Genomic DNA, 72,089 nt, shown 5'->3' on the forward strand with positions numbered 1-72,089 from the left:
ACTCTTGAGACAGCTCCAATGAGGTCTTTGACAGCAAAACCAACCCCTCCTCTTCTTTCTCCACTGTAGCCTACTCAGTGTGATGACTACAAGGATAAAGATTTTTATGATGATCCACTTCCACTTAGCAAACAGTAAATACATTTCTCTTATGACTTTCTTGATAACATTTTCTTAAATTTTTTTTTGGCTGGGAGCAGTGACTCACACCTATAATCCTAGCACTTTGGAAAGCCAAGGCAGGAAGATCACTTGAGCTCAGGAATTCAAGACTAGCCTGAGTAACATAGTGAGACCCTGTCTCTACGAAAAAAATAAAATAAAATAAAAATTAGCTGGCTGTAGTGGCGTGCATCTGTAGTCCCAGCTACTTGGGAGGCTGAGGTGGGAGGATCACTTGAGTCCAGGAGGTTGAGGCTGTGGTGAGCCATGTGGTGAGATCGTGCCACTGTACTCCAGCCTGGGTGACAGAGCGAGACCTTGTTTCAAAAAAAAAAAATTTTTTTTTTTACCTTTTTTTTAAGAGACGGACTCTTACTATTTTGCCCAGGCTGTTCTCGAACTCCTGGCCTAAAGCAATCCTCCCGCCTTAGCCTCCCAAAGTGTTGGGGTAACAGGTGTGAGCCATCACACTCGGCCCATTTCCTTTTTTCTTGCTTTATTGTTAAAAAATACAGCATATAATACATATAACATACAAAATATGTGTTAATAGATGGTTTATCAGTAAAGTCAACAGTAGGCTATTAGTAGTTAAGTGTTCGGGAAGCCAAAAGTTATACGTGGATTTTTGACTGTGCAGTGAGGGATGTGTTGATGACCCCTAACCTCCACATTGTTCAAGGGTCAACTATATTTCATAATTCATTTAATTTAGAAAAATTAAAGTTAGAGAATGGGTGATGTTCATCTGTAACACTCCTGAAAGGTGACCAAGATTACTGGCAGCAACTTAACTGAGATAAACAGGCTTCAAGTTATGTGCAATACCCAGTGTTCCTTGCTTGCCAAAGTAATAAAAGCATATATGAATGCAAGGTACTGAGAATATTATTATAGGGATAATATTGCATCCACTCTCATTGATTGATTGATTGATTGAGACGAAGTCTTGCTTTGTCGCCCAGCCTGGAGTGGAGAGGCGCGATCTTGGCACACTGCAACCTCTGCCTCCCGGTTTCAAGCAATCCTCCTGTCTCAGCCTCCTGAGTAGCTGAGATTACAGACATACGCCACCACGCCCAGCTAATTGTTTTATATTTTTAGTACAGATTTTTAGTACAGGCTACTTTTTGTATTTTTAGTAGAGATGGGGGTTTCACCATGTTGGCCAGGCTAGTCTTGAACTCCTGACCTCGAGTGATGTGCCAGTCTTGGCCTCCCAAAATGCTGAGATTACAGGCATGAGCCACTGCACCTAGCCACATCCCATAAATTTCGGTATGTTGTGTTTCCATTTTCATTTGTCTTAAGATATTTCTGATTTCTTCTTTGACCCATTGGTTGTTCAGGAGTGTTAATTCCACATACTTGCAAACTTTCCAAGTTTTCTCCTGTTAATTATTTCCAGTTTCATACCAGTGTGTGAAACCTTTCCTTGATGTGGTAATAGATATAAATACACACATATGTATAGGTTTCCATCTACGATTCCTGGCTCATAACTCCCAGAGTCCTTGTTACAGTCTTTTGTTACAATGTTGGTATGTTAGGCCTCTCTGACTTTCTCCAGTGTTCCTTTCACCTGCCCCAAGGCAGGTCTGTAATCTGATTGTGGGTCATAAGACCACCATTCCAGAGAGGGTCCCATCCCATACCCTGGGGGAAGGAATGCTAACGTCATGAAGCTTCTATAAAAAGCCAGGATGACTGGATTTAGAGAGCTTCTGGATAGCTGAACACATGCAAGTTCCTGGAGGGCAGCTCGCCCAGGGAGGGCATGGGAGTTCTGTGCCCCTTCCCCCATACCTCACCCTGAGCATCTCTTCATCTGTATCCTTTGTAATAAAATAAATTGGTAAACATGTTTCCCTGAGTTCTGTGAGTCACTATAGCAAATTAATTGAACCCCAAGAGGGATTGTGGGAACCCCAACTTGAAGCCAGTTGTCAGAAGTTCCAGAGGCCCCAGACCTGTGACTGGTGTCTAGCAGTGTTGGGAGAGGGAAAGAGGACAATCTTTGGGGGGCTGAGCCCTTACCCTGTGGGATCAGACACTATTTCCAGGTAGATAGTGTTGGAATTGAATTGGAAGACATCCAGTCAGTGTTTGTTGCCAAACTGATTGCTTGCTTGTTGCTAGGGAGAAATCCCCACATAGTTTGGGGTCACAGAAGTCTTCTGTGCTGATTGATGGTTCTTGTGCTGGCATGAGAGCAGAGAAAAATCACAGTTTGAGGGTTTTTCCAAAACACTTGGCTATAAAAACACACTGTTCTGGTTGACAGTTACATTTTATTGTGACTGATTAGATAAAAGGTGGAGAAAAAGAGAACATTTGTGAACCAACAAGGAACTCAAAACAGAAAGCAAAAATACTACGGTAAAACAATGTCACCCAATGCTGTCTCAGAGACTAATCTTGGCCCTAGAGCACTGCACATCTCCATTATCACATTTCTACAGTGGAGCCTAGGGCCTCTAACTACTTCCCTCCCTTAGAAGAGAAAGTGCCTGTCAGAATATACAAATATACAAATATCCCTCCGTTTTGGGGGGAGAATGGTAAACCAAACAAAGAACTTTTATTTTTAGTTAATTCACTGTATCTTTTTAAATTCTTTTTTCTGTCTCAAGCATCATTTTTACTAGAACTTCATGTTTTTTTAGATAGTGTTCTTATTCTTTTCTGGACAGAACATTTTAAAAGTTTGTGTCTCCTTTTTGCATTTTTTCACCGTGATCACAAGTCAGATATAAAATCCAGCTGGATCTGGCTAACAACTGTTGAGAAACGGACTTAAATGAAGACATTTCAATGGTAAATTCAGTGATGTCTTTCTGGTTACAGCTCACCTTTCTACATTTATGTGTAGCCCAAAGGCAAACACATATATAACTGACAATCCACCAAAACAAAACCAGAGTAGGGGCAGGGGGCAGGGGCTCACGCCTGTACTCAAAGGGATACCAAGATTGGAGGAAGGCTTGAGCCCAGGAATTTGAGGCCAGCCTGGGCAACATAGCAAGACTCCGTCTTTACCTATATATACACATGTATTTCATATAAATATAAAAGCCGGATGGGGGTGGAACAGAGTCATCATTTCAAGGTCTGAAGTTATGATTTCTGAGAACTTGGAGAACTGAGAATTTAGGAAAAAGATAAGGTATGCAGGAAAATAGGAAAAGATATAATTTTGACAATCTGATAAGGGAGACAAAGATGATCATGATTGATGTTTACAGCATGTGCTTCTGATCTTTTGAAGAAGAGAGAATATAAGATAATATTAGAAGTCAAAGGGCAAATGTTCTTTCTTGCATTCAAGAGTCAATAGAGGCAACAGTAAAGAACTACTTTTTTTAAGAGATGGGGTCTGGCGATATTGCCCAGCCTGGTCTTGAACTCCAGGGCTCAAGCAATCCCCTCACTTCAACATCCCAAAGTGCTGGGATTACAGACGTGAGCCACCTCATCCGGCCTATAAATGATTATTTAAATAAAAAGCTACTCCTTTGCCATCATTACTATCTATAAACCAAATGTTGCTCATTGAAGTTAGCATTAGTTTTTGCTTCATCTCTATGTTCTTCCCAGCATAGTGTGTGATACATTATGGTCATTCAATAAACATTTGTTAAATTATTAGGGTGGTAGAAGTGACGTGGGTCTCTCTCCAACAAGAACATGGGTGAACTCATAATCAATAAACACTAAGTGCTTACCATCTTTTATACTTTTCTAAGTGTTTTACATGTATACACCACCACAGGAGATGGTTGATACTACTATTCTCTCTTTACAGACAAGGAAGCTGAGGCACAGAGAAATGAGTACATGACAGAGTTGGGATTTGAGACTAGGCAGTATGGGTTATAGAGCTTATATGCTATACTAGCACACATATGATCTCAAGTCAATCAGAAAAATGCCCCAGGATAACTCCACAATACATTAAACCAGAGCTAGATATCTGCCCGACCCAAGAACCAAAAACAGGAAGTGTCACACTAGGCTGGAGAGTCACTATACATGTATAAATTGGCAGTGGGCTAATAGTAAGCCAGGAATCAGGTAGGGCCTCTGCTAGCCTGTAGACTGGGGCAAACTCACTCACCAATACCCAAAGCTTGTTTAGTGGATATGGTACAGTAGATTTCAGAAGATCTTAAACCCTTCGCTGGGTGCCTTTATGCTATGCAAAAATTGCAGAGAGTGTAAGCAAGAGCGAGACCAAGAAGAGAAGGAGGAAGAGAAAGATTAAAAGCCAAGGACAAAAACAGGCATGGGAGATGGGGGTGAGGAACAGATGGATCCAGAAGGCCAAGTTCAGAAATTGATAAATCAATTGTGGTCACACCATGCTTCAATCAAGAGAATTTTAAAACTTCCCCCTAACTCCACCCATCAAATCCTGCTCCTAAAAAGCCTGTTCCTTTTGATCAAAGGAATAATATAAATACTGACAAGTAACAATAAATGTGGCCTATTATTTTTATTTTTCATTTATCATTATTTTTTTAGAGACAGCATCTTTCTCTGTTGCTCAGGTTGGAGTGCAATGGCATGTTCATAGTTCACTATACCTTCAAACTCTCAGGCTCAAGGGATCCTCCTTCTTCAGCCTTCTGAGTAGCCAGGGCCACAGGTACACGCCACCACACCCAAACTGAGAATATGCCTTAAAAAAAAAAAAAAAAAAGAAAAACACCTCTCTGTTACGGTCTGAAAGCTTGTGTCTCCCCTAAATTCATACGTTGAAATTCTAACCCCCAAGCTGACTGTATTAAGAAATGGGGGCCCTTAGTGGGAGGTAATTAAATCCTGAGGACAGAACCCTCATCAATGGGATTAATTATCTCATGAAAGAGGCCCGAGGTGCTTGTTTGCTCCTTCTGCCATGTGAGGGTACATCAAGAAGGCACAATTTATGTATCAGAACAAGGGCCCTCATCAGACACTGAATCTGTCGGTGTTTTTTTTTTTTTCTTTGAGATGGAGTCTCACTCTGTAGCCCAGGCTGGAGTGCAGTGGCATGATCTTGGCTCACTGCAACCTCTACCTCCCAGGTTCAAGCGATTCTCCTGCCTCAGTCTCCTGAGCAGCTGGCATTACAGGCGCCCACCACCATGCCCAGCTAATTTGTTTTGTATTTTTTGTAGAGATGGGGTTTCACCATGTTGGCCAGGCTGGTCTCAACTCTTGACCTCAAGTGATCCACCCACCTCAGCTTCCCAAAGTGCTGGGATATAGGTGTGAGCCACACGCCCAGCCTGTTGGTGTTTTTATTTTGGATTTTCCAGCCTCCAAAACTGTCAAAAATAAATTACTGCAGCTTAAAAGCTACCTGTTTTATGGTATTTTGTTATAGCAGCCTGCACAGACTAATGCACTTTCAAACCAATCCTTTATAACAGAGACTAGACTAGCAAGTGGAGTGATATATTGATATATGAAATTTAGCTTGACTTTAATTAAAAATTTTTAATTTGGCATAATAATCTCTCCAAGGGAGATTATTAGGAAGAAATGGTACTGATTAGACAAAAGTAGTACACAATTTTTTCCTCATTGACTAAAGATGCTTGCCATTTTCATTGGTCCCACTACTACAGATAGATGCACAGAAAGATAAACTGCTAATAGGCACAAGGAGAAGAGTAAGAACAACAGTTCATCCAAAAAAAAAAGGCCCATCATCCCATTCATGTGCAATTTCTCCCAGGACTTACATACCTGAGACCTCAGGGAAGAAAGGGGACAAGGGAAGAAAGGGGACAAAGGAAGAACACACTAGGTGAGTGGCAACATCGAGTAGGATGTGGAACAGACATCATGAGCCTGGGCATTAATCAGTTTGTGTCAGAACAGAAAGCTATACTTAAAAAAATAAATTTTATTAAATAAATCTGTATTTTTGAAATTTGAATTTTCTTTTTTGTAGTTTGTTTAACTTCCTTTTGGAATCCATTACGTTTTAATAAAACTCACTTTGAAAAAAATCTCAAATACACTAACAAGGGAAATACATTTTGTTATTTACAAATATGGGCCAGGGAGAAATGTGAGACAGTGTAACTTGGGGCCAGGCACAGAGTTATTCATTTATTCAATAAATATTTACTGAATGCCTACTATGTGCCAGGCATTATGCTAAGATGCTGGGGATATACCTAGTAATGAAGAAGGAAGAAATTGTCTCTGCCTACATGTAACTAAAAGTCCTTGGGAGAAGAAAGATAGTGAAAAATAAATCCAAATGCGATGTGTTATGAAAGAGGAAGTATAAAGTGCCATGAGTATGAGTGGAAAAAGCAGTTAAAGGTGAGCAGAGGAGCAGCTCTCAGTGGAAAGAAATCAAAAGCTAAGATAAAAACCAGTAACACTCTGGATGGGTGGGAATAGATTGAAATCCATAAAGCCAAAGAGATTTGAATTACTTGACTTCAAATAGGTTGAATATTTCAGTAAGGTAAGGACTCTATTCTTTTTCTTTCTCGGCCTTTGTCCAGAGAGTGGGAAAATTTTGAAAGATTTGGTCTGAATCCAGGTTTTAAAAATTATTTTTATGGATTGATTAATATTGTTATACACAACAGGACTACAGAATGTAGGAGATGGAGTAACTGTCCCCAAAAGAGGTCATAGCCTTGTTGGAGAGACAACATATAAACATAGAAAAAAATAAAAGAGGTCTCTTAGGAGACTATAAATGATTAAAGCCTTAATGAAGGCAGAGGAAGAAGTTTCTATGGGCACAAATAATAAGTAATGATGTCTTGCTAGAGATGTCATATTTTAGAACTTATTGGTGAATTATGACATTCTAAGATAGGCCTAAGTGTACAAGACTTAGGTCTAAAATTAGGCATTAGAAACTGCCTCCCTGTTTGGCCTGGCTGATGGCAGAGGGAGGTTCAGCAATACAGGGGAGATTCAGTAGCCAAAGATGGGTTCATCTATAGCTATGATGAGATAAACAGTTGACACCAAGATTATACATTCTGGTGTCTAGAAGGGGGATCTTCGTGTATTCATCCATTCTCACAGTGCTATAAAGATACTACCTGAGACTAAGTAATTTATAAAGAAAAGAGGTTAATTGACTCACAGTTCTACATGGCTGGCGAGTCTTCAGGAGACTTACAATCATGGTGGAAGGTGAAGAAAAAACAAGGACCTTCTCCACATGGCAATAAGAGAGAGAAGGGTGAGCAGGGGAAATGCCAGATGCTTATAGAACCATCAGATCTTGTGAGAACTCATTCACTATCACAAGAACAGCATCGGGGGAACCACCCCTATGATCCACTCACCTCCCACCAGGTCCCTCCCTTGACACATGGGGATTATGGGGATTACAATTCAAGATGAGATTTGGGTGGGAACACAAAGCCTCCATATCATTCCGCCCCTGGCCCCTCCCAAGTCTTTTTCTCTCATTTCAAAACATAATCATGCCTTCCCAACAGTACCTCAAAGTCTTAACTCATTCCAGCATTAAACCAAAAGTCCAAGTTCAAAGTCCCATCTGAGACAAGGCATGCCACTTCTGTCTAGTAGCCTATAAAATCAAAAGCAAGTTAATTACTTCCAAGATACTATGGGGGTATAGGCATTGGATAAATACTCCCATTCCAAATGGGAGAAATTGGCCAAAACAAAGGGGATACAGGCCCCACGCAAGTCTGAAATCCAGCAGGGCAGTCATTAAATCTTTAAGCTCCAAAAGGATCTCCTGTGACTCCATGTCTCATATCCAGGTCATGCTGATGAAAAAGGTGGGCTCCCATGGCCTTGGGCAGCCCTGCCCCTGTGGCTTTGCAGGGTATAGCCCCCGCCCTGGCTGCTTTCATGGCTGGCATTGAGTATCTGCGGCTTTTCCAGGCTAATGGTGCAACCTGTTTGGAGGATGGTGGCCCTCTTCTCATAGCTCCAATTAGGCAGTGCCCCAGTGGGGACTCTGCATGAGAAATCCAACTTCACATTTCCCTTCCACACTGCACTAGCAGAGGTTCTCTGTGAGAGCTCTGCCCCTGCAGAAGACTTCTGCCTGGACACCTGGGCATTTCCATGTATCCTCTGAAATCTAGGCAGAGGTTCCCAAACCTCACTTCTTGTTTTTCTGTGCACCCGCAGGCCCAACACCACATGGAAGCTGCCAAGACTTGGGGCTTGCACCCTCTGAAGCCATGATCCAAGCTGTACCTTGGCCCCTTTCAGCCACAGCTAGGATGAAGGGTGCCAAGTCCCAAGGCTACAAACACAGAGCAGCAGCGGGGCCTGGCCCACAAAACCATTTTTTCCTACTAGGCCTCCAGGTCTGTGATGGGAGGGGCTGCCATGAAGGTCTCTAACATGCCCTGGAGACATTTGCCCCATCGTCCTGGCTATTAACATTTGGCTTCTGGTTACTCATGCAAATTTCTGCAGCTGGCTTAAATTCCTCCCCATAAATGGTTTTTTCTTGTCTACTACATGGTCAGCTGCAAATTTTCCACATTTTTACACTCTGTTGCCCCCCCACTTTTTTTTTTGAGATGGAGTCTCACTCTGTCACCCAAGCTAGAGTGCAGTGGCGTGATCTCAGCTCACTGCAACCTCCGCCTCCCAGGTTCAAGTGATTCTTGCACCTCAGCCTCCAGAATAGTAGCTGGGATTACAGGCACCCACCACCATGCCTGGCTAATTTTTGTATTTTTCATAGAGACAAGGTTTTGCCATGTAGGCCAGGCTGGTCTCCAACCCCTGACCTCAAGTGACCCACCTGCATTGGCCTCCCAAAGGGCTGGGATTACAGGCATGAGCCACTGCGCCTGACCCCCTTTTAAAAATAAGTTCCAATTTCAAATTATCTCTTTGTGAATGTATAAGACTGAACACTTTCAAAATCAACCAGGTCACCTCTTGAATGCTTTGCTACTTAGAAATTTCTTCTGCCAGATGCCTTAAATCATCTCTCTCAAGTTCAAAGTTTCACAGATCTCTAGGGCAGTGGCAAAATGCCAGCAGTCTCTTTGCCAAAGCATAGCAAGAGTGACCCTTTGCTCCAGTTCCCAAGAAGTTCCTCATCTCCATTTGAGACCACCTCAGCCTGGACTACATTGTCCACATCATTATCAGCATTTTGGTCAAAACCATTCAACAAGTCTCTAGGAAGGTTCAAACTTTCCCACATCTTCCTGTCTTCTTCTGAGCCCTCCAAACTGTTCCAACATCTGCCTGTTACCCAGTCCCAAAGTCGCTTCCAAATTTTCAAGTATCTTTATAGCAGTGCCCCAAACTCTTGGTACCAATTTACTGTATTAGTCCGATCTCTCACACTGCTATTAAGAATATTACCCAGACGGGCACGGGGGCTCACGCCTGTAATCCCAGCACTTTGGGAGGCCGAGGCGGGAGGATCACAAGGTCAGGAGATCGAGACCATCCTGGCTAACACGGTGAAACCCTGTCTCTACTAAAACTACAAAAAATTAGCCAGGCATGGTGGCAGGCGTCTGTGTTCCCAGCTACTCGGGAGGCTGAGGCAGGAGAATGGCGTGAACCCAGGAGGCGGAGCTTGCAGTGAGCCAAGATCATGCCACTGCACTCCAGCCTGGGTGACAGAGCAAGACTCCGTCTCAAAAAAAAAAAAAATAGTATTTTGTTTGTGGCATTGCATTTGAGGGAGGCACTGGTAAATGCTGGGTATTCTAAATATGAATAAAATTTTATCTCTGTTTTAAAAGAACTCTCAATCTGATATAATCAATTCTACTAACCAATTCTATAGTACAATATTTGATCTGAACAAAATGTTTTGAGAGCTATGGACTGATGCTCAATCTATTTCTAATCTGCAAAAGCTGGAAAGCTAACAAGTGACATTTACCAGAATCCCTTTCAGTGAGCATTCCTGCCATGATTTGGTTCAGTACATCTTGTGAGAAATGAATTCAGAACCGAGTCATGTCAGGACAGAGGAAAGATGCATGGACTCTAATTTGCTATGTGGATTGGCAGAGGTGATTTGTATGATTCTGGAGCAAGTAGTTTCCTATAATAGCAGCAGCAGAAGAGGTAATAAGTTGTGTGGTGAGCAAAAATGGCAGCAGATTCCTACAGCAATGGTGGCATGAGCTATTCTTTTCTCTCTCTTTCTTTCAAGACAGGGTCTCACTCTGTGGCTCAGGCTGGAGTGCAGTAGCACAATCACAGTGCACTGTAACTTCAACCACCCAGGCTAAAGTGGTCCTTACCCCTCAGCCACTGGAGTAGCTGGGACAACAGGTGTGCCCCAACACTCCTGGCTTTTTTTTCTTTTTTTAGAGATGGGATCTCACTATGTTGCCCAGGCTGGTCTCAAACTCCTGGGCTCAAGCGGTCCTCCTGCCTCAGCCTCCCAAAGTTTTGGGATTACAGGTATAAGCCACCGTGCTAGTCCAGTGGGAGCTTTTCTAATCATGGTAGAAAGAGTTGTGAGTGGTGGAAGTTGTGAGTAGTTGTAAGTGGTGGAAGGTGTTCCAAGGAGTTGGACCTACAGCTTTGCTCCTCTAGTCCTTTCAGTAGTTTTGTACACATTCAATTCCTTGCTTTAAATCCCTTTATGCTTAAACTTGACCAGATTCTCTGTTATGCAACTGAACATGGATTGATGCAGAAATAAGAAAAGTTGTAAGCAATAAACTTTCCACTTGTATCTGAAGGCAGTGAGGAGCTTGTTACTATTAGAGAAAACTTGGCTGGGTATGGTGGCTCACACCTGTAATCCCAGCACTTTGGGAGGCCAAGGCAGGTGGATTGTATGAGGTCAGGAGTTTAAGACCAGCCTGGCCAACATGGCAAAACCCCATCTCTACTAAAAATACAAAAATTAGCTGGGCATGGTGGCATGCGCCTGTAATCCCAGCTGAGGCAGGAGAATCGCTTGAACCCGGGATATGGAGGTTGCAGTGAGCCGGGATTGCACCATTGCACTCCGGCCTGGGCGACAAGAGCGAAACTCCATCTCAAAATAAATAAATAAATAAATATATATATTTTTAAAGAAAGGATCATCTCTGGTCATCTGGAATGAAGTGTCTATTAAAGTCAAGGCTTTGGGGCTGGGTGAAGTGGTTCATATCTGTAGTCCAGGGCTTTGGGAAGCTGAGGTGGGAGAAGTGCTTGAGGCCAGATGTTTGAGACCATCTTGGGCAACATAGTGAGACCCCCCATCTGCATGAAAAAATAATAATAGGCCTGGTGTGGTGGCTCATGCCTGTAATCCCAGCACTTTGGGAGGCCGAGACAGGTGGACTGCTTGAAACCAGGAGTTCAAGACCAGCCTGGCCAACATGGTGAAACCCCGTCTCTACTGAAAATACAAAAATTAGCTGGGCATGGTGGCATGCACCTGTAATCCCAGCTACTTGGGAAGCTAAGGCAAGAGAATTGCTTGAACCCAGGAGGCGGAGGCTGCAGTGAGCTGAGATTGTGCCACTGTATTCCAGTCTGGGCAACAGAGCAAGACTCTGTCTCAAAACAATAATAATAATAAAATTAGCCAGGTGTGGTGGCATGTGCCTGTAGTCTTAGCTACTTAGGAGGCTGAGGTAAGAGAATCGCTTAAGCACAGGAGATGGAGGCTGCAGTGAGCTATGACCACACCAGTGCTCTCCAGCCTGGGTGACAGAGCAAGACTATATCTGGAAAAAAAAATTTTTTTTTAATTTGAAAAGGAAAAGGCAAGGTTTTGGTGGACCAACTGGCCGCTGGGAGGGACTATTATGGAAGGTACAAGGAATATAAGGGCAGGGGTTGTGCTGGTTGCTTCTAACTATGCTAGAAAAGTTAAAGAAAATTATAGGCCCAAGATTTCAAATTTTTAACTCAGCACTTCAGAAAACCAGGGATTTTCCATGATTGCCCTAAAAAATCCCATAAAGCCACAAGTCTAACACATCAAAAATTAGAAGCAGAATCTGATTCAGTAGAATGCTGAATTATGACCAAAGTAGAATTAATGATTTTACTTGATCTCTGATTGTGGAAGTTAGGGCAGCGACTGAAAAAGAGTAGGGCTATAAAAATGGTATCCTGTGCTCCCAAAATCTATTGAATGTCCCATGCCTACAGAAGCAGCCTGTTTACTCCTCTGATGAGGCTGGTCTTGCCTTTGCTGAAAACTGTATTAGTCCATTCTCATGCTGCTATAAAGACATACCCAAGACTAGGTAATTTATTAAAATAAAAAAAGAGGTTTAATTGACTCACAGTTCTGCAGGGCTGGGGACACCTCAGGAAACTTACAATCATGGTGGAAGTGGAAGCAAACATGTCCTTCTTCACAGGCAGCAGGAGAGAGAAGAATGAGAGCCAAGCGAAGGGGGAAGCCCCTTATAAAACCATCATGATCTCGTGACAATTTACTTACCATCACAAGAACAGCATGGAGGAAACTGCCCCCATGATTCACTTATCTCCACCTGGTCCCTACAATTCAAGATGAGATATGGGTGGGGACACAGAAAAGCCATATCAAAAACCATATTGTGATCCTTCAGTAACCAGTCTCCAAGAAGGCCCCAGTGATCTCCACTTTCTAGTATTAAATGACCTTATGTAGCCTCCTCCCATACTCATTAGGGTTGACCTGTGTAACCTATAGAATATTGCAGACATGATGGTGTGTGACTTCTGAGGCTATAGATATCATAATAGGTATTGTCATTTCTGCCTTACATCTGGAGAAAGCCAGATGCCATATTGTAAAGACACTACAGAGAAGTTCAAATGGCATGGAACTGAGGCCTGCTACAAAGACCCAGCACAAACTTGCCAAGTATGTGAGTGAACCATATTGAAAGCAGATCCGCCAGCCCCAGTCAAGCCCCAAATGACATCTTGACACCAATGTTATGAGATAACCTGAGCCAGAATCACCCCTCTAGGCCAATTCTAGATTCCTGACCTAAAGAAACTGTGTGAGATAATGCTTGTTATTTTCAGTTGCTAAATTTTGGGTAATGTGTCACACAATACAGATAATAAAGGTCTCATCTTGCACAGGGATGGCAATTTTCCTCTTCTCTATCCTATCTCCTATAACTAACTCCAGATACGTATATTGAGTCAGATCCTCACATGCTGTAAGGCAGAGGTCCCCAGCCTGTTAGGATCAGGCTGCACAGCAGGAGGTGAGGGGCAGGTGAGTGAGTGAAGCTTCATCTGTATTTATAGCCATTCCCCATTGCTTGCATGACCGCCTGAACTCTGCCTTCTGTCAGAACAGCAGCAGCATTAGATTCTCATAGGAGCACAAACCCTATTGTGGACTGCACATGTGAGGGATCTAGGTTGCATGCTCCTTATGAGAATCTAATGCCTGATGATCTTCACTGTCTCCCATTACTCCCAGATGAGACCATCTAGTTGCAAGAAAACAAGCTCAGGGCTTCCACTGATTCTACATTATGGTGAGTTGTATAATTATTTCATTATATATTACAATGTAATAATAATATAAAGTGTACAAAAAATGTAATGAGCTTGACTCATCCTACCCCTACCCCTCCCCACCAATCCCCCATACTGGTCCATGGAAAAACTGTCTTCCATGAAACCAGTCCCTGGAAAATGTTGGGGACCGCTGCTCTAAAGGACCAACAATAAAGTAAGTTTGGGAAGAGAAAGATTACATGTCAGAAGAATGGTAAGATTTTGCTAAACTGCATTGGCAAAAAGCTGGAGAATATATGTAGAAATAGACTCTTGAAGATGCAAGATCAAGGAAAAAGGAACATAATTTTGGATTGGGCTGAATGTACTGATATGAGAACATTTGTCTAAGATTCTGGTACTAGTTCAGGTAGCTTTGAGTGTTCTAGTTATGCTCGGTTGATTAATTAAAAACTAGACTCAACTGGTGATTGAAACCAAATAGGATTCGGTTGGCAATAATTTTTTTTTTTTTTCTTGAGACAGTCTCACTTTGTCACCCAGGCTGGCGTGCAGGGGTTGGTCTCAGCTTACTGCAACCTCTGCCTCTTGGGTTTGAGTGATTCTCCTGCCTCAGCCTCCCAAGCAGCTGGGATTATAGGCATGCACCACTAAACTCAGCTAATTTCTGTATTTTTAGTAGAGACGGGGTTTCTCCATGTTGGCCACACTGGTCTCAAACTCCCAACCTCAGGTGATCTGCCCACCTCGACCTCCCAAAATGCTGGGATTACAGGCATGAGCCACTGCGCCTGGCATGCCCCAAAATTTTGCTTAACTTTTATTTTAGATCTAGGGGTACATGTGAGGTTTGTTATATAGGTACATTCATGTCACGGGTTTGTTGTGCAGATTATTTTGTCACCCAGGTACTAAGCCAATAGTTATTTTTTCTGCTCATCTCCCTCCTCCCACCTTCCATCCTCAAGTAGGCCCCAGTGTCTGTTGTTCCTCTGTGTGTCCATGTGTTCTCATCATTTAGCTCTCACCTGTAAGTGGGAACGTGCAGTATTTGGTTTTCTGTTCCTGCATGAGTTTACTAAGAATAATGGCCACCAGCTCCATCTACGTTCCTGCAAAAGACATGATCTCGTTCTTTTTCATGGCCACATAGTATTCCATGGTGTATATGTACCACATTTTCTTTATCCAGTCTGTCACTGATGGGCATTTAGGTTGATTCCGTGTCTTTGCTATTGTGAACAGTGTTGCAATGAACATTTGTGTGTATGTATCTTTATGGTAGAATGATTTATATTCTTCTGGGTATCTACCCAGTAATGGGATTGCTGGGTTGAATAAATGTCTTGATATAATGCTGAAGATAAGCTCCAAAGGCTTAGGAAGAAAGAAGAAAGCAAACTCAAAGTGGGTTTTTTGTTTGTTTTTTAAGACAGAGCCTTGCTCTGTTGCTCAGGCCGAAGTGCAGTGGCACAATCATAGCTCACTGCAACCTTGAACTCTTAGGCTCAAGCAATCCTCCTGCCTAGGCCTCCCCAAAGTTCTTGGATTACAGGTGTGAGCCACTGTGCCCAGCCTGAAATGGGTTGTTATTTGCATTGGATCATCAACCCGTGTCCCCCAAAGGACCTAGAGCACATTATCTTCACACCATAGCATAAATAAATAGACTGGTGAGTATAGTGCAAGTGCCCCTGAACATTACTATAATGGCTGTCCTCTGGGGATAAAGGTTGCATATGTTGGCACTGAAATGGGCTTCCCCCCTCCCCCTTTCTTGTTCTTTTTTCTTTTCTTTGAAATGGGCTTTCCACTTTCAGTGATGGTGAGGGATCCTGAGGTGGTAGAGGCCAGACAGGAGAACATAACTGCCATAGTAACATTATGCACAATTACCAAGAGTGGTAATTGAAAGGTTTGACCTACAGAGATCTTTGATGGTCGCTAATTGATCATAGTTTTTAATACTGAAACAGATGTGTAGCTCACTAAGGACTTATAAAGATTTGTGCAAATGAACAAACTCTAGATTAGGAAAACACAGGCCTGACTACGGACACCACTAAAAGTCAGAGCCCACATCTATTTCTATTCCTGGGAAGTTCAGAGACTCAGAATACAGAGTATACTATGTACCTTTGAGAAAGAACTGTGTGATTACAGTGATTACATCAAAAGTATCTTTCTCTCGGCCTTCAATCAAAAGGACATATAACTATTTGCTAGGGTAAAATTGTGCACAGGAGGAAATATCTTGACCTTTAAGGGATTATCAGACACAAGTGTTAATCCTTGGTGACCCAGAATACTATGCTCACAGACTCACTGGTCTTACTGTACATTCCATCATTCAGAAGCAGCTGGTCTTCAGAACTCTTGAACAGCTTTTTGAAGACTCAGTTCCAGCTGTTCCATTTTGTGACCCAGGTACTAAGCCAATAGTTATTTTTTCTGCTCATCTCCCTCCTCCAACCTTCCATCCTCAAGTAGGCCCCAGTGTCTGTTGTTCCTCTGTGTGTCCATGTGTTCTCAACATTTAGCTCTCACTTGTAAGTGGGAACATGCAGTATTTGGTTTTCTGTTCCTGCATGAGTTTACTAAGAATAATGGCCACCAGCTCCATCCATGTTCCTGCAAAAGACATGATCTCGTTCTTTTTTATGGCCACTTAGTATTCCATGGTGTATATGTACCACATTTTCTTTACCCAGTCTGTCATTGATGGGCATTTGATTCCATGTCTTTGCTATTGTGAACAGTGCTGCAATGAACATTTGTGTGTATGTGTCTTTTGTTTCCCAGCAGGGAAGGAATGCTTTGCAAAGTTAGGATGTGGCCCTATAGCAGAGATTAGCAAATTATAGTCTGAGGGCAAATATGCCCTAAATCCTATTTTTGGACAGATTTTAAGAATTTTTTTTTTACACTTTTTAAGGGTTGTAACAGTAACAACAAAAAAGAATACATGACAGATATCAATCATGTGTGGTCTTTAAAGCTTGGAATATTTATTATCTGGTCCTTTACAGAAAAAAGTATGCCAACTCCTGTGCTACAGCAATGTGCTGTGAACCAGCAACCAACATAAAGCGCTGTTTTTCCCTTATCTTTATCTGCTGGGAAACCCAGGCTTGAGATAAACACTTCCCACTATGATACCCACTGATGCACTCAAAATGTTTTGCTTTCTATTTTCACAACTTTGAGCTTTGCCTATGTAGAACTCTTTATCTAAGGGAGACATGCTCTAACCCAGAAAATCCAAGAATGGTTCCTCTTAACTGGAAGTTTATTAACCAGCTGCAGATGCTGGCAATATGACGATGGAATAGATAATAAAGGAAGGATATTCTAGTTTACGAGACCAGTTGTAGAAATAAAGATGTAGTAGCTACCCATCTACTTTATTCTATTTTGTATGTATCTATATAGGTTAATCATTCCCATTGACTTGTTTTCTCTCCTCATTTATATAAGGTGTATTTGTAATTTAGCTAATGGTATTGTACTTATGTTTATTAATTTTGATAATTATGCTATAATTATATAATACGTTGATATTAGGGGAAGCTATGTGAAGGTATTGGTACTATTTTTGCCACTTTTCTGTAAGTGTAACTTTATTTATTTATTTTTGAGATGGAGTTTTGCTCTGTCTCCCAGGCTGGAGTGCAATGGTGTGATCTCGGCTCACTGCAACCTCTGCCTCCCGGGTTCAAGTGATTCTCCTGCCTCAGCCTCTTGAGTAGCCCGCCACCACACCTGGCTAATTTTTGTATTTTTAGTAGAGATGGGGTTTTGCCATGTTGGCCAGGTTGGTCTCAAACTCCTGACCTCAGGTGATCTGCCTGCCTCGGCCTCCCAAAGTGCTAAGATTACAGGCATGAGTCACCACACCCAGCCAGTCTAACTTTATTTCAAAATAAAAAGTTTAGGCTGGGCATGGTAGCTCACACCTATAATCCTGGCACTTTGGGAGGCCAAGGTGGGAGGGCTGCTTGAAGCCAGGAGTTCAAGACTGACCAGTCTTGAACACAGTGAGACCCCATCATAGTGAGACCCCATCTCTATTAAATATATATATATATATAAAGTTTAAAAATGAGCACAATTATGCAAACATAAATATATGATTTAGAAACACATGAAGTGATGAAATTTTTGATGCAATGTGGAATAAAAAATAAGATGCACTAAAATAATGTTTGCTCCTTTTTTAGATGCAAATGACATTAAATAAATCTTATAAATTACACTAAAGTAATGCCAGGAATTTTTCTTTATAACATTTTAAAAATACATATATATTTAAAAATAGAGACAGGGTCTCACTGTGTTGCCCAAGCTAGTCTTAAACTCCTGGGCTCAAGCGATCCTGCTACCTCAGCTTCCCAAAGTGCTGGGATTACAGGTGTAAGCCGCTGCACCCAGACATGGACTTTTCTTCTATCACTTCTTTAATATTTCCTCCGTAAAATTATTTCATGTGTCTCTCTCTGGAACTATGAGTTACTGGAATCCCTGCATTTATTTTACATGTCTCTGAAATCACCCTCCACCATTATCTTTGTTCTTTTGGAGTAACTCTTTAGCTTACTGTTCCAGTTTTGCTAGTTTGCTCTTCATTGAAGAAGTCCATTCACTGTTTAGTCCACCTTTTAATTTTTAAAAATTATATTGTATTTTATTTATTTATTTTTTGGAGACAAGGTCTGGGTCTATGCCCAGGCTGGAGTGCAGTGGCACCATCTCAGCTCACTGCAACATCTGCCTCCTGGGCTGAAGCCATCCTCCTACCTCAGCCTCCTGAGTAGCTGGGACTACAGGCATGCACCACTACCCCCAGCTAATTTTTGTATTTTTTGTAGAGACGAGGTTTCGCCATGTTTCCCAGGCTGGTCTCAAACTCATGAGCTCAAGCAATCCACCCACCTCGGCCTCCCAAAGTGTTGGGATTACAGGTGTGAGCCACCACACCTCACGTAATTTTTTTAAATGGTAACAATCTATTTAACTGGTTCTTTTTCATCATTACAATATTCTCTCCTATTCCTCTGGGGATATTCTGTATACAAACTAAATTTAAAAAAAACATGTGAGGTGCTTAGAAGAATGCCTGACACCACACCAGGATGCACTAATTATTAATAATTATCATTTCACAGATCCTCTTCTGTTTACTCTGAAAACTACTTGCTTTTTGTTTGTTGACTGCTGTCATGCTTTCATGGTACTGGTCTTCCTCGGGCATTTGGTTGTTCCTAATTTTGTTCTCATCTTGATATTTCCTGTTCTCTGTGTATGAGGCCATTTCTGTTTATCATAGTTTGCTCTAGTGATTGTGAGGGGATAAAATGTAATCCTGGACAGGGTATGCCAGTAGCTAACATTCTGAGTGTGAAATGAGGCTTCCTTTCCTGGACACAGTGTAGCCACTGGGGTACTGCCTGGCTTATTGGCCCCAAGTTTCCAAAGTCACTGTGCTAGCTAGGGGCAAATACCATTCTGAGGTACCCTTGGCTTTGAAGAATGAATGAGGGAAGGAGCCAACCCAACCAGAGGTTTCAAATTCCATTCCCCAAAAGTTATCCTTTATAGTTAGTTGTTCTAGGACGCTATGCCATCCCCACCCCTGCCTTCTACTCCCCTACTCCATCCATCTCTTTTTTTTAATCTATCACTTCTGAGCCTGAATTATTACACTGCCAATTTGATCCCATCTCCCTTCTTTCAGACTCCTCAAAATTCCAAGTCTGCTGGTAATTTGGACTCTGATAATCTTTAATAATCTTGAACAGACTGGGCGTGGTGGCTCAAGTCTATAATCCCAGCATTCTAGGAGGCCGAGGCAGAATTCCTTGAGGCCAGGAATTTGAGACTAGCCTGGGCAAAATAGCAAGACCCTATCTCTACAAAAAGTTGATAATTAGCTGAGCATCGTGATGCACACCTATAGTCCTAGTTACTCAGGGGGCTGAGGTGGGAGGATTACTTGAGGCCAAGAGTTTGAGGTGGCAGTGAGCTATGAAGGCATCACTGCACTCCAGCCTGGAGTGAGATCCTGTCTCTTAAAAAAAGGGGAGGGCTTTAAAAAAAAAAAAAAAACACAGTGCCTCGGTCACCTGATAAATTCAGATTCATGGTTCAAGACTCAAATACAGCATTTATCTCTATGAATTTGTCTTTGACTCATACTTCATCATATTTTTCTCTGAACTTACATAGATCCTTGTATAAATCTTTATTGTTATTTATGTCTGTCCCCATACCCCATTAAACTGTGAATAAATTAACAAATGAAGAAAATGCTCTCCACAGGTCTATTAGTAATACTAGCATATCCACCAGATTATTTTCCTTAGATGGTCTTGCTGACAGGTAACTTCTACTTTGTGTGTTTTTAAAAATATGAACTAAAACTTGGAATTTATTATCACAGACCAAGAATGAAAAAGATTTAACTGTCCCTATCTATTAAGAAAATTGATTAGGATGAACAATCCTAGGAAAACATTAGAATGAAGGTAACTTATTCTATGACACAAAAGAAATTTTTTTTTTTTTTTGAGAAAGTCTTGCTCTGTTGCCCAGGCTGGAGTGCAGTGGTGTCATCTCTGCTCACTGCAACCTCTGCCTCCCGGGTTCAAGCAATTCTCCTGCCTCAGCCTCCTGAGTAGCTAGGATTACAGGTGCGCAGCACTGCACCTGGCTAATTTTTGTATTTTTAGTAGAGACAGAGTTTCACCATGTTGGTCAGGCTGGTCTTGAACTCCTGACCTCGTAATCTGCCTGTCTCGGCCTCCCAAAGTGCTGGGATTACAAGCATGTGCCACCGTGCCTGGCCAAACATTTTTAATGCTTTAGAAAAATTCATCTCTAGTCAAGTTTATGCTAACCATAAACATAATATAAAAATACATACAATTCTATGTATTCACTGAGAGAAGAGCAACAAATGGAAATACTGTGTGCTTTGAAGTCAGACAGATGTAACCTGGAATCTCAGGTTTGTTACTCATTAGCTTTGCAAAACTGGATAAACAACTTGAGCACCCTGATCCTGAGGGAGACGCCTTCTAAAGTGGCTCACTGTGATTTCTGCCTCCTGGTATTCATACTCTTGCATAATACCTTCCCCTTGAATATGGGCTGGACCTAGTGACTTGCTTTTAATGAATAGAACATAACAAAAGTGATGGGATGTCACCTCCAAAACTAGGTTACAAAAAATTATGATTTTGGTCTTACTGGTGCTTTCTCACTTGTTCACTTTGATGAAACCTGCTGGAATGTTGTGAGCTGCCCTGTAGAGGTCCATGTGTCAAGGAACTTCCAACAGCCTGCAAAAAACTGAATCCTGCCAACAGGAGTAAGCTTGGAAGTGGATCCTTCCCTAGTGGAGTCTTTTTTTTTTTTTTTTTTTGAGACGGAGTCTCGCTCTGTCGCCCAGGCTGGAGTGCAGTGGTGCAATCACAGCTCACTGCAAGCTCCGCCTCCTGGGTTCATGCCATTCTCCTGCCTCAGCCTCCCAAGTAGCTGGGACTACAGGTACCTGCCACCATGCCCGGCTAATTTTTTGTATTTTTAGTAGAGACGGGGTTTCACCGTGTTAGCCAGGATGGTCTTGATCTACTGACCCCGTGATCCTCCCACCTGAGCCTCTCAAAGTGCTGGGATTACAGGCATGAGCCACCGCACGCGGCTCTAGTGGAGTCTTGAAATGACTGCAGCTCTTGCTAACACCTTCATCGCAGCCAGTAAGAGACTCTGAAGCTAAGCTCCACCTGATTCCTGACATATAGAAACTGTGAGGTAATAAATGTTGATGTTTTAAGCCACTATGTTTTGGAGCAATTTGTTAAGCAATAGGTAACTAACACATAGCCTTTGTTTCTTCATCTCTAAAATGGGATTGATAGCTTACGTCACAGAGTTGTTATCATGATTAAATGAAATACATATATAAAGCATCTGGCATCCAATATGTGATCAAAAAGAACAAAACAAAAAAGGTAACTATTATTAACTCAAGTCTACTAAAAATCTCTACCAGGTAATATTGTGTTATAACACTGTTAGTATTAAAATAATGATATTTGATAATGCTATAACATTTTACATAGGGATTTTACATGTATTACATTATTTGATTCTCAGAGCAGGGCTGTAAAACACAGAATAAAATATTATTCCTCTTAAAAGAGAGGAAGAAACTGAGGGTCAGAGAACTTAAGTGACTTGAACAACGGTCCAGACTAGAAAGTGTCAGAGTTCAGAGTCAAACCTAGTCCTTTTCCCACCACTAACATATCGATACTAAACACCCATTTAATGAACTATTAGGCATCAGGCATTATTTTAGGCCCTGAGAATACAGAGGTGGATAAGAAAGTCAAGGTTCCTGCCCTCATAGATCTTACATTCCCTGTTCTACTCTATAGAATTGGAAATAACAATTTAAACTTTTCATTAAACATTTCTTTAGTCTGAATTAGCATGTTTTAAAATATTTTATGACTTGGAAATGCTACATTAACTTTGTCCAGATTCCTAAGTCCATTTCAGTAGCAGTGATGTAATACAAGGCAGAGGCATGGTTGTATGTTTCAGTGTTTGACTGGCTAAATACCAAGTAAATGCTCCATACATACACCAAACAATTGTTCATTGATTTTCACAATAGAGTTTGTGTCTTGAACTTCAAGCCTTAACAAAGGTTTGATAAGCACTATTCATCTCTCATCTTCTTGCATAAAGTTTAGTTGGTGAAATTCTGCCTTTTTTCCTAGAGTACAAAATTAAGCAGAAACAGAATAGGTAGAGTTTAGGGTGCTGCACTATTTAGGAATTGCTGGAATTACTTGATGCATGCAGGAAAAATGTGAGAACTTCATAACTGGTAGTCTATTGTGAAAATATTATTGTAGTAGGACTCAAAACAGACTAGAGTTCTATATTATATTTGACTGGATACTGAAGCCTGAGAGCAGCTCATTTTCTAAAATAAGTACACAGTATGACTGTCAGAAGTGTTTCCCCCCCTCCAAAGTCTTTTTCTGAAAAGGAATGTTGGCTAGTCCTTTAACATAAATGAGATTAAAAAAGAAAATGAAAAGGGATGTCGGCTTAGTTCCTGATGACAGCTGAGTGGCCAAATTATGGTGCTTTAATAGACCATAAATATTTTAAAAAGCTGAGATGGGTATTTGCAAAGTGAGTTTCTGTTAAGGTACATGTATTCTACAGCCATCTTCACTCCTGCCTTTCAAAACAGGCAGTTGGTTGAGGAAAAAAAAAGATGCATAAATGTTGCTGAATGAACCTGGGAAAATCTGTCAAGAATTCCAAAAACTTTGAGACTGACAATATACCATTTTTTACATCTTAAGAGTATAAGAAGTGATGTCTAACCTTTACATTTATACATCTAAGAATAGCAAAAACCCTTTGCATTTTAAAGGCCTCCTATAAAGTCCCAAAGTGCTTCCGGAAGGTTAGGTGATTCTTCCATAGCTATAAAATGGTTGTTAATTGCCTAACAACTAGCAAGTGCTCTGGAAATGGACATCCAGAGTGATCCTTAAAATATTATTTTAGTAGCATTGAGAAAAGCCTTGAAATAAAATCTTATTCTGTTATTCCAAGCTTACTCAGTGCTATATTATTCAGATCAGGGTTCCCCTTACACACTTTGGGCAGGATGACAGGGGCTACTTCTCTATATGAAGTCTTGAAATCATATGATTCAAGGTGATTCAAGGTGGAGGGAATTTAAAAATTAAAAAAATAATTCCAACAGTGAAATTCCTAAGGGTGAGTCTTTGCTCTTCTACCCACTAAGAATTCCGGCTTCCTCTTCCCAAAAGAACAGAAGAGTGGGGAAAGATTTGTGACAGCCAAAAGGACATGGTGTAGCAAGCCAACTTGGAAGAGTTACTGGAGATGGCTTAGCAAATATTCATGCCTTTACTCAACTAAAACAAAAACAAAACAAGTCAAATTTGGGCATTTTTTATAGATCACAGGCTTTTGTTTGATCAATGCACTACATTTCTTTATGACAAAAGGTAACGACAATGATTTTGCATATTCCCAAATTTGGATAGTTGTCCAATTTAACAGTCTCAAGGAGCCTAACATGGTGCTGTGTGGGATGAAAAGAGGTTCAAAGTATGATCCCTGTCTTAAAATTAAGATACAGAATCTTCCAATTAATATGTATATTTTCTAAAGTGGAGTCCTTAAACTGCTGGATCTCCTCAGAAGTCTTTTGAGGGTCCCAATATCATCCATGCTTTGAGTTTCTCGAAAGAAAGAGTATATGATACTAATAGGTCTACAATACTCGTTATAACAATAGCTCTTCCCTCAATTCCCTTATACATTTGTAAATACTCCCTAAAGGAGGTAACCTAACCCTCACCCCTTCCTCGTGTTTAAGAACCACAGTGGCTTCCCAACACAGTTGAAATAAAATCCAAACCCCTTACACTGGCCTGTAAGACCCTGAGCGCCCTGCCTCCTTCCTACCTACTGACAATTTCTATGATGCATTCCTCAGACACACCTCACTCTTTCCTGCATCAGGGTATTTGTACTTGCTTTCTTTCCCTCTGGAATATTCTTTCCCCAATCTTCATTTGATTGGCTCCTTCTTATTACTGAGGTCTCAGCTCAAATGTCATTTCCTTGGAAATACCTTCTTAGATCACTCGCAGTAAGGACCCTCCTTCATTTACTCTCTTTTGAAAAAATTTCCTTGTAGCACTTATTATTGTCTGTCTCTCCCACTAGAATGTAAATTCTTTGAGAGCAAACACAACTTTTTTGCTTCTTGGTGTTGCTATAGATTTAGTCTAAGTTTGATATTTCTTTCAGCATGCCTGAAATTTTAGCAAGTTAGAGAGAAATGTAGGCACTCAGGTTACCATATAAGGCCTCTGCCCTCTTTGTTGTGTTGTGGCTTTAACCACTAGCTGGGTAGCTAGAGTGGCATTATTCTTGCTCTCACATACACAGGACACTTATCTCTTCCTTAAGAGTGAGGAAGCATCTTTTTTTAAAGCCCCCATACTATTGCCCTTGCTTTTCTCTGGTTTGTATTGAGTCACATAGTATTCCTGGACCAATTCTGTGGTCAGAGTAATACCATACCTCCAGTAGGCTTTTATCCAGGTTTCTCAACAATTTTTCTAAGGGCAATTGCATTACACTCATCAGTGTCTTTCAAACAGTGGTCCATAACCTGAGAATGAATTAGGAAATTAACTCTTGGGTTATAACCATTACTTAAAAAATTAGACTATTAAATTTGAAACTGCATAACATATATGACGAGTTAATACTGTTTTATGAAACTTTGGTGTATACACACAAACACACCTGGATCACCATATAAAATCTACTTGTGGATTGGAGTCAAAAAAAGCTTGAAAGCTACCATCTTGGACAAAACAGGTTGACTCCTAAAGCTGGAGTAGGGTCAGCTTCGGATTATGCAGGGAAAGAATGGATACCTGAAGTAAAATCAGGGTATGATTTAGAAGAGGAAAATACATGCTGAGGAGATAGCTAACAATTTCCGCTACAGCCTGCTTGATACTTTAGTTACTGGATTCCAATACAGTCATAACCAAACATTTTCATTTCCCCTCCAATGTCTTCTAAATTTCAAAGTATTTATCCATTCCAAAAAAGCACTTCATTCTTTCCATCCAACAAGTATCCATGATGGGGCAACTCATAAATTTTATCATTTGGTTGGTGGAAAGTGTACATCTTATCACCCTAATCTTTACTTATGTTTAAATTTTGATCTTATGTGATAGGAACTTTAGAACTCAGCCCATTTATTTATTTATTTTTTTGAGACAGGGTCTCATTCAGTCACCCAGGCTGGAGTGCAGTGATGCAATCACAGCTCACTGCATTCTCTATCTCTTGGGCTCAAGTGACTCTCCCACCTCACCTCCTGAGTTGCTAGAACCACAGGCATGCACCACCACTCCTGGCTAATTTTTTTATTTTTGTAGAGACAAGGTCTCGCCATGTTGCCCAGGCTGGTCTTGAACTCCTGGGCTCAAGCAATCTTCCTACCTCAGCCACCTGAATAGCTAGGAATACAGGTGCAAGCCACCATGCTCAGCTAATTATCAAGTTTTTTTAGAGATGGGGTCTTGCTATGTTGCCCAGGCTGGTCTTGAATTTCTGGCCTCAAGGAATCCTCCCACCTCAGCCTCCTGAATAGCTAGGACTACAGGTGCAAGCCACCATGCTCAACTAATTATCATTTTTTTTGTAGAGACGGGATCTTGCTATGTTGCCCAGGCTGGTCTTGAATTATTTTTGGCCTCAAAGAATCCTCCTTTGGCCTCTCAAAGTGTTGGGATTACAGGTGTGAACAACCACGCCAAGCCCAGAGCTCATTCTAGTTCAACATCTTTCACTTAAGAAACTAAGGCCTAGAGAGGGGAGTGAACTTACCTAAGGCAGTTAATTAGTAGCAGAACACGTCTCTTGACACCCACTTAAGAATTCTTTCCATTGTACTAATTAACAGTATACTTGCCTTTCCGGCGGTGACGACCTACGCACCCGAGAACATGCCTCTCGCAAAGGATCTCCTTCATCCCTCTCCAGAAGAGGAGAAGAGGAAACACAAGAAGAAACGCCTGGTGGAGAGCCCCAATTCCTACTTCACGGATGTGAAATGCCCAGGATGCTATAAAATCACCACGGTCTTTAGCCATGCACAAACGGTAGTTTTGTGTGTTGGCTGCTCCACTGTCCTCTGCCAGCCTACAGGAGGAAAAGCAAGGCTTACAGAAGGATGTTCCTTCAGGAGGAAGCAGCACTAAAAGCACTCTGAGTCAAGATGAGTGGGAAACCATCTCAATAAACACATTTTGGATAAAAAAAAAAAAACAAAAAAAAAAAACAAAAAAAACCCAAAAAAAAAACAGTATACTTATGCCAACTTTTAAAAATAAAGGTAAACAAACATGTAAGTTCCAGAGGCAGCCAGGTTTACATAGCTAACAAATTCTTTCAAGAATTGTAGGTGACTTATATTTGGGGCAGCAAAGTTGCATTTTTAAGGCAACAGGGGAATTTATTAAAGAAATGCTGCTGGCTGGTGGCTCATGCCTGTAATCCCAACACTTTGAAAGGCTGAGGCGGGAGAATGGCTTGAGGCTAGGAGTTCCAGGCCAGTCCAGGTAACATACCAAGACCCAGTCTCTGCAAAAATAATAATAAAAAAGCTAGGCATGGTGGTCCATACCTGCAGTCCTAGCTGCTCAGGAGGTTGAGGTGGGAGGACACCTTGAGCCCAGGAGTGAGGTTACAGTGAGCTATGATTGTGCCACTGCACTGCAGCTGGGATAAGAGATCCTGTCTCTAAAAAAAGAAATATTGCTTTTGAAGTGTTTGAAGGGCAAAGACTAGTTACTGCCTTATCTGTTTAAGTGAGGTTAAGGCAACCAGCATGCATCACCACACACAGCTAATTCTTGTATTTTTTTGTAGAGATAGGACTTCGCCATGTTGCCCAGGCTGGTCTCGAACCCGTGAGCTCAAGTGATCTGCCCATGTTGGCTTCCCAAAATGCTGAGATTAGAGGCGTGAGCCACTGCACTGGGCCAAAGTTAATTTTCGTAATGTTACATATAGTAGGAATTGTGTTTTACCTTAATACTTCACTTTTTAAGCTAGGAAACTCAATTCGCTGTTTACTTTTTATATTATTAGAAATTTACCAAGATTTATGAATGACACATCATACCCACAAAGAGCTTATGGTGTATTTTTGTATGTGGGGTGGTAGGGCAAGTCTAACTTATGAAATAATCATAATTAAGAAATCAAGGCAATTTCAATTATTGTAAATATAGGGATTAAAAGTGGGAAAGTCCTTTTGCGTTGGACACAAGAGGGGCATTTTACTGTTTTATGCATCAGTTGGAAGAGTAGCTATCATTTGAGGGTGCCATGAGAATGTAATTTAGTCCCCAAATAGCTCTTCCGTTTATTAAATGGAATGCCATTCATTTCTTCCTCTAAGAGTTGTTCTCTCTTTTATGTGAAAGGGTTTGTCAGAGGTTTCCCTCCAGCTCCAGAGAGTGCTTCATTATTACAGTCTCAGGGACATTACAGTGGCAGAAGGGTAACCAAAGGGCTTTGGAAGTATGGAAGAAAGGGAGGCTGGCAGTGCTTGTTACTTGGTTTCCTTTGGTTTTATTTAGAGAAAAAAAGCCAATTCTGAAGGGTAGGTAGGGTTTAAATACAAAGGAAAAGAATCTTCTCTTTGGGATTCAGTCACGGTAACTACATTTAGGTTAGGGTAATCTAGAACTAGTTGCTATCTGGAACTCGACTTGTCTGTTGTCCACCAGACCCACCTTCAGGTACTAAAAGTCCATTCTCACTAGCTGTGCATGGTATCCATAATTTAGTCCTGATACGTTACAGATGAGGTGAACAGCTGGCATCAAGAACCAAAATGGGTAGGGTCAGCATTAAAAAGGTCTAGTAGCAGACAGCAGGGTCTCAGATAATGGACTTGGACTTAAGAGCAGGAATCTAGAGTCTCCAAGGAGGTTAGGGGAAAAGGACTGGAAAACAAGAATGGTTTTATATTTTAAGAGGCTGACATCTTGGACAAATAATCTAATGAAGGGCTCGAACTCAGCAATCCCAGGAGTCTAGTTACCAGGCTTGAGGTATATGCTGGACACAGATATTAAGGAACTGCACATCCTTCTCAAACTAGGGTATAATTCTGGGACTAGTAAATAAAAAGCATTGCATATATAAGAAATTATGATACATCTTCTAAGGAATTAGTAGTTGACAGCAATTTACTCTATATTTTACATGAAAATTAGTCATATTTTAAATTAGCCAATTTCGGTGAATTTACAAGTAAACACAAGACTTCAAAGAAATGTCCAGATTCTAGTAGGCAGTTTCAGGCTGTACTTCCAAGTCACTGTTTGTCTTAGAAAAGTTCAGAAGGCAATGATGGGAAAAAGCTCTGTATTTGGGAAAGACTTACTTTAAACTAAACCCTGCTAATTACCTATGACCTAGGTCAAGTCCAAAAATGACTCAATCCCATAAGATTGTTGTAAAGATTATAGATAAATACAAAGCAACTATTAAAGTGCCTGACAGGCTGGGCGCAGTGGCTCACATCGGTAATCCCAGTGCTTTGGGAGGCCTAGGTGGGCGGATCACCTGAGGTCAGGAGTTCAAGATCAGCCTGGCCAACATGGTGAAACCCCGTCTCTACTAAAAATACAAAAATTAGGCCAGCTGTGGTGGCTCATGCCTGCAATCTTAGCACTTTGAGAGGCCGAGGCGGGTGGATCACCTGAGATCAAGAGTTCGGGACCAGCCTGGCCAACATGCAGAAAACCCGTCTCTACTAAAAATACAAAAATTAGCTGGGTGTGGTGGCACGTGCCTGTAATTCCAGCTACTCGGGAGGATGAGGCAGGAGAATCGCTGGGGGATGGGGGGCGGGCGGTGGGTGGGGACTGAAGTTGCAGTGAGGTGAGATCACGCCACTTTACTCCAGCACAAACAAAATTAGCTGGGGGTGGTGGTGCACACTTGTAATCCCAGCTACTTCAGAGGCTGAGGCATGAGAATTGGTTGAACTTGGGAGGCAGAGGTTGCAGTGAGCCAAGATCGCGTCACTGTAATCCAGCCTGGGTGACAGAGCAAGACTCTGTCTCAAAAAATAAATAAATAAATAAAATAAAGTTCCTCACAGATAAATAAGTGCTTAATAAGGCAACAAGGAGGAAAAACCTGGGCTAGAAGTATGTAATCTTGTTGCCTTGGATCAGGAAATGTCCCATGGTCTAGTAAACTGTTGAGTCTCCAGAGAATAAAAATCCAGATTAGAAGTGTGAAGTGTAGATTCAACTTTAACTGGAACATAGTTGGATATGGCAGAGAACTAATATATGCTGTACACCTACTCCTGATCATCAACTGTTAGGAGCTTTATATTTATACATTCACATTTAATCTTGATAACAACCCTTCAAAGGAGGCGTAATTGTAATTTTATAGATGAAACAACTGAGGTTCAAGTTCAGATTACCGTACATTACAAAGTAAAGTAGGTACTTGAACCTAGTCATTTTACCACATTCTGCCTTAATGGTGGGGGGTGGTACCTTTACTCCCTAAAATGGAAGTTTCAATAAATGAGATTAAATAATGGTTATCTACAGTAGTTCTTGACTACAGGAGTAACAAATATTTAACACTGAGTTGGTGAACTGTGTTGCATGATGTGATGTAGGAAAAGTAGCCCAGAGACAGGAAATTCAGTCAGGAAATTTTTACAGTATTATAAGAACAAACTGATTTCTGGTCTAAGCATCTCTGACTACAGTAAAGTCTCATTAATTTATACTGCATGTGGAATTTACAACAATCTATATAGGAACTGAGAAAAAAACAAAGTATCTGAAAATACTCTTCACACTTCATCCCCTCTCCCTCAATAGTTCAGCCTGAATCATAAAACTATGACATTCCTCGATGACCTCTGCATAATGGCCACACTGAACTCTAGTTAATAGAGTAAGTGAGTCAAAAAACCCAAAGGGTAGCAGTGTGTACACCTGCTACCATACCAATCAATGAATGTAGGAAATCCCCCATTCCATTTTTTGTTGGTTCACTTTCACCAACATTTTTTTCCTTTACTGAGCATCTAATTTAGTAAAGCCTTTTTCCAGATTATGGAGACACAGATTTGGATAAGACTCGATAAGACTCTCTAAGAGCTTAGTCTGAAAACATTGGGAACCATGAGACCATCAAGGAGTTCACAGTTGAGACAGACACAAACATTAAATACAAGTGTGAAACAGCATCAAAATAGGAAGATACAGAGAATGAAAGTACCTACAAGTCAAAGTGTTGAAGCAAATAGGAGCCTACCAGAAAGTAAGATGGGGACAGAATCGCTTTTTGAGACCTGAAACGATAAAACAGTGTGATATGTTTAGGGAATGGCAAGAAGTTCCATGGGATTGGAGAGCTGCAGAGTAGACACGGAAAGATTGGTAGGGATTAGATCCTGAAGAGATATGTTAAGGGACTGGGACTTTATCTTGGGGATCATTATTTCCCAGTTATGATCATGGAACTCTTTAAAATTACAATGTAAAGAAATACCAATAATAACACAATATGTTTAAAACGTTTGATTCTTTAGCCTTCTTAAAATCTAAATAGTATAAAAAAATGGAATCATTTTATTTAAATCCCCCAAATACCAGAGATGAAGTAAATCATCTTTTATTTTCATCTTACATTTGGTTATCATGAGACATGCAAACTCCTCCAATTTTAATGAGAACAGTGTTTTTGTGTCTTTTTATCACATATCCGCTTAATATTAGGTGTAATATTGCTAAGTCGGATTCGCATATGAGGTGCAGCATCAAGTCTTTTCCTATATTTTGTTTTTGTTGCAGCATAATATGAAAACCCCGTTTCACACAGGTGCATTGTAGCAAAAGGAAGAAGTACACGCACTGCACGCCTTGCAATGCTTGGGTATTCCTGAATTAGGCTACTCCAAAAATCATTTAGTGAAAGTTCACTAAAATTTTGCTTCACTTGAGAATCAGATGTTAAATCAATCAGGCTCTCATAGTCCCGTGCTACTAATGAAGCTGGTTTAACAGTAACTGTAAATGGATTTCTAACCCAAGCATTATTGTCATTTGTTACAGGAAAGTATTTTAACAGAGTAGCGCGCAAACCCCTTAGGTGCTGCACAATGGCACTGCAAATATCTTTATCAACTGTAGAATTAATTTCAGTCAAAAAATCACTGAGTGTAGGAAAACAATCAAAGTTTTCTTCTTCTACAGATGAGGCCCAAAATTCCAATTTTCTTAACAATGACGACATTTTATCAAATACTGTAAAAACGGTCACATTTCTTCCTTGCATTGACAAATTAACTTCATTTAATTTAGTAAAAATATCTGCAAGATATGCAAGTCTTAGCAGCCAAGATGAATTTGTTAAACAATCAGATAGTCGAAAAGCAGAATCCATGAAAACCAAAAGTTCACGACGAAGTTCAAAAAGTCTTACAAGAACTTTACCTCGAGAAAGCCACCTCACCTCTGTATTTAGAAGAAGTGCTGTGTGCTGAGCACCCATTTCCTCACATAAAATTTTTAATAGTCTGGATTGATGTGGTCGAGCTTTAATATAATTGATGATTTGTACTGCCTGGTCTAGCACATTTTTTAGAGATGTAGGCATTATTTTAACTGCCAGTGCATGTCTGTATAATAGGCAGTGACTACTGGTGCTTTCGGGAGCCACATATTTTATTAAGGTGACAGCTTCGGCAATTTTCCCATCCACTGCCCTAGAAGCATCACTACAAACATCAACACATTTTTCCCATTCAATTTCATGTTTCTGCATAAAACTGTTGATACAGTTGAATATTTCTTCACCGGTAGCATTACTTTGCAAAGATTCACACAGGAGTAGGTCTTCCTCAATAGACTTATTAAACCTATAACGAACAAACACAAGCAGCACAGCAAGTCCTGAAACATCAGCTGATTCATCTAGTTGCAGTGAAAACCCATCACAAATTTTCAGTCTACAAACAAGCTCTTCTTCAATGTCAGCAGCTAGATCCTTAATTCGACGTGCAACAGTACTGTTTGATAGCTGTACTGCATCTATTTTTTTACTATATTGTTCATCAAACATCCGCATCACTACATCTTTTGCACAAGGTTTGATAAGCAATTCTCCAATAGTATGAGCCTCTCCACTCAGCGCTATATGGTAACTTACATTGTACGATGCTTCTGTAGCACTTTCATTATCTGTATTCACAATTTTAGGTGTTGGGGGTTTATTATTTTCAGGTGAATCGAGATGTTGCTTGAAAAAGCTTATGTCTTTGTCTTTATATGCAGCATGTTTAGTTTCCAAATGTCTTCGAAGCTTACTAGGGGCTAAAGAGCTATTTGATAAAATTTTCTTACATAATACACACTGAGCATGAGGTGCATCTCTATTTCCGAAGTAAGTAAATCCAAAAGACAAATAACTTTCATCATATTTTCTTCTTTTCGGTTTTTTACTAAATGTTATTTTGTTGGAATTGGATATAAATTTGACCCTGGAAAGCTCACCTTCTGATTTTTTAGAAACTGAAGGTTGCAAATGCTTATCTTCACTTTGTAATATTCCAACCTTCTGATCATTTGATTCAGACACAATCTGATAACAGAAAGATTCCACTTCTTGTTTAAGACTTCCTTGTTTCAGCAACAGATCCATGGGCAATGAGTTTGTGGTACAAAACATGGTTAATTTAGAATAGACATTGAGTATCACAAATGTGTTGAAATTATAAGACAGGATACAAAGAAGAGGAGCAATCATCAAAGAGATGATATACAGCAACACATCAGTTAATTTGTAAATGCTGCCTATTCATCAATGCGCAGATGGAACATCATACGTTCATGTATCAGGTGATCTCTCATGCGACTTCCTGGTGCTCTCAGGTATGGTACACCTTTTCTTAAAGGTAGATTATCACATAAAAATAAAAGCTATAGAAATGAGTTTAGCAGTCTTAATCTCATATTTAAATAAACATATTAAAATCAACCATAAAGAAAAACTAATATTAGCATCAATCATTTTCTCAAAACATTTATTAACTTAGAGAATATTAATATTCTATAAAACATAATTTGGGAATCACTGAGCCAATAAATTATTAAGAGTTGTTATACATATTTTTAAGAAAGGGACCCTGAAGAATATGTCCCATGGCAGGGGTTGGCAGGCTTTTTTTGGTCAAGGGCCATATAGTCTCTGTTGCAACTACTCAACTCTGTAGTTGTAACATGACAGCAGCCATAGACAATACATGAAAGAACGGACACAGGTGTGTTCCAATAAAACTTTACGTACAAAATCAGACAGCATGGGCCATAATTTATGAGCCCTGTCTCATGGTATGTAGTATTGTGGAATCTCTTTTAGCTTTTGATGCCTACTGCCATTAGATGTATTAGTTGTTGATACTATTCTATATCTGAAGTCCCTTCAGGGCTAGCAACAATTCTGAAGAAGTGAATTAAACACACACACAGTTCCAAGTTTTGCGAGATACATAATTCTACTGTATCCTAAATGTTATGCGTTAACAATGAAGAATAAATTGTATATCAAAAGTTAGGTACTGTTTCTCTGGACTTAAATTATATAAATGTTTATATTATCCAAATTAAGATTCAATGAAAGTAATGTATATTTTTACAGATAACTCTGCATTCTATTTATACGACAGGTGACGACTTAACCAGGACCTAAAAAAAAAATATAAACTCTCATTTAAGAGGTTTATTTCTCATATAATAAAACAAATCAAAATGAAAAGGATAATGCAATCTAAGGATTGCTAAAGAATACTATTAACTCTATAAATCAAGGCATACAAATTATGTCGTCCAAATATAGCTACTTTTGATTTAAACTTTATAACCTGGCTATAGAGTAAGTTTTGTATTCTCATGTTAGATCTTGAGTCAAAATGGTTCTCCTATTAAGGGGTAGAGGATAAGATACCTGAAATAAGGTGTTCTCCTTTCTGTAATCCCTCTCTTCACCTTGGCAGCTTGAAATGCACTCTTCAAAAGAATAAAATTAAGGGATGGGGTGGGAAGGGGAGTAACCAAAAGCCTAGAATGAGAAAAATTAAAATTAGATACAGTAACAAGCAGAACTAACTATAAACCCGTAAGATGGGTTTATTCTTTCTGGATCTAAGCAGTGAAAATGATTCTTTACTGCAATGCAGATCTTGGACTGAAAGAGAAGACGCCTAGCATAGTAAAAATTCTAACATTTTCATCCTGTTCAATATCTTGGCAATTTAGATGCTTTGAGATGTTCCCCCACCTACTGACTTCATAGAAACATGTTAAAACAACACCACCACCACACTTTCTAGAACTTGAAACTAAGCCTAATTTTTAAAAGTACAACCTCATCAATGTCTCTAAAACTAGGTCTTGAATCTCAAATGGAATTATACATAGAACTATTACATGAAGCAGTTCTTTCACTACAATCATTTTTAGCCCCCCAGTGACCAATCTCCTCAGGTAAACAATGTCTAATGACTGATGATTGTTTGCTGTATGCCAATTACTGCTAAATCCCTCATATAGATTATCTCATCTATGAAGACACAAGGATTATTAATAACCCCACTTTAGAGATAAACAGACACAGGTTAACACATCTCGCTAACACCTCTTGTAAGTGAAAAACCAAGTTCAGAGCCCAAAAAGTTTGACTGCATAGCCCATGTGTCTAGCCATTACTTGCGTGTTCCTGAATACTTTTAATTCCCCAACTACTAAAAAAATCTCGTTACTAGTAGTTGGGTTATGCAGCGAAACGGATGAACAATGGGTTACAACTGCCAGAAAGTCGAGGGTCTCATACTAGCAACAGCATAAAGCCCTACTTCTTATTGGGAGCAAAAAAGCAGATTCTCCTTCCACAGTCTCCTTTTGGATTTTGCAACGGAGAACTTTGTGGAGCTGCTGGTTCACGTAAAAGATTAGGATCCCTCTCGTTGCCAGAGGACACAGAAGAGTAGGAAGCTTTTGTTTTCAGAAAGGAGGTCCTCAACCCCACCTCTTCAAAGGTGTTTCCCCGAATTTCTCGAGGACAAAGAATCTGGACTCCTTTGAGAGTGAAGTTTCCTTTCCACTCCCTGAAGAGCGGGGAAAACTTCCGTCTTTAGTCTCCTTCCGGTTAAACTGACAAGTATCACAATCCTTTCTCCCCTATCTTCGGGCGGTTCCGGCTGGGAACAATACCCTCAGGGTCAGGAGGACAGGATCTGAGTGCAGGCCAGCCAAAAAGGTGGGAACAGATGCTCCTTCCAACACCTAAATGCTTTTTTAAACGGTCACCTGGATGTGCAGCCAGGGCCAACTATCCCTCAGCTCCTCCCTGTCACAGGTGCGCGCTGCCCACAGATTGCCACGACTGGGGGGCTCCCTACCAGTCGCAGCCCACCCTCGCCTCAGGACTTCTCTCGCGTCCCCGGGCGGCCGCCTGCGCTAACGACCACATGAAAACGTCTCAGCACCCAACACCATCTCTCTATTTCATCTCCATCAGCGATGGAGAGAACGGATTTCGCCGCGGCTGGGCTGCACAGCAGCGCCGCGGTCCCCAGCAGAGCCCGCGACCGCCATCTTAGGCAGTTCCAGGAAGCGGCCATTTCAGAGCGCACCGCTTAGCCGCGGCGGCGGCTCCGCTCCTCACCTTCACCGAGGCCTGAACAGGGTCAACAGCCAGTCGTCGTGGACTGGAGGGGGAGGGGAGAGAGGGAGGGGAATGAAAAACAAAACAGAGAGGAAAGAAGGATTCGGGGACAGGGTGATGCTCTCAGCTCAGGGATATCGCCTAGGCCATCTCCATAGAGATCCGATTCGCGGCTGGCGCGGTCGCTGGTCTGAAGATAAATTTAGCACTCTAGAGCACCCGAACCCTAGAGTCTTCACGAGCGACTCTGCCGCCGCCCAATCAGCGCCAGATTTGCGTCCCGCCACCAATCCGCGCTGAGCAGCGGGGCGGGACCAAAGGAAAGGACCAAGCTCGGTTGAGGCGCGGCCCAGCCGCAGCCGCAGTCACAGCCTCAGCCGCAGCGGCCGTGTTACCTAGGTGATAGCGGAGCGGCTGGGTAGGAAGCAATTGTTCTCAAACTTCACTAGCCCCGTCGGCGCGGACGCTTGTCGAGAATGCAGATTCCTGGGTACTGCCAGATACGGTTGGTGATCTTGTAGGGCTGGAGTGGAAGCCATGAATCTGCATTTTCATCATTTCTGGCCCTCTGCCCGGACTGAGGTGATTGACGGGGATTCGTAGTGGCCCCAAGGGGGCACGCAGAACCTCGGCTGCTGTGCATTTATCACCTCTTTTGTTCCCGGAGGCCGCACCCCAGGTCCAGTTTACACAGCTGCCAACTCCTTTTTTTGGTTCCCACTAGAATCTGGGAAGAAAACTCGCCCTTTGCTTCTCCGCCCCACACCCGACGACGGAGTGTCTAGGGGTCTGGTCGGCCCTAGCTGTGCGGAGGGCTAGGCCTGACGAGCGGGCGCTGATGCGGCGCAGACCCCGCCAGACCTCTTGGTCGGCCCGGGGTAGGCTGGGGAGCCGCGGGAACAGGACTGGATAGGGAAAGCGGCACCGCAGCGTCCACGGGCAAGCTGAAAGTCCGCTTGATGTCTTTGCATCACAGTGGCGCCCTCCCCGCAGGAACGCCCGGCCGCCTGCACCGAACGTTTGCCTGCGGGGAACGGCCAACCCGCCCTGAAATACTCTTTTTGTGGGCTGCAGCTTTCGGGTATTTTAAGCCATGGTTCTGTGCCCTTCCTTGTTTTCAAAAACACCACAGCCAAAGGCTGCGGGTTGTGTGCTTTCATTTTGTGTTAAGTTCTGTGGTGGAGACCTGGAGTCTGTTTTTCCAAATAGGCACCTTGAAATAGATACGCTTCTTAAGCGGGGAAAGTACGAGTAGGTCCTATTATTTGCAATGTTTTAGCCTTTCCAGACTCCGTACAAATGACTAAATGAAGATTGGATCGTATTTTCAGGCACTGCACCAATGATAGAAAATTCCCAACTTGGGGTCAAAAGCAAGGGCAGCTTTCGTTTTTCTTAAATATGCTTCTGATCAAATATCTAAAGTGTTGAAAGAAACCTAACCCTTAATAACACAATTTACAGGAGTGCATAATTTCCTAGGACTGACATTTAGTTCCAAATGTTTTAAAGTCAATTACAACATCATCTCACCCTATAGTAAGCTGTCCATATATTCTCATTATTATTTTTAAATTATTTATATTAAATCAGCTTCATTTGAACTTTAACCATAAATGCATAAATCGTTTTTGGGAAGGGGGTACAGTCGCGCTTGAAGAGCAAAGGATTTCGTAATTGCAGGAGTTGTCTCGCTTCAGAATAATATTGGAATAATATATTTTCGTGTTTCATATTTTAGAAAAACCTTTTACATATGTGCTCCCAAACCAATCTTTTTTTATTTTTTATTTTTTTTATTATTATACTTTAAGTTCTAGGGTGCACAACGTGCAGGTTTGTTACATATGTATACATGTGCCATGTTGGTGTGCTGCGCTCGTTAACTCGTCATTTACATTAGGTATATCTCCTAGGGCTATCCCTCCCCCCTCCCCCCACCCCACGACAGGCCCTGGTGTGTGATGTTCCCCACCCTGTGTCCAGGTGTTCTCATTGTTCTATTCCCACCTATGAGTGAGAACATGTGGTGTTTGATTTTCCTGTCCTTGCGATAGGCTCCCAAACCAATCTTTACACATCTTGTTTACATCTTCATGAAGAGGGAAAACCCAAAATATTAAACTGTTAGGCAGAATAGTGTTTAAATAAGTACATCTAAAGTTTAGGAATTAGGTCCTGATATGATTTGACTCTGTGTCCCTACCCAAATCTTATATCGAATTTTAATCCCCACGTATGGAAGGATTAAAGTGATTGGATAGTTAAGTGAATTCTCACACGACCTGATGGTTTTATAAATGGTAGTTTTTCCTGTGGTCTCACATGCTCTCTCTCACCTGCCGCCATGTAAGACCTGCCCTGTAAGACGTACCTGCTTCCCCTTCCTCCATGATTGGAAAATTTTGTGAGGCCACCCAGGCATGTGCAGCTGAGTCAATTAAACCTCTTTCCTTTATAAATTACCCAGTCTCGGTATTTCTTTATAGCAGTGTGAGAATGGATTAATATAGGGCCCCAAATCTGAAGTGTCTCATAATTAAAGTTCATGAAACTTAACTTTTTTTGTAATCGTTGTGTCAAATTATTACAGAATGTTGATGGGACAGATAAAAAATACAGACAATGTAGAACTCAGACCAGTAATACATAGCTAGCGCTTATTGAATACATAATGTAGGCCGGGGAGCTATTGTATACGCTTTTTTTGTTTTTGTTTTTGTTTTTTTGAGTCAGGGTCTCACTCTGTTGCCCAGGCTGGAGTGCAGTGGCACGATCTTAGCTCCGTGCAACCTCAACCTCCCAGGCTCAAATGATCTTTCCACCTCAGCCTCCTGAGTAGCTGGGACTACAGGTGCATGCCACCGTGTCTGGCTAATTTTTGTATTTTTTTATAACGATGGGGTTTTGCCATGTTACCTAGGCTGATCTCAAACTCCTGGCCTCAAACGAGTCACCCGCATTGGCCTCCCAAAGTGCTGGGATTACGGGTATGAGCCACCAGGCCTGGCCTATACACTTGTAAATGTATTAAGTCTTTTACTGTTCACAACAATTTTATCAGTTGATTAACCTTATTTTACAGATAAGGAAATTAAGCACAAAGAGGTAAATAACTTGCCCCAGTTCCAAGAACTAATTAGTGGCAGAACCTGGATTAGGTGTGATGCTGGTTGTGGGAACTACAAACTGTGTTTATGTGCATACTTGATTTATATTAGGCAGAAAACTATTGTGAATAATATTACAGTAATGTATTAGGTAAGGAGGCTGAGCCTTACCATTAAAAAGGACTCTGATCAGCCACCAAGAAGTCCTTGGCCAGGCATGGTGGCCAATGCCTGTAATCCTAGCACTTTGGGAGGACAGGGCAGGAGGATTGCCTGAGCCCAGGAGTTCGACACCAGAGCAACATAGCAAGACCCCATCTCTATAAAAATAATAAATGCATAAATAATACATAAAATAATAATAACAAGAAAAAGTCCTCCATTGTTCTAATCTCTAAGACCAACTTTTCTCTCCAATTCTTCTGCCATCACTCTAGGCTTACTATCAGTTTCCTTAACCAATCTCTTAGCTACCAGACAATCTCTATCAAATTTATCCTGCACACAGAAAAGCACTTTATCTAAAATACAGACATTAAAGTCTTTTTTTTTTTTTTTTGAGATGAGGTTTCACTATTGCTCAGGCTGGAGTGCAGTGGTGCCATCATGGCTCACTGCAGCCTCAACCTCCTGGGTTCAGGTGATCCTCCCACCTCAGCCTCCCGAGTGGCTAGGACTACAGGCACACACCACCACCACACCAGGCTAATTTTTGTATTTTTTGTAGAGATGAGGTCTCGTCATGTTGCTCAGGGTAGTCTTGAACTCCTGGGCTCAAGTGATCCTCCTGCCTCAGCCTCCCAAAGTGTTAGGATTACAGGTATGAGCTACTGTACCCAGCCTAAAGTCATTTTTTTACTCAAAGTTATCCCATTGTTGGCATGATCAACTCTTTAACTGGGCATTTAAGGTTTTCATTAAACTGGTTTTGCTTTTCTTTTTTACTTTTTACAGAGACAGGGTCTTGCTATGCTGCCCAGGCTGCTCTCAAACTCATGGGCTCAGGCAATCTGTCCGCCTCTGCCTCCCAAAGTGCTGGGGTGGCAGGCATGAGCCAGCCACCACACTGACCCAAAAGTGTTTTTGCTTTTAAAATTTGTTTTCAATGTTACACAGTGACAGTGCTAGGTGGGAAGTAAGGCAACTATGGACAGGAATGTCTGGAGCTCCCTCTCCTTAGCTAGTGATCTTGTGATGTGTAGTTTACTTGTTCTGGCTTAAAGGCCCAAGTTTGAGGTATTCTTTTTGTTGTTTTGTTTTAATTTTAATTTTTATCCAAGCAATGCAAGCATAGAGTTGAAAAATTCAAGTAGAACTAAAAATATTATAGACAATAACAAAAAAACATTTCTTGGCTCCTTCTTCAGATGCAATCCCTTGTAACATTTTATGCCATTCAGGAGTTCCAGACCAGCCTGGGAAACATAGCAAGACCCTGTCTCAAACAACAACAAAAACAAATCCAGTAACTCTTAGGTTTGTGAAAATTGTCAGAATCAAGATAGAGTCACTAGTGTGGGGGAAAAAAACAAACAAACAAAAAAACCCAGACAAATAGAACCCAGGAAGGCCATTAAGAGGATTCTCATGCACAGATGCCTGCTAACAAAAACTGTCACAAAACACTGCAAAAACGCTGTCAAAATCTTAGACAAAAAATAGTTCTTCAAGGACATCTCCCCAGCAACTCCCTGTGCAGTCTTGGGCCATAGTTTACTATGGCACACATATTCCCACTGGAATGCTGTATTCCCAAATAAACATCGTTTTCTTCTAGAGAGCCTCCCTCTGTTATTTAGATTGAAAGATTAATACTACTGTTTTTAGTTTCCACTTCCCTGAAGCAGGAAAAAATTTATATTCCTCTACTTGTGTAAGAATTTGCCTATGCAAATGTTAATTGGCTCTATAGTTACTGATTATTCCAGTGATATTTCAGTGCCCCTTTCAGATAAATGATTTGGGCAACGCCCCAACTGCTCACCTTTTAATCCAGATCTGGTTGTGGTTAAAAAAAAGAGCAGGAATATACAAAAATTAACTGGGCATGATGGGGTGCAAGCGTATAATCCCAGCTGCTCCGGAAGCTGAAGCAGGAGAATTGCTTGAACCCAGGAAGTGGAGGTTGCAATGAGCTGAGATCACACTATTGCACTCCAGCCTGGGTGACAGAGCGAGACTGTCTCAAAAAAAAAAAAAAAGGCCAGGCGCAGTGGTTCATGCCTGTAATCCCAGCACTATGGGAGGCCGAGGCAGGCAGATCACCTGAGGTCAGGAGTTTGACACCAGCCTGGCCAACATAGTGAAACCCCGTCTCTACTAAAAATACAAAAATTAGCTGGGTGTGGTGGTGCACGCCTGTAGTCCCAGCTACTCAGGAGGCTGAGGCAGGTGAATCACTTGAACCCAGGAGGCAGAGGTTGCAGTGAGCTGAGATTGAACCATTGCACTCCAGCCTGGGCAACAGAGCGAGACTCCGTCTCAAAAAAAAGAAAAAGTCAGGATTGGTGTGTACAGCAGGTACAGCAGAAGGTGAAGGAGGGCTGTTCACTCAGAAAAGAACTGTGGCAGATATTGCAACATCTCTAGTGTAATTCTCTTTGATTTATAAAAGGCTAATTACTTTGTTACTTTAAATCATGAAATGATGACACACCTCACAAATAAATGTCATATACTCCTTTTCTAAACCCTGCAGTTGAAACTGTTGGTCTAGAAAATAAACTAATTATTGGGTCCCAAATTGAGAGGCTTGAATATTACAAATCAGACACTTTCTCATATTTTCGGGGAGAAGGACAGGTTTACTTGTATTGAGAACCCAAGTTTCAAATAATAATAATTTAATTAAAATAATTTTTTTGAGATGGGGTCTCACTCTGTCGCCCAGGCTGAAGTGCAGTGGCACAATCTTGGCTCACTGCCACCTCCGCCTCCTGGGCTCTAGTGATTCTCCCACCTCAGCCTCCCTGGTAGCTGGGACTACAGGTGCCCACCCCCACTCCCAGCTTTTTTTTGTATTTTTGGTAAAGATGGGGTTTCACCGTGTTGCCCAGGCTGGGCTCAAACTCCTGAGCTCAAGTGATCTGCTCACCTTGGCCTCCCAAAGTGTTGGGATTACAGGTGTGAGCCACTGCACCTGGTCCATTAATAATCATTTGTCTGGAACATACAGAGTACCTTCACAATCTCTGTCTCATTTGAAACTTGAGACAACTTATTTAATTAAGCAGGGAGGTATTCTTTTCCCTGTTTACAAGGAATGAGGAATCTAAGTTGATGGGTTTATGCAAAACTATATGCAACATACAGTTTTTGGAATAGGCAGTGCTTGGATCAGTTTTCCTGATTCAGATCAGTGTCTTTTATACTTCCTTTTCTTAAGAAAGTTTTCAGGATTGGGATAATGCAGTTACAAAGTACTTCTGCTAAGTTATTGATCTTGGGCTAAATAATATAGTCAGAACTGTCATTTGGAAAAACAGTATGTTCTTCCAGAGTTGCCCTCTTACAGAAGGTGAAAATTAATCTTACTCCCTTAACTTTCTCGGGAAGGTTGATGTTAAACTTTTAAAAGCCATCCCTTTAAAAAGAATGCTAGATATAGACAATTTTTAAAGCCAAAGTGAAGGTTTACAGGTCATTTAAACACTCAATTACTTGGGGAGAAACTGAAATGCCAGCGGATGGGGTTATTTATAGCACTGTGCTGAGAGCCAGTATATATATTTATTTGTACGAGAGTGGAATCCTGGCTCTGGATCATTTCCTGACTTGTTTGAGACTCTAAGCAAGTCATTTATTATGTCTGTATTTTGGAATTATAGCCTTGCCTCAAAGGTGTGCTCTGTGATTAAATGAACTTCTATTTGTAAATCTTGTTTAAATTTTTCTGATGAAAGGCATATCAGTGTTGATAGCTGTGGAGGATAAGAACGCTGACAATAATAATGAGTACGATAATATCAGTGCCTTGAATTTATGCAGTATCATTACTTCGGGGCTTTGCGTGCCTCCTATGTAGCATGTAGTCTATAACAAAAAACTGTAATTACAAACATTTCACAAGAAATCATTCTTATTGTGATTTTTTTTTACTTGCAGAATTGAGCATACCACAAAAAAGTTCTCATTTTGTGTCCTCCCATCCCATTCTCCTCACTAACCAAAGGTAACCACAGTTAATTGTTTTTTATATATCCAGATGTATATGTATGTATATTAGTGTATATGACTGATATATTTTATAAATTATTCCACAATTTATAAAATATTTATAATATTTTGGCCTTATCAATATGCCTTGAAGAAATTTTCATGTCAGCATGTAAATCTTTCTTTTTAATAGGTGCATAGTTTCCCAGTTGATTTATTTAATCATTCCCTTATGAAAAGATTCTTGAGTTGTTTCTAATTTTTCAACATTAGAAACAATGCTACAATGAATGTCCTGTATATACATCTTTGCACATCTGTGTGTGTACTTCTGTAGGTTAGATTTCTAACATGGCTTAAACTTTCAGGCTGAAAGGATATGTATTAAATTGTACCCCAGAAAGCCTTACCAATGTACACTTCCATAAATAGCACACAACAGTATCTTTCTCCTGTGGTCAACGTTGCTTTGTATAGTATCAGTCTTTCTAAATTTTGCCATGAAGATTAAAAACTCATTTTAATTTTCTTAACTACTAATGAGGTTGAGCATCTTTTTGTAAGTTTATCAACCATTTACATTTATTCTTCTGTGAACTGCCTGTTCAGAGGCTTTCCCATTTTCCCTGTGGGGTGAGTTTCTGTTTCTGTTTCTCTTTCATTCTTTCTTTCTCTCCCTTTTCTCTCTTTCTTTCTTTCCTTCTTTTTTCTTTCTTTCCTTCTCTCTCTTTCCCTTTCCTTTCCTTTCCTTTTCCTTTCCTTTCCTTTCCTTTCCCCTTCCTTCCTTCCTTCCTTCCTTCTTTCTTTCTTTCTTTCTTGACAGGGTCTCACTCTGTCACCCAGGCTGGAGTGCAGTGGTGCAGTCATGACTAACTACAACCTCAATCTCCTGGGCTCCAGTGATCCTCTTGCCTCAGCCTCCCAGGTAGCTGGGATTACAGGCGCATGCCACCATGTCTGGCTGATTTTTATTTATTTATTACTTCCATTTTTCTGTAGAAACGAGGTCTAAGTTGCCCAGGCTGGTCTGTGTCTTATTGATTGTAAAATCTCTTAAAATATTTGATTATGAATACTGGGTTAGGTATGTTTCCCACCTTGCTGTTACATTGTTATCTTTTTTCTTGCTGAAGAAAAAGTTTTTAATATTTATGAAATCAAGTCTGGTGTGGTGGTGCACACCCATAGTCTCAGCTGCTTGGGAGGCTGAGGGGGGAGGGTTGCTTGAGCCCAGGAAGTTGAGACTGCTGTGAGCCATGATGGCACCACTGCACTCCAGCTTGGGTGACAGAGCAAGACCCTGTCTCAAAAAAAATAAATAAAATTATGAAATCAGTCTTTTCATTTGTCAGGCTTTTAAATAATTTTTTAAAAGTCAGGCTTTTAAAGAATTAACGTTAGTTAATTCTCAGAAGTTACAATGTTAGTTTTATTCAGAGTCTTCCTGAGCATTGCAACCCGGGAGAGTCTTTCAGAGAGTCTCTGTTAGACTGCTTCAAAGCAGCGTTTCAGCCCTCGCTTCTATACAGGCGGTGGAGGTTCTGCATGTGCTCGGAAGTTATCTAAAGGTGCTCAGAGGTTACATTAGAGCAAAATCTCATCAAAGTCCAGGAGCGAGAGTACGTCTGGTTATAGATTACAGAGGTATATTCATTAATCCTGTCAGATGTTATCTTATGGATAGGAAAAGGCAATGGCTCATTGAACTTATCTTTTCCAAAAATGCAGTGATTCAGACATGGGAAACTGTGCTCTATCCTGCTTATGGTCTTCAAGCATTTTTCCAGAGAGCTGAGCTCAGTCACTGAGTCAGGGGTTTGGGAGGTTTATGCTGACAAGCAGAATGAGCAAACGTGGTTCTTCACAGCAAGGGCAGATGGTGTGGCTAGCCAGAGGCAGATGTTTGCTACTTTGCCTCACATATTTATGACTTTTGGGATTTGTGTCTTCTTAAGAAGGACACTCTTCTACTACCCCTACCCTAAGATTATAAAATAGTGTCCTTATATTTCTGCTATTTTTAAAAGCATCAAGTGCTCTTTAATCCTTGTGAGGTGCATTCTGAATAGCTGTGAGAAAGGAACCTATTTTATTATTTTACCAAATGTTTAGCCAGTTGCTTCAAATATGCTAATTAGTTCATTTTAATCCCAGTAATTTGAAATGCCATCTTTCAAAAATATCAAACATTCGTAATTCTTGATTCTATTTCTAGACAGAGCCATTTGCCTAATTCAGTATTAATATTGCATTATTTAATTTTTACTATTTTCTGCAACTGCATAATCTATCTTGATATTTGATATACAATGTTTTCCCTCATTCTTTTTTTCCCCCCAGAATTGCAGGGCAAAATCTTGTGCATTTTTTCTTCAGTAGTAACATTAGAATGAGCTTTTTAGACTCTGTAAATAATAACACTGGGATTTTGGTTAGGAATTATAGATTAAATGTAGGAGAGTTGGCATTTTTATAGTAGTGAGTCTTTTCAGTCTGGATCATCGTGTGTTTTTCCATTTATTTAGGCCACCATTTAGGTCTGCTTTTGTCTTTTTTTTTTTTTTTAGGATTTTCAGTATATTTGTGTAATTTTCTTTATCTGAGTTTATTACAAAGTTAATTCTCTGTTATTTTATAGTTATGGTTTTTATCATGAATACAGTTGTAAAATTCTATTTTCTAATAGTTAATTATTGATGAGAGAAGTTATTTATTATTAATATTTTTTCTGTATCCTACCTGATAATTTAATTTTTCTTTTATTATGGAAGATTTCAAATATATACAAAGTAAACAGAATAGTTATGAACTGCCACGTACCCACCCCAAAGTTTCAACAATGATCAACATTCTGCCATTCTTGTTTTGACTCCCTTCCTACTTTCTACTCCCAAAATTGCTCTTACTTTTTACAGTTCTTTTTTACCTCTTAGATTAAAAAAATTTAAACAGTTTATTTTGAGATAACTGTGGATTCACATGCAGTTGGGAGAAATAATACAGAGAGACCTCATGTACCCTTTACTCACTTTTCCCCAGTAGTAAAGTCTTACACAACTCCAGTACAATATCACAACAAGGAGGTTGACATTGATACAATCAAGATAAAGAGAATTTCCATCACCTCAAGAATCTCTGGTGTTGTCTCTGCCACTCCCACTTAACCCCTGGCAACCACTAATCTGTTCTCTATTTCTGTAGTTTTGCCATTTCAAGAATGTTATATAGGCCAGGTACAGTGGCTCATGCCTGTATTCCCAGTACATTGGGAGGCCGAGGCAGGCGGATTGCGTGAGCTCAGGAGTTTGAGACCAGCCTGGGCAACATGGTGAAACCCCCATCTCTACTAAAATATAAAAAATTAGCCAGCGCCTGTAGTCCCAGCTACTCAGGAGGCTGAGGGAGGAGAATTGCTTGAACCCTGGAGGCAGAGGTTGCAGTGAGCTGAGATCATGCCATTGCATTGCAACCTGGGCGACAGAGAGTGTTATATAAATGGAATCATACATTATTAGATAACTTTATGAGATTGAAGTTTTTTCACTTAGCATAATTCTTTGGAGATTCACCCAGATAGTATAACAATAGTTCATTCCTTTTTATTGCTGATCAGTATTCCATGGTATGGGTATACCACAATTTGTTTAACCCGTTACATGTTGAAGGACATCTTGGTTATTTCCAGTTTTTGGCTATTATGAATAAAGGTGCTATAAACTTTTGGGTACAGGTTTTGTGTGAACATGAGTTTTCATTTTCCAGGATATATGCCTAAGAGTGCAATTATATGCATGGTATAATGGATGGTAATTGCATGTCTAACTTTTTAAAAAATTGAAAAGTTTGGCTGTACCATTTTCCAGTTTGGCTGTACCATTTTACATTTCCATTAGCTATGTATGAATGATCAGGTGTTTCCACATTCTTGCCAATATTTGGCATTGTTACGATTTATGTTTTAGCCATCCTAATAGGTGCATAGTGATATCTCACTGTAGTATTAATTTGCGTTTTTCCCATGGCTAATATGTTTGAACATCTCTTAATGTGTTATTTGCCATCTGTATATCTTAATTGATAAAATGTCTCTTCATGTCTTTTGTTTTTGTTTATTTTCTGATTGGATTTTTTTTTTTTTTTTTTACTGTTGTGTTTTAGGATTTTTTTTTGTTTTGGTGGGGGGACAGGATCGTGCTCTGCCACCCAGGCCGGTGTACAGTGGTGCAATAATAGCTTACTGGAACCTTAAACTCCTGGGATCAAATGATCCTGTGGCTTCAGCCTCCCAAGTAGCTAGGATGCCTGGCTAATTTTGTATTTTTTTAGAGACAGAGTCTCACTATGTTGCCCAGGCTGGTCTCGAGCTTCTGGTCTCAAGCAGTCCTCCCTTCTTGGCCTCCTAAAGTGCCGGGATTATAGGCGTGAGAATTCTTTACATATTCTAGATGCTAGTCCTTTGTTGAAGTTTAATATTTTCTATTTGTCTATTTTGGTTTTTGTTGCCTGTGTTTTTGAAGTTTTAGCCATAAATCTTTGCCTGGACTAATGTTCCTGAAGCATTTCTTCTATATTATCTTCTAGTATTTTTTATAATTTTGGGTCTTAAGTTTATGTTTTTAATTCATTTTGAATTGATTTTTGTATGTATGATGCCTCCAGCTTTGTTCTTCTTGCTCAGGATTGCTTTGTCTATTCAGGGTCTCTTTTGGTTCCATACGCATTTTAGGATTTTTTTTTTTTTTTTTTTTTTGAGACAGAGTCTCGCTCTGTCACCAGGCTGGAGTGCAGTGGTGCAATCTTGGCTCGCTGCAATCTCTGCCTCCTAGGTTCAAGTGATTTTCCTGCCTCAGCCTCCTGAGTAGCTGGGACTACAGGCACCTGCCATCACACCCGGCTAATTTTTGTATTTTTAGTAGAAATGGGGTTTTACCATGTTGCCCAGGATGGTCTCTATCTCTTGACCTTGTGATCCACCTGCCTCAGCCTCTCAAAGTGCTGGGATTATAGGCATGAGCCACCGCGCCCAGCCCAGGATTTTTTTTTTTCTATTTCTGTAAAGAATGTAATTGGTATTTTTGTAGGGCTTGCATTGAATCTGTAAATTGCTTTGAGTAGTATGGCCATTTTAACAATATTAATCCTTCCAATTCATAAGGATGAGATGTCTTTCCATTTTTTTGTGTGTCCTTTTCAATTTCTTTCATTGGTGATTTATAGATTCCCTTGTAGAGGTCTTTCATTTCCTTGGCTAAATTTATTCCTAGGCATTTTGTTTGTAGCTATTGTAAATGGGATTATTTTATTGATTTGTTTTTCAGCTAGTTTGTTATTGGTAGATAAAAATGCTACTGATGTTTGTATGTTGATTTTGTATTCTGCAACTTTACTGATTTCATTTATTGGTCCTAAAAGTTTTTTGGTGGCATCTTTAGGTTTTTCTATATATAAGATCATGTTGTCTACAAAGAAGGACAATTTGACTTCCTCTTTTACTTTTTTTTTTTTTTTTCCTGAGATAGAGTTTCACTCTTGTTGCCCAGCCTGGAGTGCAATGGCGCGATCTCTGCTCACTGCAACCTCTGCCTCCCAGGTTCAAGTGATTCTACTGCCTCAGCCTCCTGAGTAGCTGGGATTACAGGCACATGCCACCACACCTGGCTAATTTTTGTATTTTTAGTAGAGACGGGGTTTTGCCATGTTGGCCAGGCTGGTCTCTAACTCCTGACTTCGGCTGATCTGCCCACCTTGGCCTCCCAAAGTGTTGGGATTATAGGTGTGAGCCATGGTCCTGGCCACACTTCCTCTTTTTCAATTTGGATGCCTTTTATTTCTCTCTTTTGCATGATTGCTTGGGTAGGACTTCCAGTACTATGTTGAATAAGTGTGGTGAAAGTGAGAATTTTTGTCTTGTTCTAGTTCCTAGAGGAAAGGCTTTCAGCTTTTCTCATTGAGTAGATTAGCTGTGGGTTTGTCATATATGGCCTTTAGTATGTTTTGGTATGTTCCTCCTGTGCCTAATTTGTTGAGAGTTTTTATTGTGAGGGGATCAAATACTTATCTACATCTGTTGAGATAATCATATAGTTTTTTGGATGTAATGCAACTGTTAATGTAATATATTAATTCAACTGGTACCATAACAATCAATGAGTGGTAGGAAACTCCCTATTCCATTTTATTTGTTCACTTTCATCAACATTTTTTTTCTTTATTGGGCATCCAATTTAGTAATGCCTTTTGCCAGATAATGGAGATAACATTATTCTTTATCTGAGGTGGGAAGATTGCTTGAGTCCACGAGTTTGAGACCAGCCTGGATGTCTTCGCAAAACCTCATCTCTACAAAAAATACGAAAATTAGCCGGGCATGGTGGTGTGTGCCTGTAGTCCCAGCTACCCAGGTGGCTGAGGCGGGAGGATTGCTTGAGCCTGGGAGGCAGAGGTTGCAGTGAGCCGAGAACAGGCTGCTGCACTCCAGCCTGGGCAACAGAGTGAGACTGTCTAAAAACAAACAAACAAACAAACAAACAAACAAAAAACAAAAGTTATTATTGATACGTGAGAACTTATTTCTGTCATTTTGTTGTTTTCTGCTTGTCTGTATATCCTTGGTCCCTTTCTTCCTCTTTTACTGTTTACCATTGAGGTTTAGTGGATTTCTGTAGCAGTAATGTTTGACTTCTTTCTCTTTCTTATTTATATATCTACTGTACCAGTTTTACATTTGCATGTGTTTGCTTGTTGGCAAATATTGTCCTTTTGCTTTCAGATATAGGACTGACTTAAGCCTGTCTTGTAGGACCAGTCTAGTGGTGATGAATTCCCTCAGTTTTTGCTTGTCTGGCATTTTATTTCTCTTCATTTTCGAAGGATAGCTTTGCTAGGTTTAGTATTTTTGGCTGGTAGTGTTTTTCTCTCAGCACTTTAAACATACCATTGTATTCTCTTCTGGCCTGTAAAGTTTCTGCTGAGAAATCTGCTGTTAGTCTGATGGGGATTCCCTTATACATGACTTGATGCTTTTATCTTGCTCTTTTTAGAATTCTCTTTGTCTTTGACTTTTGATAGTTTGACTATAATATGTCTTGGAGAAGACCTTTTTGGGTTGAATCTATTTGAGGATCTCTGAGCTGTATCTGGGATGTCTAAATCTCTTGCCAGACTTGGGAAGTTGTCAGCTATTATTTTGTTAAATAGATTTCCTATGCCTTTGCTCGTTTCTCTTCCTTCTGAAACTCCCAGAATTTGAACATTTGGTCACTTTGTGGTGTTCTATATGTTATGTAGGCTTTCTTCATTTTTTTCTTCCGAGTTGTCTTCAAGTTCAGAAATTCCCTCCCCTTCCCCTTCCCCTTACCCCTCCCCTTCCTCTTTCTTTCGTTCTTTCTTTCTTTCTCTCTCTTTCTCTCTCTCTCTTTCTCTCTTTCCTTCCTTCCTTCCTTTCTTTTTTTCTGAGATGGAGTCTTACTTTATCACCCAGGCTAGAGTGCAGTGGTGCAATCTCAGCTCACTGCAACCCCCGCCTCCTGGGTTCAAGTGATTCTCCTGCCTCAGCCTCCTGAGTAGCTGGGACTACAGGTGTGTGCCACCACGCCCAGCTAATTTTTGTATTTTTAGTAGAGACATGGTTTCACCATGTTGGCCCAGCTGGTCTCGAATTCCTTACCTCAAGTGATCTGCTCACCTCGGTCTCCCAAAGTGTTAGGACTACAGGCATGAGCCAATGTGCCCAGCCAGAAATTATTTCTTACGCCTAATCTAGTCTATTGTTGAAGTTGTCTATAGTATTTTTTATTTTATTCATCGAATTCTTCAGTTCCAGGATTTCTGTTTGTTTTTTCTTTTTTCTTTTTTTATGAGACGGAGTCTCGCTCTGTCGCCCAGGCTGGAGTGCAGTGGCGCGATCTCGGCTCACTGCAAGCTCCGTCTCCCGGGTTCGTGCCATTCTCCTGCCTCAGCCTCCTGAGTAGCTGGGACTACAGGCGCCCGCCACCACACCTGGCTACTTTTTTTGTATTTTTTAGTAGAGACGGGGTTTCACCATGTTAGCCAGGATGGTCTTGATCTCCTGACCTCGTGATCCATCCGCCTCGGCCTGCCAAAGTGCTGGGATTACTTTGGCATGAGCCACCGCACCCGGCCACCTGTTTGTTTTTTATTAAATGATATCTATTGCATTGTTGAATTTTTCATTCAGATCATAAATTGTTTCCTTGATTTCTATTTTTTACCTGTGTTCTTTTGTAACTCACTGAGTTTCTCTGTTCTTTTCAAGCATTTCATAAATTTCCTTTTCTTTCAGATCTGTTATCAGAGAATTATTGTGTTCCTTTGGAGGTGTCATGTTTTGTGTTTGTGTGTGTGGTTTGAGACAGGGTCTATCTTTATCACCCAGGCTAGAGTGCATAGTTCGCTGCAGCCTCAAAGTCTTGGGCTCAAGGGATCCATCTGCCTCAGTCCCCCAAGTAGCTAGGACTATGGGCATACACTACCAGGCCTGGCTACGTTTTTATTTTTCATAGAGATAGGGTCTTGCTATGTTGCCCAGGCTGGTCTCCAACTCCTGGCCGTAAGCAATTCCCCTTGTTGCCTTATTAAGCACTTATTTATCTGTCAGGCACTTTATTTTATTTTATTATTATTTTTTGAGATGAAGTCTCGCTCCGTTGCCTAGTTTGGAGTACGGTGGCATGATCTTGGCTCACTGTAACCCTGCCTTCTGGGTTCAAGCAATTCTCATGCCTCAGTCTCCCAAGTAGCTGGGATTACAGGCATGCATCACCACGCTCGGCTAATTTTTTGTGTTTTTAGTAGAGACAGTGTTTCACCATGTTGATCTTGAACTCCTGACCTCAGGTGATCTGCCCCCCCTCAGACTCCCAAAGTGCTGGGATTACAGGTGTGAGCCACCACACCCAGCCTCCAGTGCCTTTAAATAATTTTAATTTTTTTTCCAGATTTTATTATTGTTATCTAAACGAGGGTTAGTATAACCAAGGTACTCTGCCAGTATGGGCAGATGAAAGTCCCTAGTTACTGAATTTTGTGTGTTGATCTTTTTTTAAAAGTTTTAATTTTAAAACATTTAAATAGTTTTTGGAGTACAGGACAAGTTCTTTAGTGGTGATTTCTGGGATTTGGTGCATCTGCCACCTGAGCAGTGTACATTGTAACAAATATGTAGTCTTTTATCCCCCTCCCACCCTTCCCCCACCCCAAGTCTCAAAATTCTGTTAATTCATTCTTATGCCTTTGTATCCTCCTAGCTTAGCTCCTCCCCACTTATAAGTGAGAACGTGTGATATTTAGTTTTCCATTCCTGAGTTACCTACCTTAGAATAATGGCCTCCAGCTTCATCCGAGTTGCTACAAAAGACATTATTTCATTTTTTTTATGGTTGAGTAGTATTCCATGGTGTATATATACACCATATTTCTTTATCCACTGGTTGGTTGATGGGTACTTAGGTTTTTTCCACATTTTTGCAATTGCGAGTTGTGCTGCTATAAACGTGTGTACATGTGTCTTTTTCATATAATGACTTGTTTTCCTTTGGGTAGATACCCAGTAGTGGGATTGCTGGATTGAATGGTAGTTCTATTTTTAGTTCTTTAAGGAATCTCCATACTGTTTTCCTTAATGGTTGTACGAGTTTACATTACCACCAGCAGTGTAAAAGTGTTCCCTTTTGACCATACCCACACCAACATCTATTGATTTTTAACTTTTAAATTATGCCCATTCTTGCAGGATTAAAGTGGTATCTCATTGTGGTTTTAATTTGTGTTTTCCTGATAATTAGTGATGTTGAACATTTTCTCATATGTTTATTGCCTCCTTTTTTTTTTTCTGAGACAGGGTTTTGCTCTGTTACCCAAGCTGGAGTGCAGTGGTGTTATCTCAGCTCAGTGCAACCTCTGCTTTCTGGGCTCAAGTGATCCTCTAGCCTCAGCCTCCTGAGTAGATGGGACTACACGTATGAGCCACCATACCTGGCTAATTTTTGTACAGATAGGTTTTCACCTTGTTGCCCAGGCTGGTCTTGAACTCCTGAGCTCAAAGTGACTCACCTACCTCAGCCTCCAAAAGTGCTGGGATTACAGGCTACCACGCCCAGCCTGTATATCCTCTTTTGAGAATTTTCTATTCATGTTCCTTGCCCATTTTTCAATAGGCTTATTTTTTTGTTTGAGTTCCTTATAGATTCTGGTTATTAGTCCTTTGTTGGAGGCATAGTTTGCAAATATTTTCTCCCACTCTGTGAGTTGTCTGGTTACTATGTTGATTATTTCTTTTGCTATGCAGAAGCTCTTTGTTTAATTAGGTCCCATTTATTTATTCTTGTTTTGTTGCGTTTGCTTTTGGGTTCTTAGTCATGAATTCCTTGCCTAAGCCAATGTCTAGAAGGGTTTTTCTGATGTTATCCTCTAGAATTTTTATGGTTTCAGATCTTAGATTTAAGTCTTTGATCCATCTTGAATTGATTTTTGTGTAAGCTGAGAGATGAGGATCCAGTTTCATTCTCTATAGGTGGCTTGCCAGTTTCCCCAGCTCCATTTATTGAATAGAGTATCCTTTCCCCAGTTTGTGTTTTTGTATGCTTTGTCAAAGATCAGTTGGCTGTAAGCATTTGGTCTTATTTTTGGATTCTCTATTCTGTTCCATTGGTCTACATGCCTATTTTTATACCAGTAACATGCTGTTTTGGTAACTATAGTCTCATAGTATAATTTGAAGTCAGGCAGTGTGATGCCTCCAGATTTGTTCTTTTTGCTTAGTATTACTTTGCCTATATGGGCTCTTTTTTGGTGCCATATGAATTTAAGAATTGTTTTTTCTAGTTTTGTGAAGAATGATGATGGCATTTTGGTGGGAATTGCATTGAATCTGTAAATTGCCTTAGGCAGTATGGTCATTTTCACAATATTGATTCTACTCATTCATGAGTATGGCATGTGTTTCCATTTGTTTGGGTTATCTATGACTTCCTTCAGCAATGTTTTATAGTTTTCCTTGTACAGATCTTTCACCTCCTTGGTTAAGTATATTCCTGAGTATTGTATTATATTTTGCAGCTGTTGTAACAGGGATTGAGTTCTTGATTTGATTCTCAGCTTGGTTGTTGGTGTATAGCAGTGCTACTGATTTGTGTACATTGATTTTGTATCCAAAGAGTGTACTGAATTCGTTTATCAGATCTAGGAGATTTTTGGATGAGTCTTTAGGGTTTTCTAGTTATACGATCATACTGTCAGTGAACAGCAACAGTTTGATTTCCTGTATTTCTATTTGGATGCCCTTTATTTCTTTCTCTTGTCTGATTTCTTTAGCCAGGCCTTCCAGTAGTATGTTGAATAGAAGCAGTGAAAATGGCATCTTTGTCTTGTTCCAGTTCTCGGGGGAATGCTTTCAACTTCTCCCCATTCAATATTATGTTCAGTGTGAGTTTGTCGTCTATGGCTTTTATTGCTTTGAGTTATGTCCCTTCTATGTTGAGAGTTTTATCATAAAGTGATACTGGATTTTCTAAAATGCTTTTTCTGCTTTTTTGTTTTTAATTCTGTTTCTGTAGTGTATCACATTTACTGACTTGTATACATTAAATCATTCCTGCATCTCTGGTATGAAACCCACTTGATCATGATGTATTATCTTTTGATATGTGATTGGATTTAGTTAGCTAGTTTTTTGTTTTTGTTTTTTTAGGATTTTTGCATCTATGTCTATCAGGGATACTGGTCTGTAGTTTTCTTCTTTTGTTAAGTCGTCTCCTGGTTTTGGTATTTGGATGATACTGGCTTCACAGAATGACTTAGGGAGGATTCCCTTTTTCTCCACTTTTGGAATAGTTTCAGTAGGATTGGTACCAATTCTTCTTTGAATGTCTGATAGAATTCAATTGTGAATCCATCTGGTCCTGGACTTATTTTTGTTGCAATTTTTAAAAATTACTGATTCATTGTTACTGCTTGTTATTGGTCTGTTCCAGGTTTCTATTTCTTCCTGATTGAATCTAGGAGGGTTGTATATTTCCACAAATTTGTGTGTTGATCTTGTATTTGCCCATTCTTTACTAAATATCTTATTAGTTCTAAAATTTCAGCTGTAAGTAATATTTCCCTTTCTCATGTTGGTACCTCTTAATTACTTTTCTTATCAAATCTCATTGTCTACAACTTATAGTCTAAACTTGGAGATGACACAGCAGGTATCCTTGTCTTGTTCCTGACTTTAGTAAGAATACTTCCAATGTTTCATCATGAAAGCATGGTATTTTATGTAGGCTTCTAATAATTCTTTGTGAAGGAGTTTCTCTTTTTAAAATTAGAAATAAGTATTTAATCTTTACAATGCTGTTTTTAGCATTTACCGAGATGAACACATGATTTTCTCCTTCAATCTGAGTTTATGTAATTAATTACATTATACATTTCCCAATGTTGAGGCATCCTGACGTTCTTAGAATAAATCCTACTGGGTCATGATGAATTGATTTTAAAAAATAGTATAATGTTAGATTTAATTAGGTAATACATTATTTATAATTTTAAAATTCATATTTGTAGTTGAGACTTGCCAGAGATTTCTTCTTTTGTTTTCATGGTCTATTGTCCTCCAGCTTTGACATCAGGTTTATGCTAATCTTTAACAGACACTTAGCCTGCCAACTTGATGTAATCCACAGTAATGTCTCCCTGTAAGATTTCTGAAGAGATTGGTGTGAGGTAGATATTATTATCATCATTTTTTTTTCAGATGTGGTAACTGAGGCACATTGAGAATTATAGTGTCTAACGTTTATGATGTAAGTCAGTGACTAGCAAACTACTTATTTATGAAAATACTACAATTATTCTTTTAATTTCTGGGGTTGAGAGGAGGGCAAAGAATTATTACTCCTGTGATCCTCTCCAGCTACTCAAACTAATATTGTTGTTTATTTCTGTTTCTCTCTGTTTTTACTAGGCTAGGAATTATCTGTGAATGTAGGACCACTGGATTTGCAGTCTTCATCTGACACTGTGGAGAGTTTCTAGGAATGAAACAGATATATGGCCTTGGGTCCCCTTTTTTTTTCTTCTTTTTTTTTTATAGAGACGAGCATCTCACTATGTTGCCTAGGGTAGTCTTGAACTCCTGGCCTCAAGCAATCCCCACCCGACCCCGCCTCTCGAAGTGATGGGATTACAGGCATAAACCACCACGCCTGGCCAGAAGGTGCTTTAACACCAAATCTGAAAATTGTTCAGAAGAGAAATGTTGAGCATGAACACCATCTGTGCGAGTCATTTACTTATTGCCCCTCACCTCTAAATCTACCTTCTGTACTCTTCTTCCCTGTAATGATGGGGCTAGTTGTCCTCAAACTGTTTCTCAGACTTCTTTGTAAGCTTGCTTCCTGTTCAGTTCTGCCAATAGGGGTCACTAGAGAGAGACTGGGAGGCAGAAGGAGAGAATATGCTTCCTGTTTTTTCTGTTCTTGTTAATGTTGCTTACAGGACCAGCAATGCTTCTTCACCTAGAGGCACTTCTCCCAGCAGTGGCAGTGCCACTTCAGCTTCTTTCAGCACTACTGGAATCAGCCTCAGTGATTCCCCCTGTACCCACTCAGGGATTATCAACAGCAGCCAGATGGTTCTACCTTCCACAAAGATTGTGGTTGCAATTCTGGGCTTCTAAGTTCTGGTTACTTCATATTTTTCCTTTTGTTCCTCCAGCCCTAGAGGTGGTAGCTGCTTTCTGAAGTTATTATTTCTAGATGACTTTTGGTTTTTCAGCCTTTGTATTTTGCTTTTCAGCCCTCTAATGCCTGTATAACCAATTTCCCTGTAATAAATAAATTTCCTCCATTGAAATACCTAGTATGGCTTTTTTTTGTTTGTTTTTCTGACTGGACTGACATAAAGAGGACTGCTCATTATATGCCAGCTCAGAACCACTTAATTATGAAAATAGTATATTCATTGTCTCCACTCCTCCAAAAATTCTGAGATTAATTTGTAGATGTCGCCGGCCTTGAATGAAATGCTTAGTTCCTTGCCAATGGAAAACAAGATTCTGGTAATCTATAACATAAGTAGGATCATGATTAATTAAAGTATCATCTATGGTTTCTTGGGAAAAAATACCTATTGAAGTAGTTGCCTTCAGGGATCAAGTGGCTGCTGCATTTTACCATTGTGGTAGTACAGATGACAACAAGGACTGTGAGTGGGATGACATCTATGCACTGGAAACCTTACAGGCAGAAAGTGACAAATTGAAGACTTTGAAGTCTAAGTTCAAGTCAAATTGAGACAGAGAACTTCTATAGCAACTTTGAAAAAAGTTTCTGATTTCTTATAGCTATAAGATCAACATTATTAAAAATATAACTAGGTGGGTTGCAGAATTAAAATGGAAATTAAATTTAGAGACTCATCAAGTCATTTATGTGACAATAAGGGCACTGGGAGCAAGCGGGATTCTAAGACTTGCGTTGGACTTGGATGAAGCTAAATGCCCAGGTCCCTCTGAATAAGCAGAAGCAGTCCCTCTTATAACAGAGAAGATTGCCAGGCGCGGTGGCTCACGCCTGTCATCCAGCACTTTGGGAGGCCGGGGAGGGTGGATCACCTGAGGTCGGGAGTTCAAGACCAGCCTGACCAACACGGAGAAACCTTGTCTCTACTAAAAAAATACAAAATTAACCAGACGTGGTGGTGCATGCCTGCAATCCCAGCTACTCAGGAGGCTGACGCAGGAGAATTGCTTGAACCCGGGAGGCTGAGGTGGCGGTGAGCCGAGATCACGCCATTGTACTCCAGTCTGGGCAACAAGAGCGAAACTCCGTCTCGGGAAAAAAAAAAAAAAAAAAAGGCTGGGCGTGGTGGCTCACGCCTGTAATCCCAGCACTTTGGGAGGCCGAGGCGGGTTGCGGTGAGCCGAGATCGCGCCATTGCACTCCAGCCTGGGCAACGAGTGAAACTCCGTCTCAAAAAACAAAAACAAAAACAAGAGAGAAGATTGACCTTTCCTTCTTGAAAACTCTATAATCAATTCATCTGAAGCAGCTGCCTTACAAGGGATACTTATTATCCTCAAGACCCATCCCCATTGCTGATTATTTTTTAGTCTAGACCTAAACTTGAGTTAGATCTCAGCATACTCAAACAGAATGGAGATTCAGACCTGGGGAGAAATTGCCTATACCTAAAAAAAAAAAAAAAAAAAAAGGCAGGATTTTGATAATTCATATAGAAAAAACCAAGAAAATATGTGTGAGAATAGTATACAAGGGTGTTAGGCTAAAAGGAACAGAATATAATTTTGTCTCAGGATTAACATATTGATATAAGAACATTTACCAGATAGTCTAGATTTAATGTTTTAGATAAAGCTAGAAATGACTCTAATAGCTTTCTGGAATGACTAAATTTTTGACTCATTGATGGCCTACATTCGATGAAGTTTGGTGCCATAACTTCTCTTGCATAATATTTGAAAGGACTCCAAAAGCTAAAGAGAGAGCAATGTTGGAATAGATTTTCATATGAGACCAGTGTACCCATTTCTCTCTCCTACATCTTTCAAGAAGTCTCAGAGGAGATTTCCTTCCCTAAAGCAAAAAGAAAAACATTAGTGAGGAAGATACGAGGATCCTTGACAAGCTCTGTGGTGTGTGTTCTTTATAGCCCAGGAATGATCATGGAAGATATTGGCATTGAAATGGACATAATACCACCGTTTATTCACCTTAATAATATTTCTCTGCCCGCTTTTCTTTCATAAACACACGTGAAGCCCTATTCTTCTGGAGCAAGAGGAATTGCTAGAGGAAGTGAAAAGTGTTTGCATTTCAGATCTCTCTTATTTTTGCCACTGACTGCTGAAAATTTTTGTCTAGCTACTCTAGGGAGAGGTGGGAATTTCAAAGATTGCTGAAGATAATAGCAGACCTGGCCCAAGTGTTCTCAAATCCTAACTCTTAGTTACTAAAATGAAGATGAAAAATGAGGGCAGTTATACAAGAAACTAAGATAATGTGTTATCAGTTAGGACTGCCATTTTTCCAATTCTCCCAGGACCTGTAACTCTACCAATGACACCCTTTTAAAAATTTCAAATTAAGTCACCAGAATTGAGATAGAGAAAGTAATTTTATCACTCTTCAAAGAAACTACATTGGATTTTTTCTGGAGAGCCAAGCCATTTCACTGATAATTTTAGTAGAATGATTTGCATGTTCTCAGAATTTTATTGAAACATTATTGATTTACTGAAGGGCCTTATCACTGACATAGTAATAATTTGTTTCCTCCACTGAAAATAAGAAGTCACTTTTAAAAGGAAAAGAAAATTTGTGATAGTCTGAAGGAGAATGTATCTTGTAGCAGATTCATATATATCTAAATTTAAAAAATTCAATACCAACTTGTCCATAAATGCACCAAACCTTGGTTAATACATAGAACTCTTGGTGATTAAATGCTTAACCATCATCATCTGTAAGAATCCGAATGCTTGTCCTGAGGCTTTGCCTGTGCCTTAAAATCCTGCATATTACTACTTTACCATCTTTACAGCTCAGGTCTTGTAAATCCTAGGGCGCTAGGGGAAGAAAGTACCTGCCAAGGTATACAAACTCATGGTATGTTTGCCTAAGGGTAGGGAGTCATAAAACTGGCAGCAGGCGATTTTCTTTTCTTTTTATTATAGGTCATGCATTTGATCTCCCTACTTTTCTCAAATTTGTATGGGGCCGGGCCAGCAGCTCTGCGTTTGAGTGGGTTGTATGGGAATGCTTTCATTTTCTCCGCTAAACCTGCTCTCAAATTATCACTTTCTAGCATCTACTGATGGATCTTAGGGATGTTCATGTTTCCTAAGAAATTTAGCCCCATAAAAGGTATGAAGAGATTTACCCAAGTAGCAGATAAAGTTAAGGGATGTCACTTCCATGATGTGCAACTCTCCCACTAGGGTTGCAGCTGGGACACTATCAATATTCACTTTTCCACCCCTCCCATCTCCTTTTTACCCCTAGCCATGGCAAACATGGAATAAATACAGCACCGATTCTCCACATTTTTTATCTCAAGACCACTTTGCACACTTAAAAATTGAAGATTCAAAGGGCTTTTGTTTGTGAGTTGCTGATTAGAAATTGAAATGAGAGAAAATTTTAAGAATTGATACATCCTAAAACACAATAATAAACCTACTACATGTAAATATAAATAACATATTTTATGAAAAAGTACTGTTTTTCAACACAAGAAAATTAAAGAGTAGCACTGTTTTACATTTTTACAAATTTCCCTAATGACTGCTTAACAGAAAACAGTTGGATTCTCACATCTGCTTCTGCAATGGGTCTATTGCAATATATGGCTTTGGTTGAAGTATATGAATAAAATCCAGCATTACACAGATATGTACTTGAAAAAAGGAGGAGTATTATAATAACTTTTTCAGATAAGTGGGGATAATCTTCTTTGATACTACACCAAAACTGGACAAGTCCTAGCTAGTTTCTTAAAGGATGGTTCCAATGTGGAATCTGAAACCACAGCAGTGAAAGTTATGTAGTCTATTATGTTAAAATCTAGTGCCCTATTTTGTACCTTGAAAATTTCTATTACCCATGCATGATTTTGTACCATGATGCACTGGCCATTTGGAAAATATTGGTTCATTGAATTATGCATATCTTTCAAATGTTGACACATTTCTTTGTACAGCATCAAAAACCACATTCATTAATATTACCACTGATTTCATTAAAAAAAATCATAGTATTGGGATGATGTCAAGCTTATAGTGGCATATACAAGTTTCCCAAAATTCTAATTTTTGCTTGAAAGCTAGAATGTTATCATTGGATACAAATACTGCCAGTTGTTTTTCTTGCAGACTCACTTCATTCATTTTTGAGAAAATGTCTGACAGATAACCAAGTCTGAATTACTGTAGTTTGGTGTCTGTTGTTCTTTCAAGAAAAAAATGGTGTTCCGTAAAAAAAGCAGCTAATTCAGCTTGCAGCTCAAACAATTAATTGTACAAGTGCTTTTTCTTGAGATAATCATTAGATTTTGGTATTCAATAGAAGTGCCTTATACATCCCATTTGGTCACACAGAATGTTAAAAGACCCAAAGGTTGAGATTTTGATGACATTAATAATTTTTACTGCTTCACCAGGGCATTCTTATGTGAAACAGTTTTTTTCCCCCTCCTGTGAGTATCTGGCGATAAAGAATATAATGACTATTAGTATCAGTTAAGTGTCTGCTTTGGTTTAAATGTTATTGTTTCCTCTAAAATTCATGTGTTGAAAACTTAATCCCTATGGCAACAGTATTGGGAGGTGTATGGATTAATGATGTTATAAAAGGGCTCACAGGAATGAGAGTGGCTTTCTCTCATTTCTGCTCTTCTGCCATGTGGGGACCTGGCCTTCCTCCCCTCCAAAGGACACAGCATTCACGTGCCATTTTGGAAGCAGAGAAACTGGGCCTTCACCTGCCAATGCCTTGATCAACTTTCAGAATTGTGAGATAATTAATTTCTTTTCCTTATAAATCATGTAGTCTCAGTTATTCCATTATATTAGGTTGGTGCAATTACTTTTGCACCACAATTTTTTTTTGCATTATCTGCTGGGAGAACCAGCCCCCAGTATTTCAACGTAGATTCTTTCTATTTTCCCTAAGTGTCGGCCGGTCTGAGAAATAAAGAGAAGGAGTACAAAGAGAGAAGTTTTACAGCTGGGCCTCTGGGGGTGCCATCACATATTGGTAGGACCGTGATGGCGACCCTGAGCTGCAAAACCAGCAAGTTTTTATTAGGATTTTAGAAGGAGAGTAGATGTACAAATAGGGAGTAGGTCACAAAGATCACATGCTTCAAAGGGCAATAAAAGATCACAAGGCAAGGGCAAAATTAGAATTACTGATGAGGGTCCATGTCCTGCTGTGCATGCATTGTCTTGATAAACATCTTAACAGGAAAGAGAGTTTGAGAGCAGACAACCGGTCTGACTAGAATTCACCAGGCTAGAATTTCCCAATCCTAGCAAGCCTGAGGGCACTGCGGGAGACCAGGGTGTATTTCAGTCCTTATCTCAACCGCATAAGACAGACAATCCCAGAGCAGGTGTTCATAGACCTCCCCCCAGGAATGCATTCCTTCCCCAGGGCTATCAATTATTAATATTCCTTGCTGGGAAAAGAATTCAGCAATATTTCTCCTACTCACACATCCATCTATAGGCTTTCTGCGAGAAGAAAAATATGGCTGTGTTCTGCCCAACCCCGCAGGCAGTCAGGCCTTATGATTATCTCCTTTGTTCCCTGAAAATCACTGTTATTCTGTCCTTTTTCAGGGTGCACTGGTTTCATATTGTTCAAACACACGTTTTACAATTTGTACAGTTAATGCAATCATCACAGGGTCCTGAGGTGACATACATCCTCAGCTTACAAAGATGACGGGATCAAGAGATTAAAGACAAGCATAAGAAATTATAAGAGTATTGATTGGGGAAGTGATAAATATCCATGAAATCTTCACAATTTATGTTCAGAGATTGCAGTAAAGACAGGCATAAGAAATTATAAAAATATTAATTTTGGGAACTGATAAATGTCCATTAAATCTTCACAATTTTTGTTCTTCTGCCGCGGCTTCAGCTGGTCTCTCCATTCGGGGTGCCTGGCTTCCCGCAACAATTATCAAAACAAATGTCAATACAGTGAAAAAGGCAAATAACAGCTTAGTATTATTTTGAAAATAGTTTTTATCTCACAGGCCTCACACATTTAGAAGTACTGGTCTGTAGGTCTAGCATATGAGACAGTGACACAATTCTAAAATGTAAGTCTTTTAGTGTAATTCTCTTGAGCTTCCCCCAGCCTACTTTTTATGTTCTTGCTGTGCTAAGTCTGATTTTTTTTTTTTATATAGGTCTTTTGGGGAAACCTATCTACTTACTTCCCTATTCTCTTCTGCCTGTGTTGAGTGCTCACCCTTGGCACTAACTGTCTTTTTGTCAGTTTGCTCCATTAATCAAATATTTATATTTAGACATATGTTAAAAATATACATCAAGAATTATATTTGTCCTGTCTGCTTCATGTCTTCCAGAAATTCAACATTTATTTGGGGGTCATAGAATTCTTCCTGATTTTTTTAGTGTTGGTATTTTTTTTTCTTTTTATATCTTTATTATTTCAATGGCATTTTTGGAAAAAGTGGAAAAACTTTGATTCCATTTGTCATTTTTTTAAATCCAAAAGTATTTCTTCTATTTGGAAATAATGGGAATTTGGACTTTCCACTAGTTTGGATGGATCTTTCTCCCAACTAGTTGACTTGAATAGTGAGGTTTTAGGTACTTTATGACTTGGAGGTGCACTCTTCACCTCACTGTCAACTTTGGTTGTGCTGCTTCCTTCCAGAGTTCACATCAAGGGCAGGGAGGTTATACAAGCCAGAGACGTCATGGTGTATCAGTCTTTCTAGTTGGCTCAATCCCAGAGCAATGCTCTGTTTTTACTCTAAACAATCCCTCACTGAATTTGGCAGCAGGGATTGAGTCTGGTTTTTAAGGTCCTGTTTAAAAACTTATCTGTCCTTTTCAGTATGTTTTCATGACTTCTTTCATGTTTTCTGGTATGAAATTAAGATAAAAATTTCTTTTCACCAAGTTTGAAATCAAACAAATAAATGGAAATCTTTGTGGGAGAGCTATTGGAAGGATGGTTGTAGCATCAAAGGAGGCTATGTATCATTAACTGACTGACTAATGCAGAATTCAAGATAAGGTTATCATTCACAATGAGTTTTTTTTATTGCAATTATTAGCAACATATCGAGGTCTTCAAGGCCAGGAAAGATTAGACTCTGTATTGTATTTATATTGGATACTTTTTACTTTAGTAGTGATAAAATTCACAAAGATTCTTTCGAAGGGTTGAAATTTTCTACAATAAGTCTAAAATTCAGATGTCAGAGAGATTTTTCTTTTAGGAAGATTTTCAGAAAAGGTATATTAATTCAGTCCCTATTGATGGTGTCAGATCCACTTCTGGTGCTTTGATATAGTCTACAGACATTTTAAAAAGTTCTTATCCAGTACTAGAAACTAAATTACATTGAAGCAAAAGTTCTTCTTGAGCTGATAATGCTGTTCAGCTAAGAAAAAATTGGTGAGTTGAATACTTGTTGATTGAATCGGGTAAAATAGCTTTGAAGAATCTGACATTTCTAAATGGTTCTTAGTAGTTACAAATACAGTAAGAAGACGAGTCTTACTCACTTATAACCAACATGGTTGATAACAAGATATTATTGTTTGGCATCCATAGCAGTAACCATAGCACCATTTCTCAAAGCTTTTCTCTAAGAGGGCTGTGAAGTAGTAGATTTTGTTCAGCAAATATTCATTCCTTCCCCTCTAACTCCTATAGTAGGGTTGTATTCTTCCTTTTCCTACTGATGTTGGACTTGGTTGTGTGACTTGCTTTGGCCAATGGAATGTGGGTAGAAGTGATATCATATAAGATCTGAGCCTAGGCCTTAAGAGGAATTATGTACCTTCCCTCATTGCTCTATGAGCTTTTGTCCTCTGCCATGAGAAGAAAATGCCCCGGGGGCTGTGGCTCTTTCAGCCTGACTATCCATAGTTTCTTCACAGAGCTGCAGCCTGAAGCAGCCTATTATTCTATCTGAAGACTTGTGAACATGAGAATAAATGCTTATTGCTGCATGACAGAGTTTTAGAATGGTTTGTTATTCAGCACAATCTGACTTGTATAGGGACACAGATCATTTCCTAGAACATCATCCAATAGTGGCTTTTAGGATATTAAGGTCGTAGGTACTATAATTACTAGATTGCTCAAAGAGGCAGAATTTTCAAAATTTTGCCAATCACTTCTTTGACACATTGATTGTTAAAGAGTGTGTTGTTTAATTTCCATATAGTTGTGCATTTTCAGATTTCCTTATGTCATTTATTTCTAGTTTCATTGCATTATTGTTGGGGAAGATTCTTTATATGATTTTGTAGAGGCAGAAGCAACTCCATTTTGGATGCTAATCCGCTATGTTGACTTCTGATTAACTCCAGTTCTGGGAATGCCTCTGAGATTTCTAGTTTATCTACTGTGAAGAGCACATACTTACCATAAACCCTGCCCTTAGGTCAAAACAACCTTGATGATGCATTTTTTAAATAGATATATGAAGCACATATACCCTTTCCCTGTGGTATATAAGCCCTGAGTCTGGGGGTTAATGGTGCAGGGATCTACTGTTTTGTGGCTGCCTGAGTCAGAGCTTCTGTTTGTAAGTCCCTTTTTAATGTTTCTTTCTGGCTAGGAGCAGTGGCTTATGCCTGTAATCCCAGCACTTTGGAAGCCAAGGCTGAAGGATTGCTTGAGGCCAGGAGTTTGAGACCAGCCTGGGCAACATAGCAAGACCCTGTTTCTACAAAAAATAACAAAAAATAGCTGGGTGTGGTGGTACGTGCCTGTAGTCCCAGCTACTCAGGAGTCTGAGGTGGGGCGATTGCTTGAGCCTAGGAGTTAGAGACTGAAATGAGCTATGTTCATGCCACGGCACTCTTGACTGGACAACAGAGCGAGACCTTGTGTTTATAAAACAAACAAACAGTTTCTTTCTGAGAAACTGGATTTGCTAGACTCTTTCTTTGGCCTCTTGGCCTTTAGGGGTAGGTTTACATAGACCTGCTCAGGGTGGAACAGATTTTAATCTTTTAAAATTTATTGAGACTTGTTTTGTGGCCTAGCACATAGTCTATACTAGAGAATGTTCCACGTGTACTTGAGAGAATGTGTACTCTGTTGTGGTTGGGTGGAGTGTTCTGTATATGTCTGTTAGGTCTAGTTGGCTTATAGTTTTGTTGGCAAGTCCTTTATTTGTTTCCCTGTTGATCTCTTAATAATTGTTCTATCCTTTATCAAAAGTGGGAGTATTGAAGTCTCTAACTGTTATTATAGAACTGTCATTTCTGCCTTCAATTCTGTCAGTTTTGCTTCACATATTTTAGGGCTCTGTTATTACATATATATGTGTTTATAATTGTTATACCATCTTGATGGACTGATCCTTTTACCAATATATATAATACCTTTCTTTGTCTTTCTGTTCATATGTGCTTTCTAATATAAAGTGGTACATTGTGGATATTCAACCCATCTAATTGCCCACTAACATCTACTTTAAGCTTATCTTTTATGCAATAAATTCCTTAACATTTGCTGCACAAAAAGGTACGAATGAGATTGGTATTTAAAGGATGGAAAGAAGACTAGTATGGCTAACAGTGGTATCAAGGGGAGTCAGAGAAGTGGGCAAGGGCTTTGTAAAATAAGGTAAGAATGTGGATTTTATTGCCAATGATATAAATATTTAGTGGAGGATTTTAAGCATGAGATTTACAATTTAAGAAGATCACTCTGGGGACTGTTTTAAGAATGGGTCATAGACAGGTAGGGAGAGGGGTAAGGCTTTCTCTATAGTGCAGGTAAGAGATGTTGATGGCTTAGACCAGGGGGGCAAAAATGAAGATTAGGGAAGTGTAGGCTTTTACAATATATTTTGTATATAGAGTGGATAGAACTTACTGATGAGTTTCTGTAGGGAATGGAAGAGATGACTCAGGGATGACTCTTGGTTTTTTTTGTTTGTTTGTTTTGTTTAGTTTTTTGGTTTTACCTTTGTAGTATTTCCTCAGACAAGAAGAGCATAACCGACAGTGGGTTCACCTTGTCTGCTGCCTAGACAGAGCCCATTTATCAAGACAGGGGAATTTCAATCAAGAAAGAGTAATTCATGCAGAGCTGACTGTGCAGGAGACCGGAGTTTTATTATTACTCAAATCAGTCTCCCCAAGGATCAGAGTTTTTAAGGACAGAGTTTTTAAGGATCAGAGTTTTTAAGGACAACTTGGTGGGTGGGGGGAAACCAGTGAGCCAAGTGTGCTGATTGTTCAGGTCAGAAATCACAGGGAGTCAAAGCTGTCTTCTTGCACTGAGTCAGTTCCTGGGTAGGGACTACAAGATTAGATGAGCCAATTTATTGATCTGGGTGGTGCCAGCTGATCCATCATGTGCAGGGTCTGCAAAATATCTCAAGCAATGATCTTAGAAGCAGTTTAGGGAGGGTCAGAATCTTGTAGTCTCCAGCTGCATGACTCCTAAACCATAATTTCAAATCTTGTGGCTAATTTGTTAGTCCTACAAAGGCAGTCTAGTCCTCAGGGAAGAAGGAGGTTTGTTTTGGGAAAGGGCTGTTATCATCTCTGTTTTAAACTATAAACTAAGTTTCTCCCAAAGTTAGTTCAGCCTATGCCCAGAAATGAACAAGGACAGCTTAAAGGTTAGTAACAAGATGGAGTCAGCTAGGTTAGATCTCTTTCACTGTCTCAGTCATAATTTTGCAAAGATGGGTTCAAGAGGAGGAGTAGCAGGTCTGTTTGTTTGTTTGTTTGTTTGGCTAGTTCCTTGGTGGAGGAAAATAAATCAAGTGTTCTTTTTGTTTGTTTGTTTTTTAAGCCTGAGATACCTATTTTAGTTTAGACAACCTTTCAAGAAGGAAGGATTAGTTAGTTGGGTCAAATGTTATGAGACGTCAAGTAGGATGGAGACCAAGAAGTGACCACCACTTTGTCAATATTTGAAAAGATCAGTCTCTGGTATAAACAGACAACCACAGAATGAGAGAAAAATTTTGCAAACTATGCATCTGGCAAAGATCTAATATCCAGCATCTATAAGGAACTTAAATTTACAAGAAAAAAATAACCTCATTAAAAAGTGGGCAAAAGACATGAACAGACACTTTTCAAAAGAAGACATACATGTGGCCAACAAGCATATGGAAAAAAGCTCAACATCACTGATCATTAGAGAAATGCAAATTGAAACAACAATGAGATACCATCTCACACAGTCAGAATGGCTATTATTAAAAAGTCAAAAAATAACAGATGCTGGAGAGGTTGCAGAGAAAAAGGAACACCTATATGCTGTTGGTAGGAATGTAAATTAGTTCAACCATTGTGGAAGACAGTGTGGTAATTCCTCAAAGACCTAAAAACAGAAATACTGTTTGACCCAGCAATCCCATTACTGGTATATATCCAAAGGAATATAAGTACATGCATGTGTACATAAAAATACATGCATGTGTATGTTCATTGCAGCACTATTCACAATAGCAAAGACATAGAATCAACCTAAATGCCCACCAATGATAGACTGGATAAAGAAAATGTGGTACATATACACTGTGGAATACTATGTAGCCATAAAAAAGAATGAGATCGTGTCCTTTGCAGGAATATGGATGAAGCTGGAGGCTGTTATCCTTGGCAAACTAACGGGAACAGAAAACCAAATACTGCATGTTCTCACTTATAAGTGGGAGCTAAATGATGAGAACTCATAAACATATAGAAGGGAACAACAGACTTTAGGCCTACTTGAGGGTGGAGAGTGGGAGGAGGGAGAGGATCAGAAAGAATAACTATTGGGTACTAGGCTTAATACCTGGGTGATGAAATAATTTGTACAACAAACCCCTTTGATGGAAGTTTACCTATGTAACAAACCTGCACATGTACCCCTGAACTTAAAAGTTAAATTAAAAAAAAGGAACAGTTTCTGGTAAGTGATGGGGGCAGAAACTTGATTGGAGTGGGCTGAGAAGAGATTGTGAGATGATGGGGTGGAGACGGTGTTCATATATAACTCTATCAAGAAGTTTTCCTGTGGTGGGTTTGAGTAGTTCATAATAGTTGAAGGAGATTGCAAGGTTTAAGGAAGTTCTCCTTTTTAAAATAAGATAGAACATAATCCCCTGGCCTCCACCAAATGCCACTAGGGCTCCATGGTCACTGTGACATCAAAATGCATCATCATTCATTTCCAAATTTTCCTTGGAGAGGGAAATTGTGTTCCCCTCCACTTCCTCAACTACAACATGTTTGTGTAACAATGCAAATAATCTAGTAGAGAGAGAGAGAATGTGGAGAGAAATGGGACAATTGCAGGAGTGAAGACTGAGAATGCCAGAGGGGATGGAATTTAGATGGGACAGGGATATTTTGTCCATTGTGAAAGAAAGAAAGCAAAGCAAATATGTACTGAATGAGAAAAGAAGGTTGGTATTTTGTTGATGAGAAGATGAGGGAGGTCTGTTAATTGCTCTTTTTCAAAAAAAAATGAGGCAGGAGGGTAGATTATCTGCTGGGTATAGGGGCAAGTATTGGGGCAATGAATTTGAAGAAGGAGAAGAAGATGGGACCTACTCATTTTGAATGTGAATGCTAGGAAAGTGTTCTTGGATTGAAAGAAGCTTGAGCATCCATTTAAGATTTGATTGTGGTCTGTTTCCATCATTCCACCTAGCTCCATGAGTTCAGAAACCAGGTATCTTTCTCTTGTTGTACAATAGCATACCTATACCACCTGACATGGTATCTAGTGCCTTGTAGGTACTTGATAAATATTTATTCTATAATTTATTAATGCTTGGCTTCCTGTTGAAATTGCTTTCCTAGAAGACACCTATTCACCAACTTTACCAGGATTCCATAGACTGTTAATGCTGGTCAGTTGTGCCTGAATTCCAAAGGGAAGAGGGGATAATGAGACATATCTTGTTCTCCCTACCCATCATGGCCTGACCTAGTTTTTCAGGATAACTTTGGAATGCCCTTGGTTGGGCATTCTACCAAGGAAGCAGGCAGGTTTGAGGGTAGTCCATTCAGTTTGGTGGGGAGCTTAGAATTTTATTTTTGGTTTATGAAACCCACATATTCTCTGAAGAATTCCAGCTGTATTATATATAATATATATGTATTGTAGAAAAAATAAGAAAAAACAGAGCATCTTAATACGGAAAGTATCTTTCTCAGACACCATCTGGTAGATTAATTGCAGTCATTCACTTCCTCCTTCTTAGCAAGTGAATTATATTTCCTCTTTCCATTGACTCAGGGCTTGGCCATATGGTTTGCTTTGGCCAATGAAATGTTAGCAATATGACATATGCTATATCTGAGCAGAAGCTGTAGACATGATTGCCTGATTTGGCTTGGCCATTGATGTTTCTGTTCTCTGCCATGAGCTGAGCATGTTTTGGACCTTTCTGCCTGGGTCCTGGCATAAGAAGAAAGGTGGAGAGGACTCTGTCTAGCCCTAGCCCATAGCCTTATCCTCCATGTGGTGAGAAATACACATCTGTGCTTCTAAGCCACTGAAATTGTGCAGTTGTTTTTTGTTATTGAAGCAAGGGTGAATACATGTTCCTTCCTCCAAGAATTGACTGTCAAGCTCAATACTTTCAGTCAACAACAGGGATGTCATACAAGGTGCCAGACCCTCCTCTTGTACCCATTGATCAGGGCATTCTTCCCTCTTGAACCCAAATATGACCTCAGAATCCTTTTGAATACAGGGCCCCAAGGAGCTACCGCCAATCAAGTGGATGTGGCTGGTGAGATGAAACCTGTCTGGCCTGATTCCACTACACTATTCTGTCTTCTAAGATTGATAACTTTTGCTTAGATGGGTCCTCCAAAGGAGGAATGTCCTTGGACATGCCAATCAGAACTGCCTGGCTCAGAAAACTCATTTATTATTTTATTATTTATAATATTTTATAACTTTTTAATGCTTATCATATTATTAGTGTCTTGGAATCAATAATAACTGTAATACTAATAGTGCTCAAATTCATGAAGATGTGACTTGCTCAAGGTCACACACTCTAGTCTGTTTGTGTCTTATGACCACAGTCTCTACATTATCCTTATGGGTCCCAGGTGTGGCTAAAGGATTCCACTGGCTACAGCCTTTGAATTTCTTCTTTCTCTGGGTCCCAAACTTCCTTATTTCCTAGATTCCAGAGGACTGAAGCATATGGATCCTTTAGATCCCTCTTCCACAAAGAGCTGAAATCCAAGTGTCTTTACAGGTGAAGAGAACTGCAAAGGAATTGTATTAGAAAGGAGTTATTAGTGGAGCCAGGAGAGGCACACGACTGGCTCAGGAGGCTTCTCCTTCTGGCAAAAGCATATTCCTGAATTTAACCAAAGCGGCATCAGAGGCTTTACTGAGAAAACTGATGAGGAAAGCCAGGTATCCTTAGCATGTTATTGAATGTCAACATGTCCATTAAAAAGGTACAGTGCAGGCTCTGTCAAAACATGGGGTTGGTGGACAAGGTAACTAAGATCCTCACTACTTCTGGGTAATGGAAAGAAATGCTGAGATTCACTTGGGTTGTGGTCCATAGTTTTACCTGCAAGGTGACTCATCCATGGGACAGTCAATCATTATAATCAGGGTTAATCATTTATAAAAAGAATTTTCTGCTGAGACAGAGCAGCTTCATGGGATATCAGGCCAGATGTTCTTCTAAGCATTTACAGCTCTGTGATGAGGTTGCTATTGCCCCATTTTATGTTTATTTTTCAACTGATGTCATTTTTTTCAAAGTGGTTATGATTTCAGCCTTGTCATTCCTGCCACTAGGCAGCTTCCAAATTGTTCATTCTTGGCAATGTTTAATGCCATGTCCCCTGTCTTGCTGTCAGGGGCAGCTCATCTGAGCTGCCAAGAGGGCCTGCTTTATTGCTCAGCCAGCCAAGGCCTAAGCTGCTTTATGACATTTCAAAGTGAATTGATGATAGAAATTTCAATTTGTTTCAGAAGAGAGTTATCAACAGACCTAGAGCTCAGAAAATGAGTGACCAGGTCTTTAAAAGGCGTTGATTTGAGTGTACATAGATGAAAGACACCCTGAATGCTGTTTCAGCATATGTTTAGTCTCCGAAATTTATCCTTATTT

General features: G+C 40.0%; 1 protein-coding gene, 2 long non-coding RNA genes and 1 pseudogene across 7 annotated transcripts; 2 read left to right on the forward strand and 2 right to left on the reverse strand.

The window, feature by feature from the left end:
- Positions 1 to 499: 499 nt before the first annotated feature.
- LOC134807327 (uncharacterized) lies at positions 500 to 25,100 on the reverse strand. 3 transcript variants are annotated; one of them, XR_010147471.1, is made up of 8 exons: positions 24,967 to 25,100; positions 24,739 to 24,829; positions 14,613 to 14,696; positions 12,560 to 12,618; positions 7,638 to 7,726; positions 7,274 to 7,342; positions 4,749 to 4,843; positions 522 to 2,363 (listed from the first exon to the last, which is right to left on the reverse strand). It is a non-coding gene; the product is annotated as an uncharacterized LOC134807327 (long non-coding RNA). The 3 variants fall into 3 exon arrangements; XR_010147469.1 differs by lacking the exon at positions 7,274 to 7,342 and having other exon boundaries at positions 500 to 2,363; XR_010147470.1 differs by lacking the exons at positions 7,274 to 7,342; positions 14,613 to 14,696; positions 24,967 to 25,100 and having other exon boundaries at positions 647 to 2,363.
- LOC748319 (ribosomal protein S27 pseudogene) lies at positions 26,153 to 26,461 on the forward strand (annotated as a pseudogene).
- Positions 26,462 to 30,893: 4,432 nt separating this feature from the next.
- ZBED5 (zinc finger BED-type containing 5) lies at positions 30,894 to 36,156 on the reverse strand. 3 transcript variants are annotated; one of them, XM_001166625.8, is made up of 3 exons: positions 35,959 to 36,156; positions 34,240 to 34,353; positions 30,894 to 33,183 (listed from the first exon to the last, which is right to left on the reverse strand). In XM_001166625.8, the coding sequence occupies exon 3, from the start codon at positions 33,040 to 33,042 to the stop codon at positions 30,961 to 30,963; it is 2,082 nt and encodes a 693-aa protein (XP_001166625.2). In that variant the 5' UTR covers positions 33,043 to 33,183; positions 34,240 to 34,353; positions 35,959 to 36,156; the 3' UTR covers positions 30,894 to 30,960. The 3 variants fall into 3 exon arrangements, with proteins under 3 accessions (XP_001166625.2, XP_009458222.1, XP_003312969.1); XM_009459947.5 differs by having other exon boundaries at positions 30,894 to 33,178; positions 35,959 to 36,096; XM_003312921.7 differs by having other exon boundaries at positions 30,894 to 33,215; positions 35,959 to 36,096.
- A 250-nt stretch (positions 36,157 to 36,406) lies between these two features.
- LOC104008419 (uncharacterized) lies at positions 36,407 to 57,080 on the forward strand. The gene is made up of 3 exons (XR_682997.5): positions 36,407 to 36,540; positions 43,173 to 43,239; positions 56,191 to 57,080. It is a non-coding gene; the product is annotated as an uncharacterized LOC104008419 (long non-coding RNA).
- The last annotated feature ends 15,009 nt before the right edge of the window (positions 57,081 to 72,089 follow it).

The sequence above is a fragment of the Pan troglodytes genome, chromosome 9 (genome assembly GCF_028858775.2).
Source record: "Pan troglodytes isolate AG18354 chromosome 9, NHGRI_mPanTro3-v2.0_pri, whole genome shotgun sequence".
NCBI classification, from domain to species: Eukaryota; Metazoa; Chordata; class Mammalia; order Primates; family Hominidae; genus Pan; species Pan troglodytes.

What these genes read in the sequence shown, in the direction of transcription:
- ZBED5 (XM_001166625.8), bottom strand. Translation starts at nt 33,042, where the DNA reads ATGATTGCTCCTCTTCTTTGTATCCTGTCTTATAATTTCAACACATTT.